Source organism: Ascaphus truei, chromosome 10, assembly GCF_040206685.1.
Source record: "Ascaphus truei isolate aAscTru1 chromosome 10, aAscTru1.hap1, whole genome shotgun sequence".
Taxonomy (NCBI): Eukaryota; Metazoa; Chordata; class Amphibia; order Anura; family Ascaphidae; genus Ascaphus; species Ascaphus truei.
In genome coordinates this window covers 30,334,077-30,406,165 of record NC_134492.1, presented here as the reverse complement: position 1 = coordinate 30,406,165, position 72,089 = coordinate 30,334,077, and the positions used below count along the sequence as shown (strand labels likewise).

Here is a 72,089-nt window from a genome sequence, read left to right as displayed (position 1 = left end):
TGTTTGTAGGCAAAAAGCATTAAAAAAAATTCACATAAAAATCTCCGGTCCTTTTTAACTACAAAGACACCTCTTGTCCCACCTCGGACACCATATGTAGACGGACGTTCACAGAGGTACACAATTTGGAGACGTTTATAATGTGAAATTATAATAAGGCTTTATTGTGCCTTTTCCTTTTCATCAGGAAATCCATCCAAACACAGGGGGGGGGGAACAAAGCTTCTATTCACTTGGGAGTATTTCTAGTGAAACACTATGCAATAATTCACATCTCCCTTAGTCAAGCATTTCTCGCAGCCCAAAACATATAGCATGAAATAAGCAGATATAAGCAGTCTCTTAAGAATAAAAGTCTTATCTGTTTCTTGGAGGGAAAATCTTCTCACTTCCTGGTTCAGCTTCAGGTGTAGTAGTTTTCCCTGTGTCTTGAAATCAGCTCTGCTGGGCAAAGCTCAAGACCGGTCAGCTCCAGAGATCTGGGTTTCTTTTGGTCAGTCTCTCCTGGGACTCAAGAACCTCTGCTCTGTGTCTCCAAAGGTCAGCTCTCAGTCAGAGCTAAGGAGAGTCACTTCCTGTCTGAACAGACAGGTTTTTGTAAACAATCTAATCAGGCAGGTGGTATTTAGTAATTAACTACCACACTGCTAGATTAAAGGCACATTACTGAACAGGGATAAGTCCCCTGTTACAGTGACAGTGTGTGTGAGAGAGAGTGACAGTGTGTGTGTGAGAGAGTGACAGTGTGTGAGAGTGTGACAGTGTGTGAGTGTGACAGTGTGTGACAGTGTGTGTGTGAGTGTGACAGTGAGTGTGTGAGTGTGACAGTGAGTGTGAGAGTGTGACAGTGTGAGTGTGAGAGAGTGTGACAGTGAGTGTGTGTGTGTGTGTGTGAGAGTGTGACAGTGTTTGTGAGAGAGTGTGACAGTGTGTGTGTGAGAGTGTGACAGTGAGAGTGTGTGTGAGAGAGAGAGTGCGACAGTGTGTGTGAGAGAGAGAGTGTGACAGTGTGTGTGAGAGTGTGACAGTGTGTGTGTGTGACAGTGTGTGTGCGAGAGTGTGACGGTGTGTGCGAGAGTGAGTGTGGGAGAGGAGGAGAGAGAGAGGAGAGGGGGGAGAGAGAGAGGGGAAGGGAGAGGGGGAGAAAGGGGGGGAAGAGAAAGAGAGGGGGAGAGAGAGGGGGGAGAGGGGGAGAGAGAGGGGAGGAGAGGGGAGGAGAGAGAGGGGGAAGAGAGGGGAGGAGAGAGAGAGTGGAAGAGAGAGAGGGGGAGTGAGAGAGGATGGGAGAGTGGGAGAGAGAGAGAGAGAGAGAGGGGGAGGAGGGGGAGAAAAGGGGAGGGAGAGGAGAGAGGGGGGGTGAGAGAGAGGAGGGAGAAAGAAGGGGGGGGAAGAGATCGATTGATCCGTGGGGGGGTGATGTGAGATGCAGGGGGGGGTGATGTTTGATGTAGGGGGGGGATGTTTAAACCAAAATCATTACAAAATATATACACATTGTTTATTCAAAAGTATGAGTTAATTATTATTTATTACCCCCACTTCTTTACACGTCTATTTTGTGATTTACACGTCGAACATGTTATCCAGATAGGGGTTCCCCAAAATGTAACGAAATACTTAAAGGGTTCCTCCAAACAAAAAAGGTTGGGAATCACTGCTCTATACACACAAACACACACTGCAGCCCCCACCTCTATACACACAAACACACACTGCAGCCCCCACCTCTATACACACAAACACCCATTGCAGGGCCTACCTCTGTATACAGAAACACACACTGCAGCCAGGGTTACCACCTTCTATTGAAGGCTAACGCGGAGATAACATTTTTTTAGATCTATTTATTATATACTAGCTGAGAGACCCGGCGTTGCCCGGGATGTAATTTTGGGGGGGGCATACGACAGGGTTAGGCTTCCCCCCCCCCTTGACAGCTAGGTGGGTGACTGACTTGACTGAGTGTGTGGGTGACTGTGTGGGTGGGTGGGTGACACTTGAGTGGGTGGGTGGGTTGGTGACTGAGTGGATGACTTTGGGTCGGTGACTGGGTGGGTGACTTTGGGTCGGTTTGACTTTGGGTCGGTGGGTGGGTGACTTTGGGTCGGTGGGTGGGTGACTTTGGGTCGGTGGGTGGGTGACTTTGGGTCGGTTGACTTTGGGTCGGTGGGTGGGTGGGTGACTTTGGGTCGGTTTGACTTTGGGTCGGTGGGTGGGTGACTTTGGGTCGGTGGTTGGGTGGGTGAGTTGGGTCGGGGGGTGGATGACTTTGGGTCGGTGGGTGGGTGACTTTGGGTCGGTGGGTGGGTGGGTGACTCTGGGTTGGTGGGTGGGTGGGTGACTTTGGGTGGGTGGGTGACTTTGGGTGGGTGACTTTTTTTGGTGACTGGGTGACTTTTTCAGGGTCGGTGACTGGGTGGGTCAGTGACTGGGGTCGGTGACTGGGTGGGTCAGTGAGTGGGTAGGTGGGGTCGGTGAGTGGGTGGGGTCAGTGACTGTGTGGGTGGTTTTGGGTGAGACTGGGTGGGTGAGTGTGAGACTGAATGGGTGGGTTAGTGTGAGACTGAATGGGTGGGTGAGTGGGAGACTGAATGGGTGGGTGAGTGGGAGACTGAATGGGTGGGTGAGTGGGAAACTGAATGGGTGGATGAGTGGGAAACTGAATGGGTGGGTGAGTGGGAAACTGAATGGGTGGGTGAGTGGGAAACTGAATGGGTGGGTGAGTGGGAAACTGAATGGGTGGGTGAGTGGGAAACTGAATGGGTGGGTGAGTGGGAAACTGAATGGGTGGGTGAGTGGGAAACTGAATGGGTGGGTGAGTGGGAAACTGAATGGGTGGGTGAGTGGGAGACTGAATGGGTGGGAGACTGACTGGGTGGGAGACTGACTGGGTGGGAGACTGACTGGGTGGGAGACTGACTGGGTGAGTGGGAGACTGACTGGGTGAGTGGGAGACTGGGTGGGTGAGTGGGAGACTGGGTGGGTGAGTGGGAGACTGACTGGGTGGGTGAGTGGGAGACTGACTGGGTGGGTGAGTGGGAGACTGACTGGGTGGGTGAGTGGGAGACTGACTGGGTGGGTGGGTGAGTGGGTGACTGACTGGGTGGGTGAGTGGGTGACTGACTGGGTGGGTGAGTGGGTGACTGGGTGGGTGAGTGGGTGACTGACTGGGTGGGTGAGTGGGTGACTGACTGGGTGGGTGACTGACTGGGTGGGTGGGTGAGTGGGTGACTGACTGGGTGGGTGAGTGAGTGACTGACTGGGTGGGTGAGTGGGTGACTGACTGGGTGGGTGAGTGAGTGAGTGACTGACTGGGTGGGTGAGTGACTGACTGACTGGGTGGGTGACTGACTGGGTGGGTGGGTGGGTGAGTGGGTGACTGACTGGGTGGGTGAGTGGGTGACTGACTGGGTGGGTGAGTGGGTGACTGACTGGGTGGGTGAGTGGGTGACTGACTGACTGAATGGGTGGGTGACTGGGTGACTGACTGAATGGGTGACTGAATGGGTGGGTGACTGACTGAATGGGTGACTGAATGGGTGGGTGACTGAGTGACTGGGTGGGTGACTGAGTGACTGGGTGGGTGACTGAGTGACTGGGTGGGTGGGTGACTGAGTGGGTGGGTGACTGAGTGGGTGGGTGACTGGGTGAAAGTGACTGGGTGCGTGACTGGGTGGGTGGGTGACTGACTGACTAGGTGGGTGGGTGACTGACTGACTGGGTGGGTGACTGACTGGGTGGGTGACTGACTGGGTGGGTGACTGACTGGGTGGGTGGGTGACTGACTGGGTGGGTGGGTGACTGACTGGGTGGGTGGGTGACTGACTGGGTGGGTGACTGACTGGGTGGGTGAGTGGGTGGGTGGGTGGGTGACTGGGTGGGTGACTGGGTGGGTGACTGGGTGGGTGACTTGACTGAGTGAGTGGGTGGGTGACTTGACTGAGTGAGTGGGTGGGTGACTGAGTGAGTGGGTGGGTGACTAAGTGAGTTTTTGGGTGACTAAGTGAGTGGGTGGGTGGGTTACTGAGTGGGTGGGTGACTGAGTGGGTGGGTGACTGAGTGGGTGGGTGGGTGACTGGGTGAAAGTGACTGGGTGGGTGAGTGGGTGGGTGGGTGGGTGACTGAGTGAGTGGGTGACTGAGTGAGTGGGTGACTGGGTGACAGTGCATGGGTGGGAGACGGTGGGTGACTTACCTTGACCCGTGGCATCTGGCTGGGGCAGGAGGTGAGTTCGGGAAGCTAGGGGGGGGGGGCAAGAGTGGCAGGAGACCCGCGCCGCGCTTCCCCTCCGTCCGGGAGCCGGCGCACGTGATGGGGAGTCTCGCGCCGCGCTTCCCCTCTCCGGTAGCGGCGCACGTGAGGGGGAGTCCCGCGCCGCGCTTCCCCTCTCCGGTAGCGGCGCACGTGAGGGGGAGTCCCGTGCCGCGCTTCCCCTCTCCGGTAGCGGCGCACGTGAGGGGGAGTCCCACGCCGCGCTTCCCCTCTCCGGTAGCGGCGCACGTGAGGGGGAGAGCAGGAGGCCCGGCCCGCGCCGCGAGGGGGGAGGAGCCTGGAGTTTGCTGCTGAGCAGGAGGGCCGCGGCGCACGGTGAGGGTGATGGTGCGGCTGGGGATGTTGCGGAGCGTGGGGATTTGGGTGAGGTGGGGAGAGAGTGAGGGGCACCGGGAGAGGAGGGGGGGGGGGTGTGTGTGGAAGGTGAGCTGCGGTCCAACTGACGGGGGAGAGTGTGTGTGTGTGTATGTGTGTGTGTGTGTGTGTGTGTGTGTGTGTGTGTGTGTGTGTGTGTGTGTGTGTGTTTTTGCCCGTCACTCTGCCTCAGGCCAATGAGAGGTGCGGGGGCGGGCAGGCCAAGGGACCAATGAGATTGCCGCTAGGGACGCAGACATGCAGTGCTTTCAGAAATATATAGTAGATTTTTTTACCTTGCCTTTGGCTGTATCCTCCCCTCCAAATTTCGTCAACCTGGCTGCGCGACGTCACGTCACGCGGCATCAAGTTGACATGACAATGGGATGCATTATGGTGACGAGGCATCTCGTGATGCCACATTGTCATGGCAACATGTCACCGCCTGCCGTTAGTGTCTTGTTGTCATGGCAACGAGGAGGGGGGATGTGACGTGATGTACATTGTTTTATAAATAATGTTTTAAAGTGTCCCGGTTTTTCATTTTGAAAATCTGGTCACCCTACTTGAGGGCCCATCGTAAAGAATATCGCAGGGACAGCTTGTATGCGGCTATGATGCGGGGAGAATGCGCCCCCTCCTGCTGCCTTAAGGCAATCTGATCAAGCCACTTGCGGACGCCTCCGCGCGGTCTGCAGCAGCCTAAGACTACAAGCTGTAGTGTCGACAACCTGGTGAAGACAGTGGTGGTAAGACTGCAGTAGGGGGGGGCTATAAAGGCCAGAACAAATGCCATCCCTCTCCCACAACGTAAAATCCCCTTTTCCTCTAACGGGCGTTATCTTAAAGGGCACTTTCCTAACTGAAAACAACAAACGGTGACAGGACACATCTTAATACACAAACCTACGTATATACAGGACTCACAGTTAGGACCCCAGTTAGAACTCTGTAAAACCTGCATCTAGAACATAAGGGGCAGCTATATATACACTTACACTACATCATATATCACATGGTGGGAAGGGGAGTAACCTGAGTGAGCCCACACAGTCAACCCCTTAAGGCAGCGGTTCTCAACTCCAGTCCTCAAGACTCCCCAACAGGTCAGGTTTTCAGGATATCCCTGCTTCAGAACAGGAGTCTCAATCAGTCCCTGCCTCAGGAAAGGTGACTCAATCAGTAGCTCGACTGAGCCACTGATTGAACCACCTGTGCTGAAGCAAGGATATCCTTAAAACCTGACCTGTTCAGGGGGGGGGGGGGAAGGGGTTCTTCAGGACTGGAGTTGAAAAGGCATTTAACCCCTTACAGAACTAGTAGTCCCGAAAGAGAGGGCTACACATCGCTAATGCGATATGAATACATCCAACCATTCTGACTTTAGTACCGATTCTTATCACAGACACTTTGGTCTCATATTCAATATCCTGAGAAGATATCTTTAGCTTTAATTCCACTGAAATCTTTGCAGACAATCAGAAGATGGTTACACAGCACCGGGATCTCTGATTAATATCCCCCTTACAATTAACTCAGTGTACCACGAACCAATCTCACCTACAGTACATCACTTTCTTATCACTTTGGGATTTATTCTCATGCTGACACTTTTTTTTTTTTTTCATTAAAAGTGATTTTTTTTTCCTGTTATTTTTCACTCCCTAATTAAAGCAGAAGCAGTGAGAAAAATCTGGCAGAGAAGAGAAAAAAAACAAGTTAGTGTGAGGAGTAGATTATTCATTGAGGATAATGAAATCATGTGATCTTCTCACTGGTAAACAGTTAAAGGTGGAATTCACATGGACCCAAATTCAACTAATGAGATCGATGTTACATAGTTACATAGTTACATAATAGATGAGGTTGAAAAAAGACATATGCCCATCAAGTTCAACCTATGTTATGATATATATGATATCTTATCACAATATGTTATCTGTATTGAATGGATGGTGCCTTTTTGGACACACACAAGCATTTAAAATCATTTTTTTTTTAAATTTACCATAGAAATGTTATTCAACATTGTACGGTGAAGTTTAAAGTGAAATATCTTTCCCTTATCTCTCCCTTATTCAGTCCCCATTTCAAATAGGTACTTGCACTGGGAATACATCTAATTACATTATCACTGAGATGAAGCAAACAGAAAGAACACTTTTATGATTTAATGGAAAGAAATGAAAAATGTCAGACTTTGAAAAGAGATTGAATAATATTTTCCTGATCTTTAAGCGGCAAGTCATCTAGGGTTTCTCCTTAGAAATGCTGTGAAGAATTGGGATCATATATTGTAGTGCATTAGGGAAGATATTACTGCCATTCATTTGAATGGATCCACACATTATTTATTTTATAAATGCATTTTTTATATATATATTTAAAGAACAGAGCAGGCTCAGTGATTTGGGGTTTTAAGAAGGCAGGCTGGGTGGTTTTGTTTTAAACTGATCAATTCTGATCTGTTTATTAATAAGCAATAATCCCATATTTACAAAAATACGTAAGGTACTGCCGATTTAGGTGCTTGTACATTTTTTCCCCGTGTCTTGTACCAAAATGAACAGCATATTTTTACTCTTAATTTAAAATGAATTTCCATTCTATTGTCAAATTGCAGATAATAAAAAAGCACCATCATCTCGTCTTTCTTTCATTACACAGGGAAGTTTCGGGGAAGATGGTTGTTTCCGGTCTATGGTAGAAGCGTTGTGAAAAAATACTAACTAGCGCTCAAAGGGATATTCCCAAAAATGGGGAGGACGGACGGAGGTGTGCCAAGATCGTGACGCAGGACTGAGGAGCGAGGTTTTGCTCTACATATGCGGACTTACATAGACACGTTTTTGTATGTCCATTTTGGAGTTTTTATTGTGTTGATTTATACTTTACAATACATCACAATAGGAGGTTCTTTTCTGCGCTTCTTTCTTTTTATGTATATATATATATATATATATATATATATATATATAATCAAAAAATAAATAGATGATACCGTTCTGTGGCTAACGAAATGCTTTTATCTGTGCGAGCTTTCGAGATACACTGATCTCTTCTTCCGGCGATGTTACAATGAATGAAGCAAGGATTACTTAAAAACAGTGTCTCTTGGAATGTTATCTGTGCTGTTCCTTCCCCCGGTGTGGATGTGTTTTATGGCTAGAGGTGTCAAAGGGTAACTGAAGGCAAGTGAAGAAAGAGTGTGTATGTGTATCAGTGTGAATAAAAATGAATGGAGAGCCCACAGTATAAACAGTGCTCTACACAAGGTGTGTGTGGAGTGAGAGGGATATAAATGGTGTGGGTGGGTGTGGAAATGTGAGAGTTTGTAGCACAACTAAAAGTGTGTGTGGATACTATGTGGTCCCTATTGGTGTATAGGGATGGAAAAATAAGGAGTATTAGTATGTGTGAGAGACAGCTGTGTGTGCATACATATAGCACAGTATGTACAGACATGGCCTTTAGCGCTCATGGGAAGAGAGTTCGCTAGTGTCAGTAATGACTCATAAAATTTCGATCTCTGTTTAGGCCACTGCTAAGTGTCCCAAACAGTTGCATAAATTTGTATTCATGTAACCGTCTCTCTTTCGGGGTTTTAAGATTACCTTTGAGTATGGCAACCCTCAGATCGTTCATCTTATGGCCAGAGTCAGAGAAATGTTCGCCAACAGGACTGTCTCTTGTTCCGCGTGTGATGCTGTGGCGATGCAGGTTCATTCTCTTGTTTAGCCCCGTCCTGTCTCACCTATGTAGTAGCAGCCCCCTGGGCATTTCATGCACATGATGAGGTACACGACATTGCTGGAGGAACAGGTGAACCCTCCTCTGATTTTATATATATATATATATATATATATATATATATATATATATATTTGTAAACATACAACATTTTTTTTTATTTGGTGACAAATTATCTCCATTTATTTCCATATTTACCATGTAATCAGCATTGAAATCTCCAGGGAACTTACCACATGGGTAAATCTAGTGATTACATACCCAGAGTTTCAAACGCTCTGGAAAATATTGTATTTACTTATTGTATTGTATTGTATGTCTTTATTTATATAGCGCCATAAATGTACATAGCGCTTCACAGTAGTAATACATATCATATAAATAACAAATAATATAAATAACAGATAATGGGAATAAGTGCTTCAGACATACTGTAAAAGTAACATTAAGGAAGGAGTCCCTGCTCCGAGGAGCTTACAATCTAATTGATAGGTAGGGAGAACGTACAGAAACAGTAGCAGGGAATTCTAGTAAGTGCGTCTGCAGGGGGCTCAGCTTTATGTATCATGTGTCCAGGATTATCCAGTGCTATTCATATGCTTCTTTAAGCAGATGTGTCTTAAGGTGAGTCTTAAAGGTGGATAGCGAGGGGGCTAGTCGGGTATTGAGGGGAAGGGCATTCCAGAGGTGTGGGGCAGAAAGTGAGAAAGGTTTAAGGCGGGAGAGAGCTTTAGATACAAAGGGGGTACTTAGCAGGTTAACCCTTCAGCTGCATGGTGTAATTGCATAGGTGTGCCTGTACCTGGCTCTGCAACATAGTATTTGTTAGTATACATAGCTCTGTAAGAAGCAGAATCATTGACACCTACCGTAGTGACGTGTACAAGGGCATAAATAATTGTCAATAATTGTCCAAAGTTAATAGTGAGGCTTTCATCACAATCGCCTGATTAACCTTACAACATGTACTAAAAAAAATAATTTGCTGGACCATTTCAAGATTCATATTCATCCCACTTTGTCTCCTTGCTGCTTTAAACTCCACATGTTGAAAGACTATTCTAGAGCACGGACAGTTATTGTGTATAAAAGCACTGCTCTGCATAGGTCTTGTGAGCTTTCACTTCGGCAGCTGCAGGATCCAGTAGAAATGACGTCACAAACTTGCTTACACAATATGATATAAAGAGTAAAAATATGCACATGTCATGGAACAGGAATACCCCTGTCTGCACTTCTGTTTCACCCCCCCCCCTTTTTCCTTGCAGCCCTGCTTGTCAGCTTATTAGTGCCAGCTGTATGTGTTTGGCTCTGCACACAAACACAGTATTCCCTCTCTCTCAGCAGCTTGCTATATTAAAGATGCAACATTATTGCTACATGTTGTAGCTTCCCCAGACACTTCTGTGAGTTGCCATAGCAGCCCCAGCTTTTCTCTCAAATGGGCTGGTCTGCTTTCTCCCCCTCTGCTCTGCCCACAGATGGTCTGTCCCCAGACTATCTTACTACCCAGCATACATTGCCATTTCCTTTCCACCACACCACTGGACGAGTGAGTACCTTGCTGTAACCCCTGTAAGGGTGCTGCAGGATTATCTTTTCACCTCCCTTTACTACTGAGCACACACAGAGATATTTAGACCTACACCTCTACACAAGAGACTGTTTTACCTGCTTTTTCCAAAATAAAGTAAGAAAAGAAACAGACCTTGTCGTGCTTGGAAAAGAGGGCCGAGTTGACACTATCTGAGCTAAGTCATCCTACACGTGACCCTCTGGCTTCCAGAATAGTGAAAAGATATCGTGTGCCTTACAGACACTTACAGGAGCTGCTACTCCAGACTCCATGATAAAATAGGGCAGTCTCTACAGACAAAGGAAGCACCCAGTAGCTCAAACTGCACACAGCCTGCAGCTTTAACAGACAAGCAGCAGCCTACACTGCACAGCAGCTCTGCAACACACAGTGCTTCTTACACAAAAACCTAACTGCCTTTTCTCTGTCTGAGTTCACCCTCTGCACAGCCCCATAGTGAGGAGCCACCATCTCGCCTACCCCTGCGCACGTCCCCACGGCTAGCGCCATCAAGGGCCACGCTACCGGACACCCGCCAGGACACGGGTCAGAGCCACCGGACACCTGTGAGTACAGCTACCCCTACGCTGCACGCTGCAGGACACCGCTCGGCATCATCTGAGACAGACGCCCATCGCTGACAAGGTAAAAGACCGCACGCCACACGCACTGGCAAAAGGCCTACACACACCTACAGCATGGCAGAACTCAGAGCCTCACCCGACATCACGCAGGAAAGCGATCACTCAGACACAGAGACCGCTGCGCAACTGCAACAGGCGCAGGCAGGCGCAAGGCCCAAACGGACAGTCACACTGACACAAAAGGCCCGCAAAAAATATGAGACTGACATTAAAGCACACCGCGAAAAGTTAGAGAAGGCCTGGGAGGACACTGGTCGTGAAATATGTAACGTTGCAAGTACTAGTGATCAGGAGAAACAAATTAGGCAAGCTATAGCCCAATTGAGGTCAAGTCACAAACGTTACCAAATGCTGTCACAAACATATCTCGCTCACCTAAAAAGAATTAACACGGAGGAAAGCCTCAGCGAACGTGACCAGCAGGAGGCAACTGACCTGGAGCGTGACGGCTTCGTGCGGACCACTATCACTGAGGCTGAAGACCAGAGAAAGGACCTCTTGCTGGAAACTGCATTACAGCGCTCCAGCACATCCAGACACTCGTCACGGTCAGCGAGATCAGCGCAATCTAACGCGTCCAGCGCTAGCGCAAGCGCTACCAAGGCGCGAGCCTCTGCAGAGGCCGCACGTGCCAGGGCCGAATATAGTCGCAGAGAGGCAGCCATACGAACAGGAAGACCGCGCATAGAAGAGGAGGAACAAACAGCCGCCGCTAATGCTGCCGCAGCCACTGCGCGTAAAAAAGCCGAATTTGATGCGGAACTAGAGGCACTTAATCAAGAGAAGGAAGCCGCCGCCGCCATAGCCCAAGCTGAAGTCCTAGAAGCAGCCGCACAACAGGACGGCGGGGAGCTACCGTACAGACGGATAGCCTCAGAGGACCCAGCCCAACGCACTGAAGACTACGTAAGGAGCCTCTTCAGTGCAAACACCAGCGCGCCATCTCTACACGGAGGCAGCGACTCCACAGACACCGAGGACTTGCTGGGCCCACGGGGAGAAGACGCTGTTCCTTCAATGGAACACGCTGCCTGGGATAGCCACAGCCGCAACAGTGATCCACATGCCAGCGCGCACACGGAAACACCACAACAGGCTCGCAATCCAGGTACACCCACACGGGAGAGAACAGCCCCTCACACTGACCAGCAGTCATCACGCGTCCACGACAAGGAAGAGGCGACCGCACAGACCGTCCCAGCAACTACCTCAGAACGGGACAAACACGCCGATGCCTCAGGTCTGACAGACATAGCCAAGTACATGATCCGGCGCGACTTGGTGCACGCAGGACTCATCAGCTTCGACGACCGCCCTGAGAACTACCGGACGTGGAAGTTCACGTTCAAAGACGCAATCAAAAGCTTGGACTTCTCAGCAAGGGAAGAGCTCAACCTGTTAGTCAAGTTCCTGGGGAACGAATCCAGGGAGCAAGCGAAGAGACTTCGGGCGGCAAACGCGCACCAACCCCAAGTAGGTCTTGACCTAGTGTGGGAAAGGCTGGAAGAGTCCTACGGCAGCCCCGAAGTGGTCGAGGATTCGCTCTTCAAAAGGATCGACAGCTTCCCCAGGATCACAACTAAAGACTACTCGAAGTTACGAGAGCTCGGGGACTTGCTGCAAGAAATGGAGTTCGTGAGGAAAGACCATTCCTTAATAGGTCTCAACGCCCTAGACTCAGCTCGTGGAGTGAGACCCATCCTGGAGAAGCTACCCTACAACCTCCAAGAAAAATGGATCTCACAAGACTCCAAATACAAAAGGGAGAAGCAAGTCGCCTTCCCCCCATTCTCATTCTTTGTGAGCTTCATCCGCGAAGCGGCAAGGACAAGGAACGATCCCAGTTTCATCTTAGGTGCGCAAACCACACACAGTGCAAGCAGCCTGAGGAATGAGAGACCAGTGGCGAGATACGGTAACACTCAAACACCCATCTCGGTCCACAGGACGGACGTGCCTCCCACGACCCAAACTACTCCCGATCAGTCGGTCGCCGGAGACAAGGAACCGAGGGACCCAAACAAGGAATGTCCCATACACAAGAAACCACACCCACTTAACGAGTGCTTTGGGTTCAGGATGAAGTTCCTAGAGGAACGCAAGAGGTTACTTGGAGAATTCAGAGTTTGCTTCAGGTGCTGCGGTTCCACGACTCACCTAGCCAGGGACTGTAAAGAAGAGATCAAATGCACAGTGTGCGAAAGTGACAAGCACGTGACATCGTTACACCCAGAGGCGCTGACACTCCACCAACTCCACAACCCATCCTCCGTAGCGGAGCATGGCGGGGAGAAAGAAGAAGGAGAGCCAACGTCCTTCACATCTCAGCGCACTGAGGTTTGCGGAAAAGAAGGTGACAAAATGTCCTGCTCCAAAATATGCCTCGTCGCAGTGCACCCTCAGGGACAACCTGAGAAGGCTATTCGGATGTATGCAATCCTCGACGACCAAAGCAACCGATCATTGGCAAAGACGGAGTTCTTCAACTTGTTCAACTTACAAGACAATGCCTCACCCTACACCCTCAGAACCTGTGCAGGGTCAACTGAGTCAACAGGGAGAAGAGCAAGTGGTTACGTCATATGTTCAGTGGATAACAGAGTGAAGATAGCTCTCCCCACACTCATTGAGTGCAACCACATGGTCACAAACAGGGACGAGATTCCCACACCAGACGTGGCACGCCATTACCCCCACCTCAAAGGAATAGCCAACCACATCCGGCCGGTAGAACAAGGTGCCAAGATCTTGCTGCTGCTCGGCAGAGACATCATGAGGGTACATAAAGTCCGTAAACAGCATAACGGACCCCACAACGCGCCATACGCCCAAAGACTTGACCTAGGATGGGTGATAGTAGGCAACGTGTGCACCAACAAAGAGCACGGGCAAGACTATGTTGACGCCCGCAGAACGGTGGTGACAGAATGTGGACACACATCTCTCTCTAAACCATGTCCTGGCCATCTCCAAGTGACCGAAGGGCCAAGTGAAGAGAAAAGACAAGGTCATACCCCTGAGATCAACAAAAACATCCTCGCATCGAGGGGATGTGACAATGGCCTAGGATGCTCAGCAGTCCAGACAGCTAAGGATGATAAGTCAATTCCACCGAAGGAAGAAAGTAACCTCCCAAAGGTGACCGACAAAGGGATCGTCCAAAAGACAATAAACAATCAAACAGTCCTCTCGCGAGCAATGGCTCGACTAAGACATACAGTCATTTCTCTCCACAGAGTATCAAGTGACAAAGCAACCAGCTGCCACGGGTGGCATAGCCGCAAAAGATTGCGCCCTACAGGTGAAACCACAGTGTCAAAAGGACTGTCCTCTCACACATCTAAAAAGAGACAGCCACAGAGACATTTCATAAAGGGATTCACTAGGGCAAAAGAAACTGTTCTTCGTTACGTCCAGGGAGACAATAACCTCCCGATAGCAGTTAACAGAGAGACACAGAAGTGTTTCACCAAACGACGTGGAGATGTTCTCGTGCAAGAAAAATGCACCGATGACCTACGGTGCACAGCATTCCAAACAACAAGGGACGGCAAACGAACACCATCAAGGGAAGATAGAGGATTCCCGAGGTTAACTGTCGAGGAGCTCTCTAAAGACGGACTAGGCAGTTGGGTGACTCCGCTACCATTCCATTCACCAAAAGGACACTTCCCAAACAATGGAGAACATGTCACCTCTAGGTTCACTTCGCACCTCCGCGACCTAAAAAGGGAACCAGAGACCAAAAACAACTTTGTGGCCTTCATCCAGAAGATATTCTTTACCGGCCACGCAAAGCCAGCACCTCTAATGGAGGAAGGTGAAGAATGCCGGTACCTCCAATCATCTGGGGCCTACCACCCTCAGGAACCCGATCAAATCCGGGTAGTGTTCGGCCCCAGCGCTCAGCTCCAGGGAGTCTCCCTGAACGACGCCCTCTTTACTGGGCTAGAGTCGACAACCAGTCTTCCAGGAGTGTTGTACCGCTTCCGCAAGGAGCCAAAAGCCACCTCCTTCTGCCGAACGCCAGGTGATAGGGCGACAAGCTACCACGACTGGCACACCTACAAGGGGATGTAATCTGTGGGTAAAACTACAGAGACAAAAGGACTGTTTTCTCACAAGGCTAAAAGGAAACAGTGCCAGAGACTCTTACAAAAGACATTGTGGTGCATCAAGCTAACCAAGAGCTGTGCATCCACCTGGCTTCCGTTACTGGAAGGTTTGGCCAAAAGACTTTGTCGCCAGTGGTACCGGCCGGTATCACCTTGCTATGGGAATATGGACCTTTGCATTGTTATGTTATGTTTGCATTGCACATATGTTCCACATAGCCTGTTATATAGTGGTATCTACAGATACCAGACGGGGAGTGTCATGGAACAGGAATACCCCTGTCTGCACTTCTGTTTCACCCCCCCCCCCTTTTTCCTTGCAGCCCTGCTTGTCAGCTTATTAGTGCCAGCTGTATGTGTTTGGCTCTGCACACAAACACAGTATTCCCTCTCTCTCAGCAGCTTGCTATATTAAAGATGCAACATTATTGCTACATGTTGTAGCTTCCCCAGACACTTCTGTGAGTTGCCATAGCAGCCCCAGCTTTTCTCTCAAATGGGCTGGTCTGCTTTCTCCCCCTCTGCTCTGCCCACAGATGGTCTGTCCCCAGACTATCTTACTACCCAGCATACATTGCCATTTCCTTTCCACCACACCACTGGACGAGTGAGTACCTTGCTGTAACCCCTGTAATGGTGCTGCAGGATTATCTTTTCACCTCCCTTTACTACTGAGCACACACAGAGATATTTAGACCTACACCTCTACACAAGAGACTGTTTTACCTGCTTTCTCCAAAATAAAGTAAGAAAAGAAACAGACCTTGTCGTGCTTGGAAAAGAGGGCCGAGTTGACACTATCTGAGCTAAGTCATCCTACACGTGACCCTCTGGCTTCCAGAATAGCACAGCTCTTTGTCTACTGATTTAAATGAGCAGACATCAGCGCTCATTCATTTTCTGTGTACAGTGTGTCACTGAATTGCAGTCAGTCTCACTGATTTAGAATTCCCTCTTGTATCCCGTGGTTTTTCCCCCTTCCTATCCTATAAAACCACCCTGCCCAGATTTACTTAGGGGAGCACATTGTGTGCGGGGATCCCTTGAAGGACCGGTTACAAGACTTCCGCTGGTCACGTATAGGTTTTCTGTGTTACTCCTTTTTTATTTGATAAAACTGTCGGACCCTATAATGCAGGGGTGGCCGATTCCAGTCCTCAAGGGCCACCAAACAGGCCAAGTGTTTGGGATATCCCTGCTTCAGCACAGGTGGCTCAATCAGTGGCTCAGTCATTATGATTGAGCCACCTGTGCTGAAGCAGGGATATCCTTAAAACCTGGCCTGTTGCTGGCCCTAGAGGACTGAAGTTGGACACTCCTTCTATAATGTATTTAATTCTGTAATCCTTTTTCCTACAACAAGCACCGTATACCATTTGTAATTTTCCATTGAAAATATTATAAGTATTGCCTCTGAGCCCTAATTGAACCTATTACCTTGTAATGATTTTACGCTAATTGTCAGACATGTTTTTGTTCACAGCACGAGCGCGGATTCTCGAATTGTGTTCATGTTTTTGTTCAATCTACATAATTTTTTAACAAAACATTGGACCCAGGGGCATCTGAGTTGTAAACCATTAAAGTAATCCTGGTGGTTGGTGGCAGTATAATTGGGGTGAGTGTGACTGTTTTGGTGGTTTGTGGTGCCCTGCCGGAGGTGAGTTGGATAACTTTTAGGCATAAACATAGATACGCGTGCACGTTACACGATTGCATAGGCTTATTTAGGTATGGTTCAATTATTATTTGGTATGTACAGTACATATTTTGTATATACTGTACAGTATAAGGATTTCGTATTATTGATGTATAGCACCTTGCTGATGGCATTACAAGTGCAACCACTTGGGGTCCTCCTCAACCTACAGTACCGTGGGGCTCATTATACAGAATAGTATTTCTTTATAAAATACTGTACCAATAAAAGAATACATTGAGAGTTACCTCCCGTTTTCAATCATGTCCTGGGTACAGAATATTATGATGACATTAGATATTACATGTTTAAAGTGAAACACAGAAGGTTTTGAAAGATCTTAAAAGGTGGCGATTTTGAGAGACTCCGGAATCAGTAGTACTGTATGGCTGGTAGTATACGTAAATTCGAGGGAATTTAACACCACTTCTATTGTGTGTGTGTGTGTGTGTATAGAAGTACATACAAATAAATCCCAAAATACACATTTTTTTTTAACCCTTTGGGTGCCCTAATACAGCGGTGCGCAAACTGGGGGGCGCGAACCCAAGGGGGGGCGCGAGACTGCCGACGGGGGGGAGCGGGGTTTACAGAGGCACCGCGCGCTTCCCGAAGGCACTTAAATTAAGTGCCGGGGGAGCTGCAGGGCCTCTGTAAACCTAACTTACCGTGGCTCCGGCGGCTTCCTCCCTGCGTCTCCATGGCAACGCGGCGTCAAAATTACGCTGCGAGGTCATGTGACGTCACGTTGCTGTGGCAACGTGACGTCATTACGCCGGTGCGCGGGTAAGTTGGGGGGGGACGCTGGAGTGAGGGGACAGCCGGCAGGGGGGCGCAGGGAAAAAAGTTTGCTCCCCCCTGCCCTAAGACATAGGGCCTCATGCAGTAAGCGTCGATTATGTGAAATCGGCAATCTTACCGATTAGTCATGTTTTTGGCGTTTTTTCCTCTCCGTATGCAGTAAGTGCCGAATACATTCAAAATCAACCCGAAAACAAATCCGCCCACTCTCACGATGATTAGCCGATCACACACAGGTGTATCGGCGTGCGTGGCGGGGTGCTGTTAGGTTGCCCAATCACAAATCTTGCTGAATCAGGCGAAACAAGCATGTTTTGGATTGCGCGCCATATTTAAAGGCAACGTGTACTGCTATTCATTCTCTGTGTTGTTGGGATTGAGAGAGAGAGAGACGCACAGAGCTGGCTGTTTGAACATTTGCATATTGACTGAGAGACTTGTTGTGTATTGGGTGAGCTTTGTCCATTGTTGTTTTGTTTACATCTTTGTCTTGTTTTATATGTGGAAGTGTTTCGTGTGATTGGCTGTACATTTATTGTCTGTTTTTTGTGAGTGCTGCAAGTATGCCCGCAAAGCGTGGGAAGAGTGATGCTGGTGGGAGTGGGAGTGCTACTCGTGGGAGTACGCGTCGGAGTGAACGTACTGTTCAGGGGAGTGATGTTGCTGAGAGTGAGAGTGGTGTTGCAGGGAGTGGGAGTGCTGGTGCTGCGAGTGGTGTTGCTGGGAGTGGGAGTGCTGTTGCTGGGAGTGGGAGTGCTGTTGCTGGGAGTGGGAGTGCTGGTGCTGGGAGTGGGAGTGCTGGTGCTGGGAGTGCTGGTGCTAGGAGTGTGAGTGCTGGTGCTAGGAGTGGGAGTGCTGGTGCTGGGAGTGCTGCTGGTGGCGCAGTTGCTGATGGGGTGGATGGTGGTGGCGTGCTTGCTGGTGGGCAGCTTTTGGAGGCTCTTCCATTGGAAGAAGGAGAGTCCAGTCAGCACCAGCCAAGCTCTGACCCTAAACCTGCTCGGAAGAAACGTGTGGAGAAGCCACGTAATCCTCGCTTCAATGACCAGGAAAATACAGCTCTTGTCACTGGCATTCTGGAGCACTATGACAGTATATATGGACATTTACTAGGTAAGTGTACATTTACATTTATTATTCAAATACATGTGATCCTAGGTCATCTGAGTTTTGTTCATATGCAAATATGGCTTCACAATATCTTTCTATGTTAATTAGTCTGGAAACACAGCTTTTTATCATGCCTTACAAGGACAACTAAACACAGGCGGTCAATTTGCCATAACTGCATACAATATGAATGCAACCTTGCTTACATGTATAGGTTTAGTAGTGAATGCTCATGTGCTTCACATATTACACATAAAACAGCATGTTTGCTATCTCTTGGAACAGCTAGCAGTGTAGGAAACTGGTGCTTATATTATTATTCATTTACCTCATATATTTGATATGTTTTTCAAGGGCGGACAAGTTCAGCAAGCAGAAAAGAAATGTGGGACACAATAGTCATTGGTGTCAATGCGTGTGGGAATCATGTGAGGGACAAGCGGAATTGTCACAAGAGATTTGATGATATTAGGTCCAAATTGAAAAAGAAAATACAACACCAACGCGTGCATGCTACTGGCACTGGAGGTGGGCCCACACCACAACGTCTCATATTAAGTCCATTGGAGGAGCTGCTTCGGGCAAAATTACTTCCCGTCGTCGTGGAAGGCTTACCTGGTGACCGTGATATAGGAATTTACCCCTCACAATTTCCACCAGGTGAGAAATATTACTGTACTAGGCGTGTCGTTGCTTACAGTTATTTTGCATATTTACACTGCTTTTTATACTGTCTTCACAATATAAGCATACCTGCATCTATATATGTATATGTCTGATTCTGTATACATATATATCTCAAAATAGACATATATGTTGTAGTCCTACTAAAAGCAGTAACTAATATAGCACGTGCCATTGCGTGCTCATTTACATGTGAATTCCCAAAATGCATTGCTGCAGTGGAAGCAATTGATGGTGGGCGAAGATGGGGAACAACAGGGTAGTACACATGTGTAACACATGTTAATGAGAAATTATTACTAGCTACAGGTACAGAACAGAAATATGTAGAATATTATTGTGTATTTTATTTATTTTACTCCGACAAACATGACATTACTGCCTATTTTAAGCATGCATCAAATATATTGCATGCAACGGCCTACAAACATCACTTGCACTAACACATCTATAGTTGTTAATGAAAAGGTCCATTTTTGATTTAAGTCATATACAGACAGCATAATGAGGCACACGTATCATATTTTATGTCATTGTTTTCATAACTTAAAAACTGCACACGACTATTTAGCTCATCTACCATTGTGTTAAAGCAGCTGCAATTAATATCTCATCACAGCATACACTTCAACAGAGGGGGTGGGGTTCAGCACACACACTAATTACAGCCTCATTTTAGGGGCAACTTAGTTCACACCATTTTCACCTGTTTCAAGTAATTGAAAGGTGTGGCTGATTAGGCTTTTTGGGGAAGGGAAAACCGTTCTTACAACCTCACTAGCACAACTGAAGTTAATCACACTCATTTGAAAGCTTCACTTTAGCTACTAAATGCCCCAACAACTCATTACTTATCAAACCGTACGTCACACATTAGTTCACTCATATCTATAGTTGAACTACTATCAACGACACATTATCACACACTGCATGTGTTGTCTTGTTTAGTCACAGCCACATTCATGTGTGCCACATCTTATATTAATGTACCACACATATCCTCTACCAAAAACAACACTTTTTGCAATATGACCACCTTCATGATAACCATTGTGAATGGTCATCTCATGATAGTTATGTACATTATGATACTGATATCACTACACAACATATGATTTTTATGTAAAAATTTAATGTATTTTTCCTCACGCATTACTGCAGAACCATAGTATGTTGTATGTTAGGGAACTCAAAACTTCTAAGTACACAGGCATGTACATTGTTATTACAACTATTTATGTTCACTTTCACACACACATTTTGGGTTAAGGAAATGATGCTGTTAGATACTCATAAATACAGAACATACAATAACTGTTTGTTCAATATTTACACATGTAAATGTAAAACTTATGTTATTGTTATATATAGTTGCCCCTGAAGGACATGTGTCACCTGAGACTGAACAAGTGTCTTCACCTGGGTCAGCCAGCTCAACACACCTAGAAGGTGAGTGTATCAGTTGGTGGCCATATAATATGTGCTCTTCTATATGTTATGTTGTCATGTTCATTATTTGTTTTGCACATCTTCTTTAAATAGGATTACTTAGTGTCAGTGAAAATGAAGTGTAAGGCAACTTGTATTGTGTTAGTGATGTTAACTATCATGTAGGAGTTTTGAGTTTACAGCAAGTTTTCATTCACTCATATTTCATACTGAGTCCAAAAATTATTCTTAAGTCAAGGTAGTTTTTAATGTGAGGTTATAAAACGTATGGAAACATGTTAGTTGTTACTTATGACACAGTACAATTACATAGTAACACAGCAGAGATTAACATGACATTTAATAATTTGTACATTTATTTGTAGAACATGATGAAGAGGATTATGATGATGATGATGATGACGCCACCGCCATACACACACAAATAGAAGCAAGCGACCATGAAGACGTTCCAATTGAAACTGTTTTACCGGCAAATCGTCCAGCAAATACGACATACGATGCAATTGTAGCTTCTGAGGGAAAAATTGTGGAAGCAGAAAATCGTCGCCATTCTGACTTCATGACAGTGCTGGAAAGGATGATTGCACTGCAGGAAGAAACAGTTTCACAATTGGCACATCTCCACAGAGTCTTCATTGAAGTGCCGAAACAGTTGCAAAAAATCAACACCTCATTCGAAGCATTAGTTGTTCAGCAAACACAAGCTAATTACTGGAGAATGACTAATGTACCACAATTCAACACCTCCCAGCCAGGATCTGTTCATGCAGGTCAGTTTTCACCACATTCATCTGATATTCATTCACCAGGCCCAAATGTTACCGGTCAAGTAGCAGACATTGCTGTGCAGGTTCCTGATGACATCCTACCGCTGCCATCTGTACAAATTCAGCAGCAGACACCTACAAAGGAGCCCACAAAAACAAAACACAAGCAGTTACTACTGACCAGTTTTTGGTCAAAAACAACAAAAGACACACATGAAACAGACCAACCATCACTTGTGCAGTGTCTACCAACTTGCTCACAGTCACTACCCAAAAGCCCTGTAGGTGAGTCACTGGCCAAAAGCCCTGTAGGTGAATCGCTGCCCAAAAGCCCTGTAGGTGAATCACTGCCCAAAAGCCCTGTAGGTGAATCACTGCCCAAAAGCCCTGTAGGTGAATCACTGCCTAAAAGCCCTGTGGGTGAATCACTGCCCAAAAGCCCTGTAGGTGAATCACTGCCCAAAAGCCCTGTAGGTGAGTCACTGGCCACAAGCCCCGTAGGTGAACAGTCACTGCCCAAAAGCCCTGTAGGTGAGTCACTGGCCACAAGCCCTGCCCGTGAAGTGCCAGAGGCCAGTCAAAGTGGCTCTGTTGTGCCTAAAGTTGGTGGCAAAAGAAAAAGGAAAATTCAAGAGACAACAAGCAGGCCTGTTACTCGCTCGCAAAAGGAACAAAAAAAATAAATGTTATAATTCAGAAAATATGTCTTTGGCCTTGTTTTGTTGACTTCAGATTATCTAATTACTATTGTATGTATGCTGAAGACTGTGTTGTTTCCAAACTTTCAAGTATGTTCTTGTACACGTGAAGTTTTGGAAATGTGAACACTCCTAATTAATGAATAGTGTTATAAATATTTATGTTTTAATCGTCTGTTCAGTAATGGTCCACCAGGAGCCAGTTGCTAAGTTTAGAGAAGCTGCCATTGACTTAGCAGCAAAACATTGCATTTGGGTGTGTTAATTGATGTAATCATTGCATGTGCATATTATTTTCATGCAATTATAAAAGCACCTATTTAACTGCAAACATCTTTCTTGTACGTGTACAGCAGGATTTTGTGTTAAATATTACTTACCTTTGCTGGCCATTGTAATGTTGTCCTTTAATCATTTATGTGTTCTTGTTTCAAGAACATCTCTGAATTGATACTAATATATATGTAGTATGTATTGATATATGCACACACACACACACAGACACACACTGTGTGTGTGTGTGTGTGTGTGTGTGTATATATATAGTGCTATCTAAACTGGTATAGATGTATTTACAAAAAACATACACTTCATGCTTCCTTGTGAAAACACAGTATTTTTATAATACAGGCCTAATGTTTGACAACTATACTAAGTGTGAGCCTCTAACATTATTGGGCGCAAACAAATGTTTATTACTTAATTCACTCATGTTTATCACCATTTAAATAGGTTTCATACAAGGCCTACTTACTGCCATCAATATGTTGTGTGTACTCCAGCAATATTTAAAAAAAAAAAAAAAATATTACTTTTTATATATATATATAATATATATATAAAAAAAAAAAAAAAAAATAATATTTTTTTATATATAATATATATATATATATATACACATACACATACACATACACATACACATACACACAATATACATATAGTACAATATACACTTTATATATATATATATTTATGAGATAGATATATTTATATATATATATATAGATACACACGTATTTAAACTCATGCAGACAGGGACTTAACCAGACTTTCAAATACACACAGAAATGTATGTGGGAAAAAAACATTTCATTTTGCAGGTGTGTGTATTTACTGATATGGCTGTCTAAGCACTATTTTCACACAGTGCTCTTTGTTATTTTGCAAGAAAACTCAATGTTACTGAATGAAAAGTGTACTAATGTTTTCAAAAACGAGATAAAAAAAGGATACATGTTTGTCCCACATGCGGCTATCACTAACCACAAATGTTCAAGCAATTATAACTAGAAATCCAATTGGCGTTTGAAATAAGGAGTTACAGTTTATACTTTTGTTGACCTTGAAAAGGAAACACAGCAATTTGTTAGCCACTGAGCAGTTTCATTTTGATGAGCAAAGAACAGATACCTGCACACATCTTTTGTGCTACTCTGCAATGGCTGATGAATTGGTGACAATTATGAATCCGAATTTAGGTTATAAATACATGATTTTAGAAGCTATTTTATCAACTTGCGGACATCAAGCAAGCACACGCCAAATCTATGATTTGATTCGAGCAAAATATCCTTATTACCAAAACCGTCGGCATGCGCGCAATTTTAATTCATCAATAAGATTCACTTTATCAACAAATGACTTTTTTGAACGTGTGCAGGATAAGCTAGAACACAACTATGGTTTCTGGAAGATTGCCAAAGAAAAACATTTCACCGTGAAAGAAGGCACATATATTGTGGTTAAAGGCATATTTATTCCTAATGCCAATAGCAATGGATCCGCTACTACTGTTCCGTGTGAATCGATAGCTGCTGCAATATCTGCACCCTCCATTCCTGAAACCCACATTGTACATGAACATAACTACTATGATTCTGTACCAAGCCTTTCAGCTGAAAATGCATTGGAATGGGTACCCGAAGACATGAACATACCTCCCGACCAATTGTTTGAAGAAAGCAGTGGCGATTCCTATGAGCGCTTCATGGAGGAGATGTGTTTCATACTGGATTCAGCGTTTGGGTCAAGCGTGGATGAAAATGCCTTGCATTTCTGGAGTGACCAGTTGCAGGCAGACGAAGAGTTAATTCTAGAAGAATGGTAAATATAACAATCGTTATGCGTTGACTCTGCGTTTATATTTTTTTTTTTTGTCTAACCACCATTTTCCCTTTCAATGCGTGGATACAGCGTAACCTAGCAGACTGCATAACATGTAGCGATCACAAACAAATTGTTTCCGAATACAATATAGTAGAACCTGAAAGAGTAGTACACATTGCTGACGGAATAAATATACGTACTTTCCTATCACTTTAAACATATTAGCAAAATTTTACCATAACTCTAACACATACCTGTTTTGTTATCATGCTACATCTACAACATTTAAAAGCGGGTCCACCACGTATGACGTGGGACCCTTGTCATGGCCCAAGGCGTCCTTAAAAAGGATTACGGATGTAAGTCCCGCCCCCAAGCGACGTGCGCGCCTCAAAGCCTATTGGCTGTCATGTTTTGTTATAGTAACGGTAACTGCAGTGTGTCATACAGTGGGGGCGTACACTGGGCGTTAGCCGAATGTTAATTGAGTGGGAGGAGTGTTAGCGTGCGTTTCACGCTGGTTTAACATGACGTCACACGTATTGCATTTGCGCATTGTGTTATCGGCCGTCCTTTCTGTCCAAACACGGGTCTGTTTAAAAAGAATACAGATGTACTCGTTTAGAACGAATGTAGTTTCGTATTCATTGTATTTGAAATAAAGATTGTATGTTTAATCATATTTTCAACCTGTATTGAACGCACAACGTACGCTTTGTTTTGCGCATGCGCAAACAGTTAGTGCAGCCAAGCCTGAAGTGCGTGCGCACACTAAGATGTGCGCGCACATTTTTCAGTATACAGGCAACGTTCACATCATATACATAGTTATGCCTGCTACAAATTTAAGGAAACATTACATACTGATGTACACTTGTACTTCTAAAATATAAGTGAGTGACGTGTGTATGTACACAATCATATAGAGCTGTGTAACGCGTTGTCACGGATACATATATAGTAAGGTGCCATCTTTGACCATCATGTGTTTGCTGTATTTCAGAGATGTCGGGGAAGATACAATCGGATCAATGTATGATTTCAGAAGAGTCTACCTTTATATGAGATGATTGTGAGGAGGAGCCACCGACTACTATACTACATATGGAACTAATTTTATATTGCTTGCAGCGCTTATTAACAAACAATTAAAAATGTGATACACTTATGCCTATATTGCATAAGCACTTAATTAACATAATGATGTTGCAAAATAGTGCCTCATGAATTTTTATTGAGTGTTCTTTAATGACTACTATCATTTTATGGCATGGTGTGTTTTATATATAACAACCATTCCCACTCTGCTAACACATTTGTGTATTCTATTGTGTAATGGAACGTATGACTGTCGAAACTATGTAACAATAATAATAAGAATAATAATAATAATTATAATATGAGCATGTTCATGTATAGCGCTGCTAGTTGTACACAGCGCTTTACAGACACATTTTTCAGGCTCAGGTCCCTGGCCCGTGGAACTTACAATTTATTTTTGGCCGCCTGAGGCACAGGGAGATAAAGTGATTTGGCCAAGATCACAAGGAGCCGACACCGGGAATTGAACCAGACTCCCCTGCTTCAAACTCTCAGTGCCAGTGTGTGTCTTTACTCACTGAGCCACTCCTTCTCCCAATGTAAAGGACACTTACAACCAACTAGCCCTTTATTGTTAAAAATCTCTTGTTACATGGGTATGTTGATAAAATGGTTTGGGACTGTAGCAATTAATGTTATTGGCCAGATGTTGTGGTCCCCTACAATGCATGATGTTCTGAATATGACATCAACATCATGTAATGAAGTACGTTTCTGTGTATATTTCATTAACCTAACTAACTATAGTTTACTGTGTTTATTAAACTTTCTAAAAATACATCGTATAGTCAATATGATGATATAAGCTACCATAATAAAGCTGGTGTTATCATTTGTCGGTGTTATACATGGATCCTACACAAATTGATTCAGACACAAACAGTTGTCTTAAAAAGTGTGTCTATGCTAATGTGCACGTGATTGACGTTACAATTGTGAGAATACTTGATAATTATCATCATGATAATGATGAAGTGACGTGAATTATATAGCAAAAATATTACCAACATTGTCATATAGGTAAATTAGAAATGCTAAATGACAGTAACATTTGCAACAAAATAGTGTTTTCTGTTCACAGTTTTACACTTGGTACATGTAGGACACATCCACACACGTGTGACTTATACATACACATGTCACAAATTTAAATTCATGTTGACTATTAATTCCTAGCATTAAAAAACACCTACATTGCTAAATATAAGATGTAGTACGCATTGTTGTGATTACAGGCATTCATGCATGGAGTGTTATGATCAGTCAATTTCATCCGTGATGAATGAGCTCCCGTAAGTAAACAAATAAGTACAGTTATCCCCTTTTCTCCAAACAGCTCTATATTACATGAATGGAATTTATAAGGAAACATACATAAAATGTGATAAAATGTGAGTAATCATTTTCTAATACAATGCACATGAAAGCTCAAGAGTAGCTAAATGCATATACATGATACAGAAAGTACATGTATGTTACATTTGTCTTTAAAACAATATGTTGTGTTTTTACTTCAAATAATTATAGGAAGATTGAGGTAGGCACATCTTATGAGAGATGTCAGCAAATATACATACCATGATCAGTCATACTGGAGATATACCTATAATGCAAAGGAACAATATATAAATTGCAAACATTGACATGCCATCTTCAGTACCGTAAACAACACAGCAAAGTGTGTATTTGGTGTTAAATGTGCAACACCATGTATATTTAATCACATTCAAAATGTAAATGAGCCTGGTGTACACATCATATGGATGTACATGTTACACTGCACCAATAACATTGTATGTAAGCATACTAGAAGCATGAATGAGTATGGGCATAATATGTGTATTGTGTTAGCATAAGGAACAACACAATGCTAAAATATTAGTGCTTTGTTACCCCAGTTGTATTCACATACACACAACTAAAGTACAATTGAAGAGGGATTATATAACCTGTGCAACAATAACATACCGGTGCCACATCCCTTTGTGCACACAGCAGAGAAAAGAAAGGTGTGCAACCCATATTCATCTGTGTCCTAACAGAAGGTTATATAAAAAAACATTATTGTTAAGATAACATAATGTAAGTATAAAAGTAGAACTTGGAACATATATGTTTTTACTTACAAGAAAAAAATGAATTGATGAGATTCTGGCGTGTCTGGCCACCACTGGCTGTTTGTTCATTTTCAGCAGCTACATGGGTGGGATGCTCGTCTACCAAAGGCTCAGCTAGGTCTGATTGTACATTGTGCCTGAGTGCAACATTGTGCAAAATGCAACAGGCAAGGATAATATCAGAGACTTTTTGAGGCTTGTATAGAAGAGCCCCACCAGTTCTGTCCAGACACCTAAATCTGGTCTTGAGTAGGCCAAATGTCCTCTCTATAACAGATCTTGTAGATATATGGGCTGCATTGTACCTCTCCTCTGCTTCAGTTTGAGGGTTTAGCACCGGAGTCAAGAGCCACGGCCTAATTCCGTATCCTGAGTCACCTATAATGAATGGAGCACACATAAGCTGACATTAGTGATCAAATTGTACAATGCCAACATTCCTAAATAAAAATGTGTTTTGTGTTATAACATGTAAATGTGTACTCACCCAGCAGCCAACCATGTTCAAAATGTCCCTCTTCGAACGCATGGAAGACTGAAGAGTTCCTCAGGATAGAGGAATCGTGACTGGAACCAGGGAATTTGGGTACCACATGCATTATCCTCATCGTCGCATCACATACCACCTGTACATTGAGTGAATGGTAGTGCTTCCGATTGCGGTACACATGCTCACTCTGACTAGGTGCAATCAAAGCAACATGTGTGCAATCGATTGCACCCAGCACACATGGTATCCCTGCTATATTATAAAAGCCAGTCCTGACTTCCAGCCACTCTGTCGCCTCTGTAGGAAAATGAATATAATTCCTAGCGCGTCTATTGAGTGCATAGAGAAACTGGGTCAAGGCCCGCGAGAATGTAGATTGCGAGACCCCGCCCACTATGCCCACAGTTGTCTGGTATGACGCGGAAGCAAGATAATGTAATGAGCACAGCATTTTAACAAGCCCAGGGACTGCACGACCTCTGGCTGTGAAAAAATCTAAATCTCCCCTTATCTCCTGATAAAGAGATAAGATTGCTGCTGAACTCAAACGATAGCGACTTACAATCTCCTCCTCACTCATCCCATCTAACAGGGTTCTCTCCCTGTACAGACGCGGACGAGGCACAACTTGTCTCCTCTGTCTTCTCCTCTGATCTCCTGTCCCTCTCCCTGTCCCTCGGCCTGTCCCTCTCCCTGTCCCTGTCGTATCCGCGTCACTGTCCCTGTCACTGTCCCTCGGTGTGTCCCTCCCTTGCCCTATATGATTGTCTTCATCATCAAGCATGTCATAGAAAAGAATGTTCCTCCGTCTCCTAAACAATCTCAACATTTTGAAATGAGTAGCTGTGAATGAGCAGGTAATGGGCGTCCTTTAAATAGGTATGTGATGATGTCAGGTGACATAGTAAAATGCAAGGTTTTACATTAACATAATAAAGTACTTGTGTGGCAAGCTGTGTGCAGTTGTTGTGTGTATTCTGCAGGGAATGATGATATTTGCCAATGATGTGACGTGATGCTTTGTACAAACATTGCTTGCAAATAAATAGTTGCATGTGCAATGCATGTAAAACTTGTGAACGCAAGAGTCAGTCATGTAATGAGACAAAAAGGCTGAGATTGATGTGGGAAAAGTTTTGTGTAACATGTGTAATTAGCCATGTTATTGTGACATGTTGCCAACAATGAATAGTCGTGTGCATATGCATGCATTTCTGTAATGAGGATAGTTGCTATAGAATGAGTTTACAAGGTGTCCCAATGATGAATTACTGTACATGTGCGTATAAGTTAGGTTGAAGTGCTTGTAATGCAACGGTTATAATGTAAATATGCAATGTGATTGCGCGTCCAATAAGTGACGTCATGAAAATAGGGAGGACCAAACGTAGATGTAAACATGAGAATTTAGATGTACATGAACGTTTAAAGATGCGTGACACATTACAAGCATTGTGTAATGTAAAGGAACATGAATATACGGTGTATGTGTGACATGTGTGACATGTGTAACATCATGTAAACAATTGTCGATCAATTCAGTAAAATGTGTGCTATGATGTGAGGTTCTCCTTTAAGAGTTGAGTATAGTATTTTCCCTTGCCACATCATCACATGATGAGTAATGTGACCCGCAAATGCTGAAAACATGTAAAAGTATAATGTTATGCAAATAATACACGTCAGCCGTGACACAATGCAGGGAATGCCCCCCACACTGTAATGCAAATGACGTTTGTATTGTGAGCAATGAAACGTAAACAGTACTATACTGTTATACGTCCCCGCTCCATTGACTCCATTGATGTACAGAAGATTTTTTTTTTCTAAGTGCCGTTCCGGCAGCCTTAGCGATCGTTCTCCCGTCCAAACTGCCAACTTTAGTTGGCGGGAGAAATCGGCCATAACATCTCAATTTCGTAGTGCCGATCAGCCCCGATAAGCTGATTTTTTTTGTTGAATCCAGCCGATTTAAAAAAGTGGCGATCAGTGGCGAAAACAGGCTTATCGGCAGCCGACTGGCCATAACAAAATAATCGGCTCCGAAACCTGGCGAAATCAAGCACTTATCGGCGCTTACTGAATCTCAAACCCAATTTTGGCTATAAAATGGTGATAATTCCCTTATCAACGCTTACTGCATGAGGCCCATAGTCCTTGATGTCCTGGCTATGTCATGGCCTTTTGCTGCTTGTTTTCCGGTGTGGGGAGGGGGGAGTTGGTCAGGTTCTGCGCTCCGATCACCATCAGAACCGGAAGAGGAGGACTTGTGCTCTTCCATTTCCGTAATCAGTGTTGCTGCGGCCCCTCCGACACCCAAAGGGTTAATGGTGAGATGATCTATCCAAATACTAAATTGCACTTGTTTATGACTCGGTTGGATGGTCCTCTGTCCCGCTCGGATGTAAAAAAAAGAACGTACCTATGTACTAAGATCCCTCTTGAATTTTTATTTTGCATCAACATTTTAGTGCTAAAACATAGTACAAACCTTCATAAAATGTGTATCTAATGCAGAGTTTTTTTAAATCTTTTTTGGTTAAGAAACCCTATAATTATATTGTGAAATTCTGCGGAACCCCAACCCTCTCTAATAGCGCGTCTGAGATCTAATGCATTGTAAGGAACCCCAGCCCTCTCTAATAGCGCGTCTGTGATCAGATGCATTGTAAGGAACCCCAACCCTCTCTAATAGCGCGTCTGTGATCAGATGCATTGTAAGGAACCCCAACCCTCTCTAATAGCGCGTCTGAGATCAGATGCATTGTAAATTCTTCTATATTTGGTAGAATTTTCAAATGACCCGAAAATTGCAGGGAACCCTTTAGGATTGCCCGATGAACCCAAGGCTTTCTAGGAACCCTGGTCTAATGTGTAATGAAAATGGTGGGGAATATTAAGTATTTTAGTCAGTCTGGTGCTTCAGGAGTTAATGTGATTACGATTTGTCTTAAAAATACAATATATTGGGTTTGTGACGGATCAAGACCCTTCCTGGTTCTGTGCAGGTCTACAAAGAGGGCTTAATTGGTGGGTTATGACCCACTAAAAGTACCATACTGTATGTGTTGTATGGACTGAGAGAATCTAGCATTTGTTTTGCTACACTATAATTGACCATCAGATGGGTTTAGACGCTATTAGGAGGATTCTAGAACGTGATGTTGGGGTAGATGACAGATTGAGGAAATTCATTCTAGATCGAATCAAATTTATTTTGACCCATAACTTTTTCAGCTACAATCATGAGTTTTTCCTCCAGACATGCGGCACTGCTATGGGCACCAGGTTTGCCCCCAGTTACGCGAGCTTATTCATGTCCGTGTGGGAGGAGGACCATATATGGTCCTCCAACCCATTTGGGGCAAACCTGGTGCTCTGGAAGAGATACATCGATGACGTGCTGTGTGTCTGGAGAGGGTCTATTGATCAATTAGAGCAATTTAAAGTTTATCTTAACACCAACACAAGAAACCTGAAATTTACGTTTAACCATAATAGAATTAATATCAATTTCCTTGACTTATCTCTTTATGTGGTGAATAACACTGTTCACACTAAGACTTTCCACAAAGAAGTGGATGCCAATACATATTTATTGGCATCAAGTCACCACCATTCTCAGTGGCTGCAAAACATCCCTGAGGGTCAGGCACTGAGAATAAGGAGGAACTGTTCAGAAGATTTAATTTATCAACAGCAGGTCAAGGAACTAAAAATAAAATTCATGGAAAGAGGGTATAAAAATCAGGAATTAGACAGGGCCATTTCAGAGGTCAATAAAATAGACAGAGCCTCCTTAATTTGTAAAAAGGATATGAAAAAAGTCCCTATATCTAAGACACAAGACCAGTTTCCTTTTTTTATCACTCAATATAGTGGTCTGGCCCCGGTCATATCGAAGACCCTAAATAAGCATTGGGGTATTCTCCTTAGAGATCCGACCCTGAAAACCATTCTCCCTAATAAACCCAAAATTGTTTATAGAAGGGCTAGGAATTTAAAGTCCTCCCTTTGTCCCAGCTGTCCCATTGATGGCCTTAGAGATCGCCATGTAACATGGCTCAATGATCTAAAGGGCTACTATACATGCACTAACTGTATCGGATGTAAGCATAGTAAAAAGACTAAAAATTTTAAATCTAATGTAACAGGGGTTAGCTTTGATATTAGAACTTTCATTAATTGCAGGACCAATTTTTGTGTATATTTACTAGAATGTCCATGCGGCCTGCAATATGTAGGCCGGACAGGGAGACCCCTCAAACGACGGTTCTCTGAACACGTCTATAATATTAAGAGGGGCCTCGAGACTCATAGTGTCTCTAATCATTTTAAAATACACCATGGTCAGAACCCAGAGGGTCTGCTATGTATAGGAATCGATAATTCCAAAGGTAGATGGCGGGGGGGAGACAGACTTAATTTGGTATCCAAACGGGAAAGCTATTGGATTTATGTACTTAAGACACTGTCCCCCCTTGGCTTAAATATCGATTTCGACCTAGCGGCCTTTTTAAAAGATTCTTAAAATTAGGTCATTGCTAATGCTACAGTGGTCAGCTGGTGTTTTGAAACTGTTTCAAACCGGAATATGACAGATATGTCTTTAGTGTGCAATTCCTTTTATCTGTATCTGGTATTAATAATCATTTTTTAACGTAAGAACATTTACGTATTTTATATATATGCAATGTTTGGTATCAGGTGACTATATATGTTATATTAATTGTTCTTTCTTTTAATTCATGAGTTTTTTTTAATGTATTCCTTTTTTATATGCAGTTGATGGTTCCTAGGTAAATGTGTATGTTATACTAATATTTTGACCCCGTTTGCCTTTTAATTGATTGTAGACACATGTTTAGTATTAGACCCAATCTCTAGCCCATCCCCTTGTAGGAAGGTCCTTTCACTCAGGATTTGCGTATAAATATCCTATCCACTAAGCTCCATTATCCCCTGAGGAAGTGACAACGGGTCACGAAACGCGTAGGGAGGAGGAGCTTAGTGTTTTGGACCGTTCCGGCACCCTTAGTTCCTGACGCGAGGAGAATTCCGGTTTGCTGTATCGCTGACGTCACTCGAATTTCCGGTATCGAGTGTAGCGTGCGGCGATCCTCTCCTTGACTGATCTAGGAGCTGTTCAGGTTGCAGACGGCATTTGTGAGCGGTATTTGTTACCCCGTTTTTATGTGAGTGTGATTTTAGAGTTTTAATTGTGTCATTAAAATTCTGTACGGTATCACACTAGTATTGTTTCGTATTCCCCTTACCCCCCTCCCCCCCCCCCTGCATCCGTGGGAGCGTTGGAGCGATATACTTCTATCAACACCACCGCTGACTGAGGGAGACTCCTGCAGACCAGACCACGTGGGGTCCGTGAGATGCTCTGAGGAGAAGGGACGTGTGTTACAGATTCTCTCCACTGAACTTTGCAAGCCTTTATCCTGTAAGTAGGATTTTGGAGTTCTAGATAGGGAACAGTTGATGAAACATACTACGCAATCGGCGTGCCCTGTTGTTTTCTGTTATTTCAGAAGCAGCGGAACATCATTTAAAGGACAACCCCCCTGTCTGGAAAACCACTATCAAGTCCATCAATCTGCCTAAGGAAGCTTGTACAAGAGACTGCCTTGTTGGTTCACGGTATTTTGGACTTTTTCATAGCGCCAGGAACGATTAATTTGTATGTTTAGATGGGATTAATTGATGGCTCTCCTGACATATTTAAAAAAAGTAACTTTCAAAGGAAACTGTCCCAGTCTTGAATGATCACTTGTGCATCCCAGTGTGAGGTGACACACAGGTCACCACTTATTTGGAGGACTTTATTAAAAATTAAGAAATAAGGTGATGACCTCTACTCTAAATTATAACGTTTTGTTATTTGTCATTGTTTCAAGACAACGGATGCTATAAGACCAGACACTTCATGTCTTGGAGGTAGGCTGGGACAGATATACAATTGTCACTCAAATTTAGGAGCACGCAAGTCAGGAATTAGTCTCCACACATTCGTGAAACTCACCTGAATCTATTGACATGACCCACGTGTGTCTAAATATTACAGACATTAAAATATGAGGTATTTTATATCCAGTTAAGTAAATAAAGTGGCAGCTTCTGCTCAGCTAAATGGTTGTAAGTAATTGTTTGTGGGAGGGGGTGCATACTGGGATCGTAGATAATGATAGAAAAAAGGAAAGAGTAATCCCTATAATGCTTGCACTCAACCTCTTATTTTTACTAAAAGAGGTGAAAAAATTCACCTCCACTAAAATAAAAGATACATCAGTGGAGGTGAATTTTTTCACCTCTTTTAGTAAAAATAAGAGGTTGAGTGCAAGCATTATAGGGATTACTCTTTCCTTTTTTCTAGTACTTTATATCCAGACACCTTTTAAATATCTTTTTAGAGCAGGATTTTTTTTAAGTCGTAAAACCGTCAACCTAGCAGATGATTTACGACAGGGGTGGGCTTATGTGGTGTCAATGGGGGGGGGGGGGGAATAGTACATAAGTCTTAGCAAGGGAAAAACCTATCACTTATGCTAATGTACTGTATAGGAATTTCTATTTTATGTTTTATCCTGTTATTTTAAGAGACTGTTATACATTTATTGTAATTGTATGTTCTTAAAACCGGAGACAGAACATAAAACACAGAGCTCGGTGCACATCCAGTGAAACTCATACACGGTACAGTGCCTAAATATATATGTATAAATATCTATTAAATAAAATGGTCTTTTAGTTTAACATTTTTGGCCAAAATTGTTGTAAGCCCCTGAGCCACTGCACAGCAGACCACATTTCCAGGGGTCCCTAACACTAATATAAATTCTTAATAACCTGTACAATACCAGGAAGAATGATTTATAATTAATCTGTCAATATTAGTTGCAAAGTTCTATGTCTGATTGAAGCTTTTAATAACCTGTACATTACCAGGAAAAGCACTCTTTATTAGATTTGTCACAACCATACTGCAAGCAAGCAAGTTCCCCTGAGATTGGGAGATGCTATGGAGTGAGCTTTTAACCATTTAAATGTGGGAAGGGGTAAGCTTCAATTAGGTAGGAGGTTGCCACCCTCCAATCAGCTAAGACTAGCTGAACAAGAATTGTAAAACATACTGGACACCTAACAAGCTCCTATTGAACCCCCAAAATAACCACAACATATATATAAGCATATGAGTGTCACAGAGGAGTGCTACTGAGCATGGCAATATATATTTAAAACCGGAGACAGAACATAAAACACAGACAGAGCTCAGTGCACATCCAGTGAAACTCATACACGGTACAGTGCCTAAATATATATGTTCTTGTAATAATCTTTTTCTGTAATCTACGCGCTGTATTTTTATGTGTATTAAAACATTTAATAAGTGATGCTTTGGGCTCTGAATAAACTGTTGCATGCTCTGTAGACAGTAATTTATATTTTCGGACATATTTTGCTACAACAGATTTTGGTATTAAGTTCATAGTTTTTTCCTTAATAAACAGGGACTTGAGACCCTGGCAGAGATATTAATTTACATATTTTGCATATTTCTTGGATGGTGGAAGCAGATAGATATGATTGCAAATGAGTAAGGGGTTAATATTACCTCATTGAAAGTACCTCACGGAAGAGAAAGGTGAGCTGGCTAGAGTAGCTGTGTGTATTAACCCTTGCCATGGCAACAAGATGCCGTGTGACGTCACATTGGACGTCCGCGGCATAATTTGACGCTGCGATTTGGAATGGAGGAGGTCGGCAGCAAGGAGGCGTCCCCCACATGTAAGTGCCTTCCCATCAGGCCCCATAGATCATCCGTATATGGGGGTGGACATTTATGCCACCCCAAAATGTTGCCACACCGGGCCAACCGGCCCAACCGGCCCAACCGGCCCAACCGGCCCTAATGGGAAATCCGCCACTACGTACGTACGTGACATAATGTATGAAGGTCATGTGATTTCATCAATATTACACCTCAGCTGTTGTTTGAAACGATATTTGATATGTTGAATACCTGATTGATACTATTTCAATGAAAACAGAAATATGTGGAATTTTTTTCATTTTAACTAGTATTAGTAAATATAAATTATTAGTGTACTATTATTTATAATAGTCATACTGTGAAAATAATACATTTTATTAACCTATATAATTAAACATCCGTGCTGCGCAAAATAAATACCTGGTTGATACATACAGTAGCAACTTAATACCTAACACTATTAACAGACTTTGCATGGCTTACGCCAAATTGAAATTAGTAGACAATTTAAACGCAATTTCTTTTTTGCAGTAGCAAAGAAACATTATTTTTTAATATATACATTTCCATTGGTACGCCCATCGCAGTGCATTTCTGTACGCCAAAGGAAAAAAATATATATTTTTTTGTTTTACGCACAAATTAAGACATTTCTGGTTAATACAGGGGCGCAAACAAGCTCAACTTAAAATTTAGATGTCTGTGCAAACTTTTTTTTGCCAAAATAGCCATTGGTAACGCTTAGTACATTGGCCCACAGTGTATCAAATGTTGTGAGGTCAGATTTTGCATTCGTTTTTCACCATGGAAAATTAGGTATGAAAAAACCCAACCGAAAGCAATAAAAAAAAATGAAAACACAGCTGCTTATGTATCAAGGAACATGTGCTGCAATTCTGGGGTAAAAGCATTGCTCTAGATTAGTTGTGCGAAGGTCTTAAAAATGTTGCTTCTCAAATGTTTTTGCCATCTGCCCTTTAATTTTTTGCATTTGTGAAATTTTCCCAAAAGTTCCCATTGCTCTGGGATATGGAAAAACAAACTTACGTGCACCAATTTTGCCAAATGACTACAAACTTTCTTGATTTTTGCTAGCGTTTGGTCGAAAATGGCGGCATATAAAGAGAACTGCGACCTAACACCATCCGCTTCCACGCTGAAATTTGCGACGCACTGACTTTTAATGCTTGCTGTTTTTCTTTGCAAAAAAAAAAAGCCATAAAAAAAAAAAAAACATAGGACAAATTTCACCTGGTTTGCGAATTCCGGTGAACAAATTGCATATCTGCACTCTGGATCTAACACAGGAAACATCCAACTGATGCAAATTAGATTATTTGTTATATGCACAGTGCAGTTTTTTGCCCCAGCATTGCACCACTGGTGTGATATGTTGTGGCAGTGGTTCCCGACTTTTTTTTTTACATAAATATTTGTTCCGTGATACCCCAAATTAAATCAATCTTATTACGTACACATCCGACGATTTCTAACAAAACGGTGTGACCGATCTCAGGCAGTATAGTGCCCTGAGCTCGTATGGGGAACACACTTATTAGGCCCCAAACTGCACCTCAGCATGGGGGGGGAATAGCTGTAAGGCTGCGTCCCCGCTGGCGCTGAGCGTGCTGTGCGTTCAGCTCTTGCCGCTTTTACTTATTGCAGTCTTGTGGAAGTCCCCACTCAAGCGGTGCGCGCGCGCTCATGCGCAGACACACACGCTCACCCAAGCTTGGAGCTTGAGCAGACAAAAAAAACCTGACTTTGAAGCACGCTCAACTTGCCCGCAAAGCCCCCCGTTCCCGCTTGCCAAATAGGCAGGACACCCGGCGCTCATGCTTAAGAGTTGGTGACTTCCCCGCTCTCATGCATGAGCGCTGTCAGCGCCAGCGGGGACACAGCCTTAATCACTGCTGGGGTTGCCAAAGTCACACCCCCACAATGCCTTGCTGTTGTTGATGCAAAGCATTGTGGGGAGTGACTTTGGATGCTCCTGCTGTAATTGACAGCTCTACCCCCACACACCCTCACACACCCTCACACTAAGGTGCAGTTTGGGACCTTACTAAGTGCATAGTCCCCACACAAACACAGGAACCCACTATACTGTCTGGGATCCACAAGTACATATTTTTGGGGGTTGAACCCCATGGAGACACCTCCAGAAATACCCTGTTGTGTGTTATCAGATACACTGTGGTCCTGAACGCCGGGCACCAGAGGGCGCTGCTCAGGGCTGCACCATAACAAGCCGTGTGTCCGGCAGTGGGAGCTGCACATGTTGCGGGGCTGTGTGTGCAGGGGCCGGTGGTGAGTCACAGTTACACAGCACTTTGTATTCCTCGCTGCACTTCTGCCAAGTCATTAGACAGCCCGGGGTCCGGTGCTGCAGAGGAGAGGGTGGCAGCGAGAGGCGCACAGCGGCTACAGTGCAGCGATACATCCCTGGGCGTTCTGATGGGGACGGACAGCACCGCGGCGCGCACCCTGCTGCACCAGGCGGGCACACTCAACCTGCAGACCGGCAACCTGCTCAACTGGGGGCGCCTGAAGAAGAAGTGTGCGGTCACACCCAGCGAAGAGGTGAATCATCCATATATAGACCGGGCAGGGGGTGGTGATCATCATGGAGAGAGTTATACACTGCATGGGATCACAGAGAGGATTACACACGGTGTGCAGGGATCTGCCATCAAGCACATACAGAGATCTGCCACCAAGCACATACATGCAGGGATCTGCCACCAAGCACATACATGCAGGGATCTGCCACCAAGCACATACATGCAGGGATCTGCCACCAAGCACATACATGCAGGGATCTGCCACCAAGCACATACATGCAGGGATCTGCCACCAAGCACATGCGGGGACCTGTGGTCTGATCCTCACATACATTTGATCACTCCCCTGCATATGATGGAACGCCTAAATACAGGTGTCTGATCATACATGAGCAATGCACACATATCCTGGGATCAGGGGCGCTACAGTATGTGTACAGTAGGAACCAGTTGTCTGGCAGCTTGAGGCAGACATGTGCATGTCTAGCAATGGCACCTTCCATAATATTAGTGAATTAAGTGGCCCGGATGAGTAGAGATGTGTAATGTTTCAGTTTGTTTTGTTCACAGTATTCCAAAATGTTAGATAAATTCCCAGATAAGCAAACATTTTGCTAAATTCTTTTTACCATAGTTAAAGGCTTCCTTTTAATTTATTTTTTCCTCCCATATGAACGAACATTCGCAGCATTGGCGAGTTCCGTCAGCGATATATCATGAACCCCACACACTTTACCAAGAAATGCCCAGATAATGATGGTAGGGGTCGCTCACAATGTCCCCAGTGTCCGCCAATGGTTCGCTCATCTCAACCATTAAAACCTTTTACTTTGCACTGCAAGTACGGGGGTCTGCACTTTGCAGTGTATTATTAGGCTGCGGCCCCGCTAGCGCTGAGCGCGCTGGCGCTCAAAGCATGCGTGGCGGGTGTCCTGCGTCTGCTTGCACGCGCGGGGGGAGGAGGGGCGCGGCATTGGTGAATATTGAGCGAGCGGGTAAGTATACATTTTTTATTTACTTAAGCGCATCGCGTGTGTGCACGCGCGCATCGCGTGAGCAGGGACTTCCATATATATATGCAAGTCACCTCGCCAAACACCGCCCGCTCAGCGCTAGCGGGGCCGCAGCCTTAGGCTTAATGCAAGGCACGCTGAGGTGTGAAAACCCAGAGCATGCTGGCTAGAGCAGGGCACAACCTTCACCTTGCTGGGATTTAAGAACCAATTTCTGGAGCTCAGAAACTAGTTCTAGTTACTCAGCAAATGCACTAAGGCAGGAGTGGCCAACTCCAGTCCTCAAGGGCCACCAACAGGTCAGGTTTTAAGGATATCCCTGCTTCAGCACTGATTGAGCCACCTGAGCTGAAGCAGGGATAACCTTAAAACCTGACCTGTTGGTGGCCCTTGAGGACCGCAGATGACCACCCCTGAACTAAGGTTTCACTGCGGCTGTTAATGAAGGGGAAGTTCGTCTCTACACTCGTGAGGGTCAGTTCACCGGATTTGGTGTTGTGGAACAGAGTAGTTTTCATTCACTTCCCTCAGCACGTGTTCTTGTCACGATGACTTGCTGTTTCTTTGATTTCTCCTCCTTCCTGTTGTAGATCTGCTTTGGCAGCATACTCGGTTGTGTAACTTAGACTATTGGTGCATTAGTATGCAGAAGTCGTAAAGCTGATATGATGCAAATATCTTGGGTACAACTGAAGTTTTATTTTAATGCACAGAAAAAAACCTGTGTGTATATATTATATTAGATCAGGGGTGCGCAAAGTTTTCTTCATGCGCCCCCCGTCTCCTCTGCAGCACACGCCCCCTGCACGGCTCTGGTGTCATGTGACGTCTTGTTGCCATGACAACGTGACCCCGCTCCGTCATTTGACGCCAGGTTGCCAAGGAGATGTGTCGCTGGAAGGCAAGGTAGGTAAAATTTACAGAGGCCTCACGCGATGCCCGGCATTTATTTTAAATGCCTTCGGGGAAGCACGGGACCTCTGTAACAGCTGCGCCCCCCCCCAACAAATCTCACGCCCCCCCCCCATTTTGCGCACCCCTGGATTAGATTATGATTAGATGAATGATGTCTTTTGTCTGCCCCTTTTGTATCTAAAGTCCTCTACAGCATAAAACCTCTCTCACTCACTGCCCGTCAGCTCTGGAATGCCCCCAATATCCGACTGGTACCGTCTCTCCACCTTTAGAACCTTTCTTAAAACGGACCTCTTTAATTAGTAGCTCTGCTGCTAATACTATACATCTCCTATACACAGACCTTAGCCCCTTGCAGAAGCACTTACCAGAACATCCTCCTTCTGCCTCTGTAAGTCCTACTTACCACTTAGATTGTAAGCTCTTCGGGGCAGGGACTCCTTTTCCTATAGTTTTGTCTGGCGCGTTTATTCCCATTGTGTTACATTATGTCACGTGTATTGTAAAACGCTATGTGCCTGAATGGCGCTATATAAATAAAGATATGCACACAAACAAGGCACAGCACAGCGGCAACAGTGAAGCAACTGTTGAAGATCCCAAAGTTGACAGAAACGTTGGCTTCTGCGTTATGAACAATATATTGAATTGATTGCTGTTGCTGCTGTGCTGTCTCATCATGGAATCAGATTTTGGGTGAAGTATTCCTCTGTATTATTTGTTATTTTGTGTGTGTGTGTGTGTGTGTGTGTGTGTGTGTGTGTGTGTGTGTGTGTGTGTGTACAGCAACCACTGAACTCTGATTTTAAGACCGTAAAAATACAAATTTTGGGTATGCATATAGACAGATTGTTTTTAAGAATTGAATATTTGCTTCATTAGATGGGTGCAAATAAATGTCCGGCTTTCAGTGATATATCAAATCGTCCACAGTCCGGTTCTTTACTCAATTTATTCAGAGACCTTAGAAAACCTCTTTTGCAGCATCATTTCAGTCAGTTACATCAGGTTTTCAGGCACATAGAATTTGGTTATAGAGGGGAGAATCTTCAGCCTGGTTGTTAAATGATTCAGCTGCAGCTTGGTGATAATGATTCTGAATATACATTTCTGATGTTGACTTATATAGCATTTTACTGACTTTAGGCTACATATGTCTTCATTCAATCATTTTAATGTTTAAACCAATTTTCCTTCACGTTGCTCTGAATTAAGAACTCCACTGTTCTGTCACCAAGTAACTATAGGATTAACTGTGTTCCTAATCTTTAAAACCGACCTCTATTGTATTGTTTTACCAACTAACTATTTTTTTTTTTTTAAATAATCAGTTCTGTAGTATGAGAAAATACTTGTAGCATTTAAAAAAAAAAAAAATAATGTTTTAAAGATATTTTTAATGTTTCTAATGTAGGAAGCATTTCCAAAGTGACAGCCCCTTCCCCTTCTGATAGGCTCTGGCTCTTGAGCCCCGCCCTCTCTCTAGCAGTGCACCAATTGTATCTATTAACTGCCCAGTCAATCATATTCCAGGACTACATTGCCCAGAATGCTGTGCAAGAACTGAATTAAATAACCCGGAGCAAGCGGTCGATTACGGGAGAACGGATCGATCTGCAGCTTAACTAATCACTTGTCAGTGTGCAGATTGTATTGATGCACATATTGAATGGGGAATATATATATATATATATATATATATATATATTATACTATATTAGTGAAAGCACTGTATGCCTGCATGCATGCATGCATGCCTGCCTGCCTGCCTGGATGTCCGGTGTCCCTAGGGGCAATCTCATTGGTCCCTTGGCCCGCCCGCCCCCGCACACCTCTCATTGGCCTCACACACACACACCACCCCCTTGGCCCGCCCCCCACACCTCTCATTGGCCTGAGGCGGAGTGACGGGCCAAAGGTGTATATATACACACACGCACGCGCGCACACACACACACACACACACACACACACACACACACACACACACACACACCGCTCCCCGCTCCAAATCACCTCTCCCCCCTCCAAATCACCTCCCCCGCTCCAAATCACCTCTCCCCCCTCCAAATCACCTCCCCCGCTCCAAATCACCTCTCCCCCCTCCCCGCTCCAAATCACCTCTCCCCCTCCCCGGCGGCATCACCTCTCCCCGCTCCAAATCACCTCTCCCCCTCCCCAGCGGCATCATCTCTCCCCCTCCCCAGCGGCGCTCAAACTGAACTCTCCCCCTCCCCAGCGGCATCACCTCTCCCCCTCCCCAGCGGCGCTCAAACTGAACTCTCCCCCTCCCCAGCGGCATCACCTCTCCCCGCTCCAAATCACCTCTCCCCGCTCCAAATCACCTCTCCCGTACCCCCGGCGGGGGAACAGGCAGCTGCCACGCGGCGCGTAAGATGGCGGACCCCCTTCCTCCCTCGCGGCGCCGAGTCAGACGGTGGCGGCGGCCGGAAGTACAGGTAGGTGTCGCTCCCTCACCTCCGGCGCCAAACGGAACTGAGAAAGGGCGCATCAACAGAGACGTGTGTGTGTGTGTGTGTGTGTCTCACTGTCCACTGCCCCCCCTCCTGTCCACTGCCCCCCCTCCTGTCCACTGCCCCCCCTCCTGTCCACTGCCCCCCCCTCCTGTCCACTGCCCCCCCCTCCTGTCCACTGCCCCCCCCCCTCCTGTCCACTGCCCCCCCCCCTCCTGTCCACTGCCCCCCCCCTCCTGTCCACCTCCCCCCCCCCTCCTGTCCACTGCCCCCCATCCTGTCCACTGCCCCCCTTCCTGTCCACTGCCCCCTCCTGTCCACCCCCCCCTCCCCCTCTCCTGTCTACTGCCCCCCCTCCTGTCCACTGTCCGTCCCTCCTGTCCACTGTCCCCCCCTCCTGTCTACTGTCCGTCCCCCCCTCCTGCCCCCCCCTCCTGTCCCCCCCCTCCTGTCCACTGTCCGTCCCTCCTGTCCACTGTCCCCCCATCCTGTCCACTGTCCGTCCCCCACCTCCTGTCCACTGTCCGTCCCCACACCCTCCTGTCCACTGTCCGTCCCCACACCCTCCTGTCCACTGTTCGTCCCTCCCCTCTGGGGAACACGGAGAAAGAGGGAGAGAGAAGGGAGCGGGAAATTTTACTCACGGGCAACGCCAGGTCTCTCTCCCCCTCGCCGCTACAACTCACCTCTCTCCCTCTCCGCCGCCGCTCCAACTGGAACAGATGGCGGCGCCCGGAAGGACCCCCTTCCTCCCTTGCGGCGCCCAGTGAGAAGATGGCGGCGCCCGGAACTACAGGTAGGTGTCGCGTGTGTCGCCCCCCCTACTTCTCCCCCCCCCCACTTCTCCCCACCTCTCCCCCCCCTACCTCTCCCCCCCCTCACCCCCCCTCCTCCCCACCACCCCCCCTCCTCCCCACCACCCCCCCTCCTCCCCACCACCCCCCCTCCTCCCCACCTACCTCCCAGAGCACGCTCTCTACGGCTCAACATCCCCGAGGAGCAGGAGGAGGGCGGCAGGGACTTAATGCTGCTAGGTGAGGAAATGCAAGGGGAGGAATCCATGCCTTTGACGCCCCCCCCCCCTGCCTTTGACGCCCCCTGCCTTTGACGCCCCCCCCCCTGCCTTTGACGCCCCCCCCTGCCTTTGACGCCCCCCCCCCTGCCTTTGACGCCCCCCCCCCTGCCTTTGACGCCCCCCCCCACTGCCTTTGACGCCCCCCCCCTGCCTTTGACGCCCCCCCCCCCTGCCTTTGACGCCCCCCCCCTGCCTTTGACGCCCCCCCCCTGCCTTTGATGCCCCCCCCTGCCTTTGACGCCCCCCCCTGCCTTTGACGCCCCCCCCCCTGCCTTTGACGCCCCCCCCCCGCCTATGACGCCCCCCCCCCCCTGCCTTTGACACCCCCCCCCCTGCCTTTGACGCCCCCCCCCCCTGCCTTTGACGCCCCCCCCTGCCTTTGACGCCTCCCCGCCTTTGACGCCTCCCCTCCCCTGACTCCCCTCCCTGGTGCTCCCCTCCCCGGCGCTCCCCTCCCCGGCGCTCCACTCACATCACCTCCCACACACTGACTGACACACACAACTTACTGACACACTGACGCGCGCACACACACTGATGACACACACACACTGACTGACACACACACTGACTGACACACACACTGACTGACACACACACACCGACTGACACACACACCGACTGACACACACACCGACTGACGCGCGCACACTGACTGCCGCACGCGCACACACCCCCACACACACACACTGACTGCCGCACGCGCACACACACTGACTGACTGCCGCACGCACACACTGACTGACGCGCACACAAACCCTGACTGACGCACACACGCACGCACACACTGACTGAGGCACACACTGACTGTGTGTGCGTCAGTCAGTCTGTGTGTGTTTGTGTTTCTGCCTCAGACTCACTGACGCGCGCGCAAACACACAGTGACTGACGCACACACGCTACATGAAGCTGTAAAGGAGGGAGGGAGGGAGGGAGGGAGGGGGGGGACTGGATTGATGTGAATGGGGGACAAACAGAGAGAGGGGGGAGGAGAGAGAGAGGAACGGGAACATTACATCCCGGGCAACGCCGGGTCTCTCAGCTAGTATATATATATATATACACACACACACACACACACACACACACACACACACACACACACACACACACACACACACACACACACACACACACACACACACCACATTTATTAAGGTTATGGTGGGTAAAAAAAAGTGACAAAAACCCTCCACAGTATAGCATATAGCAACTGTAAATATTCCTGTATATTCATTTGCATGTCTTAGACAGGTCTGCAACCCTGTCTTTCGCCATTATCACCCAGCACACAGCACTTCCACTGCAGCAAGGGATTCTGGGAAATGACATGCAAATGAGCACACAGTGCCACCTTTTATCTCATGCTCACATTACATGAGCAACCCTTAGCCAATGCATGCTGCTTTAAACACAGCTTTTAAGCAAGGGCTTGGGAGATGCAAAGTCAGCAAACCCACTCACAGACATGTTTCAACCTTGATGGGTATCATCAGTGTGAGGTTGGTTGCTGACATTTGCTCATTTGAGATTAAAGAGTAGGTAATCACCACATTAAAGCAGCATGCATTGGTTGTTCATGTAATGTGAGCTTGAGATAAAAGGTGGCACTGTGTGCTCATTTGCATGTCATTTCCCAGAATCCTTTGCTGCAGTGGAAGTGCTGGGTGATAATGGTGAAAGACAGGGTTGCAGACCTGTCTAAGACATGCAAATGAATATACAGGAATATTTAGTGTGTGTGTGTGTGTGTGTGTGTGTGTGTGTGTGATTTTTTTTTTTTTTTTAAACGGCAGTTCTAACTTTCTCTGCAATTACTCGCTTCGAATTGAGACGCCCTCATGATGACCTGGAGGGAGTAAAACTTAAATCGAAGAGGTGGACGAACAAAATGTGTGTGGGAGGGAAGGCATTGTTTACATCAGTACATCAGTGGTTTCAATAGGGAATTATACATTTATTTATTTATAAAATATTTTACCAGGAAGTAATACATTGAGTTACCTCTCGTTTTCAAGTATGTCCTGGGCACAGAGTTAAGACAAATAATACATGGTTACATATACAGTTCCATAAATGAACAGGGTATACATTATATACAAGACATTGTATGCACAGTTAAAGATAAAATATATTATGGGCGTATGAAACGGTTACAGACCAGATTAAAATGTGAGACAGCCTTAGATTTGAACGAACTTAAACTGGTGGTGGATGTGAGAGTCTCTGGTAGATAAAGTCGGTTTAGCTGTAGAAAATATTCAGAAAGGCCTCCCATTGTGACATTGCTGCATCGCAATGTGACAGGATCATGTGCCTGCCCTAAGCCCTGTAAGGGGAAACGTGCCAAACCCCCCTTATAACCTCCTCAGTGTGCAACTCTAAAATAAAAAATATATCTTTCGTTCAAAACTCCCAGGTGCAAAAATAGCACCATATTTATTGAGAGAAAATGCTCATTAGTTGTAATACATGTAATCTGCCAATATCACACCGGTTTTAACACATGATATAAAAAGCCTTTGATATTATGTTGCAACTGAGCCCACACATACATGCTGGTTTAGAAAAAACATTGTCTTGTATAGCCACCTGTAACGCCTGTATGCCCGCAGACCTGGCCAGTCCCCAGTACTGAGGTGGGTAACGGCTGGGACCCGCTGCGCCCGGTGGCGCGGGCGGCCGCGTGAGCGCTACTCACCATTGCTACTCATGCAGGCCGATCCCATGTTTTTCATTAAAATTGGGCCAATTATAATTAGGATTTTGGATAGAATAAGGAGGGAAAGCCAGTTAAATAAAGAAAAGTTATTTAAAGGTACAGTCCTGTTTAGGATTAATAGTGATAGGTTAAAACTACATTTTTGAAACTAAATTAGACAAGTAGAATTATTTGTAATTCATGTTTTGAAAGTCTGATCATTTCCTTAGTTTACAGATGGTTTCTGGGTGGGGGTGATTGTCACTTGTGTTTACGCCACTCAAGTGATAAGAGTCTAATTTTTTTGCTCCCGCTGCATGTCTGAGAGCCAGTTAGAAAAGGGGACCGTGATTAATAAGAGAAGTGAGAGATAAGGGCAGTAAAACCCATTATAAAATTCAGGTTATAATGCCAGGATAAACTTAAGTTAATTTACAAATACGATTCTGACTTTTAGTTAAACCATCGATCAACTAATGGTATTAAACATATCCGTGCCAGTTTAACTTGGTCCATTTGAAGTAATCAAAAAAGCAGGATTCCCCATTAATAATGTTCTAAAACATATGTAAAGCACTGCTTTATAGTCTTAAAAAAAAAACCTGCCCTCTGGATGAATCTTCTGCTGAAGGAGAACTTTATATTAAAGTGTATGAATGAGAATATGTTGTAAGATTTAGAATTCGTATGTAGCCAAAAGAGATGAGTTGCAGTTAAGGTTTAATGCATTAGGCCTCGTTCAGGGTGCTGGCTTCGGGGGCAGGGCGTGCTGACGTGCGTGCTGCCGTGAGCAACAAAGTATTCAATTTGAATACTTGTTGTCAGGGTAGCTACTGCCCTGCCTCCGAAGCCAGGAGTTGCTGCTGACGACAGCTTCAGTAAACGAAAATTTCGTTTCTTGGAGCTGAAGCAGCGTCACAGGGACCAAGGCAGCCAATGAAATCATTCTTCAGAATGATTTCATGACTGCAGCTTGGATACTTTTACCCTGCCGTCTGTAGCCCCGCCCCCTCCCCAACGCTGAAAAGTCTGCTGGGGGATAATCACATGTCGCCCAGCAAACTCCCAGCACTGCCTGCCTCCCGCCCTCCCTCCGAGTCCTCAGCTGGCAGCCTGAACGAGCCCTAACAGATGTTGGAGGTTGGCTTAGCTATCACAACTCGAATCCTAACATGAAAAGTTCTTTGTTGGGTCGTGATTATACCTAAATCGCCCGGCGGCACGCGCAGCTAAAAAACAAATAGCATGAATCCAATGAAATCAAACAAACCCCTCGCGACGGCCGCGCAGCGCCAAACTGCAAAACGGCAGAGGAGATTTTGTTTTCCAGGAGCGACGGCCGCGGGGCGTGAGCGGTTCAGCCTCCCTGTCTCCTCCTGCTGCCTCCTGCCTGCAGTTCAACTTGCTGCTTTGCCGGTTCGCAGCGGCGACATCGCATCGCCCAGCAGCTCCTGTACAATCGTAGCCTTGGGCTGCGGCCAGGCAGGGAGCGAGCGCGTTGGCGCTTGTGCACTGCGCCCTGCTCGGCCTGGCGATTCGTGGTCAGCTAGGTGCGCGCACACTGGGGGCGAGGCTACGACGTCACAGAGCTGGTTCGCCCTCATTGGGTGGACCGCTCACGTGATGCGCTTGTGAGCGGCAAAATCAAATTTGCTTGCTCTGCAATCATCTAAGCGCCAAGCATGCGCAGGCGCTTGCTCACGCTGGCCACACACATTACCGCAATGTGTTTCAGAGCGGCCAGCGTGAGCTCGCCTGCCCGCTCAGCGCCACCCTGGCCGAGGCCTTAGAAACCATGAGGGAAATGGGGGTGGAGTTAGTGATCAATAAATACAGTTGTACCCTGATCAGCTTCCTCTCTTCCTCTCTTTGCAAGAAACATCAAGCTGCAATGTGAGAGACAAAGGTTTCTTGCTGTCTTTGTTCTATGATTACCATCTGAAAGAGCATGTTATGATAGAAATTCTATCTCTAAGTAACACTGTAAGAATAAACTATAACTTTGTCTGCTGGACAACAATCTTCTGAAGTATTGGAATCTTTATGAAGAAGGAATAAGTAAAATTATTCTAGCAAATTTTTTTCTAACAAAAGTTACTGATTAGGTATGTTTTTTAGGGCTATATTTTCCAGTGAATAAATATTTGAATGAACACACTGGATTGTCCTTGGCATTAAATAATTCGTACAATGAGGCCTTTGTACCTTGCTGGGATGTTGAATGTTATCGTATGAAGGTACCAAGCGGTAGAAAAATATATATTTACACTGCAAATATTTTTTTGCAAAGCTATGATTAGACCCAGTTCCAAACTTGCCATTTCGTTGCCAGAGTTGCACCCGATACATGGAAATGTTCCCCCGCCTTCCATTTCTATTTTGTTTTCCTTTAACTCTGGAGCTGAGACCTTTTGGTCAGGGATCCGCAGCAGGACCAGGCTGTAGGAAGCACCAGCGTGTTTACACACCAGTGAATGCATCTAAGTTGACTCTGAATAAGCTACTGGCTGGTCATTCGGGGTCCTGTAGAGCGGTTTGAGAGCTTGTGCAAAAAGGGCGTTGCTCCACACTTCCTGCAGACGCCTCCGAAACGCCCGCTTTCTCCGGGATGGAAATGTTTCTGCCACCGGGAATAGCACAAGATTCGGAATAAAACACAGTCCTAATGTAGTAACTGTCAAGTAATAGAGTAACTCCTGGGTGCTGCCTGCGTTAGTGGGTTGCTTATACTGCGGTATACATGCATAATAAAGATGAGCTAGGCGATTCTATGATGCGATTTAATCAATTGTATTCGTTAAATGAGTCGGTGCTGTGGCACCATTGAAGGTACGTCCCTATTTTGGTGCTGTAGCACAGACACTGACCGAGGGAGCTGCTGCTTTAATCTGAGCATAGTTTCTATGCTTATACTATAATGTCTGTACACACAGCCTATGTACTTGCCTCCCATTAAATCAATCCATTGCTTTATTTATTTTTTATACAGGTTGAGGTTTTTGCACTGAAGCTAATTCTAATACAATATCTATCTTTTATAGCTTCAAGATTGCATCAGAACAACTCTGAATGAATGGAGCTTGAAGATCAGCCCAGAAATTGTGCAGGTAATTGCTGTTTCTGTAATGAATCCCTTTGTGCCAGGAACAATTTTTCGGTTAATACTTTCAATGCTGCATCTTTGACCAAGCTATATTAATGATATAGGTATATTAACTAAAACATATGGTATAGAATTAGTGTTCATGTAGATGTCTTCAATTTGACTCCTCGTTATTTGAAGGTTTGTGCAAAAGAAAGATTTTACTAAACTGTACTACGTCCGGCACTGGAAGGGTGAAGCCTATTTAGCACTGTTTGGTAAATATGGCCCTTGGCCTTTTTTCAGTCCTTTAAATCCTCACCAGAATGTTTTCAGTCCGATTTATTCTGCATTGGCACCCAATGGCCTCTGAGGTTTTATCCTTGGTGTCCAAATGCTGGCGTAAAACTGCTGAGACTGTATATTAACATAAAGAACTTGTATCTATTCAAAATATACTGCGTGTAATACACTCTCCAAACATTACAAATATGCATTTGGGTCACCCCAGGGCAATAGGCACAGGGGGGGAAAATAATGGAATCTACTATTTTAAAAACAAAACCCTCCCATCCGGCATATTCAGCACTCTAATGACCTGTCAACTATGTTTATATTTTAAGTAGGTTTTGGTTCTGTTTTTGTTTTAATTCTCATTCCTTAGCAACCTGAGATTCATTGCCCTGTCCCCTGTATTACTGTATTTGAGTTAACAACTAGGATTGGGTCACACTGTTCACACAATAGAGGGGCTGTATGCAGATCTTGCCATAGTCTCTTTCATGTTTCTATTGAGTAGGTGCAAGATCACAATCAGTTTGAATGAATGTAAAACTGGTCACTGATTCACCTAGTTCATGCCCTTTTCCAAGTTAATAATTACTGTAAGGATAAAAATCAAATCTCCTCTTGTTCGCCGCACTGTTCAATCACATGTCTCTTAGTTGACTCTTTCAACCATTTATTTATGTGCAGAATTCTATATCAAACGCACAACGTTTCGGGGGAACCCCAGCTTCAGGTACAATATTGCAGGGGTTTCCCCCAAAACGTTGTGTTTCATATAGAATTCTGCACTTTATATGGTAGACTCAACTAAGGCGGCGCTTATAGTGACGGTGACGTCAGGCTGCGGTCTCTGGAAAAATCAAATTGAGATGACTTGCAGCGATCGCGACCAAGCAATGCATTTGTTTTGACGCGCCATCGCCGGCACTATAAGCGCAGCCCAAGAGACTTGTGATTGAATAAGAGGAGATTTGAGTTTGATGTTCATTGTTTGATGGGGGAGCGGAGATTCTTGCCAACACTCTAGCCAGCACCAACAAGCTACAATCAGAGAAACACCAGAGATCTATGGAAGGTGTGCGGTAAGAATTGAGTTTCAATTTAAAGATCACAGTAATGATTTAGGTCTACAGAAGAGCAATTACATTGTAACTGGATGGTAAATATACTTTTAAATCTTAGTATTACTACTGGGAAGCGCTATGTACACTAATGGCGCTATATAAATAAAGACATACATACATTTAAAAGTAGTCACTCTCCAAAATCTAGAAAATTGTTGGTCTTCGTTTGTACCCAACGTTATTGCCCTTGTTAATCTGTCAATATTGGAAGGAAAAAGCTAAATAATGTCCAGCCTTTTGTTTCAATGGCGCTGCATCAAATCTCATGTTAAACGACTCTCCAGCTTTGATGTTGAGCTAGTGCAAATACCGCTGGCTACATCTGTGCCAAGAGCCACCTAAACATCTTTGGGAATTTGAGACAATTAGTAAAGCATTATCCAGATTGCACATTTAAGAAAACACTACAATCTCATATAGTTGGCCAGTTTTATTTTTTTAGGTCCCTCTGAAGGGGGAAAGGGTTTGTCAATCAAGTGTTTTTCTTTACTCTTAGCCTGCCCTGTGCTCATTGGAGAACCAATAAAGTTAAGGGAAGGTGAGGAGAGGAACTCGGGCTGTACAAGCACTTGCTGATCATACAGTGACATCACACTAAAGGGATTAGCAAGAGGACAGTCAAACCTCTCCCAAGTCTCACTTTAAAAAAAACCAATAAAAAATACATATAGGTAACAGATTTGGTTTAAAAAAAAAATTGTTTTGATTAATTACCTGTATGTATGTCTTTATTTGTATAGCTCCATTAATGTACATAGCGCTTCACAGATGAGAAACTTTAAACATGTCACTGTAATTAGTTCACTTTGGTTCTAGGAGAGATTGACATTTTTTAAAGTTCCCTGAAATGCCCGTAAGATGCCATGTGCACTCAGTAACTTTGTTGTGTATTCATTTTATAATAGAAAAGGAGCTTAAAAATCAATTGCAGGAGCACGCCCACAGGAGGGACTGCATGCATTGTTTCAAAGTGTAATTGTAAAGAATAACTTCTCTTGACAAATACGGGATAGTTTTAATGTGATCAGTTTCAACATAAATATTACCATAGATTTTATATACACTAGTGTGCAACAAGTTTGTTTTTTTTTCCTATGGATGTGTCAGCGCTGACATGCAGTGATCAGTGAAAGAGAAGGGTCACACTTGGACTGCTCATACTTAGCCGCAGTCCTTTTGTTTGGAGCCAGACGGTTGTTTTTACGGAGGTGCCCCTGTCACTGTGTGTTAGGCTGACGAGCTTCTGATCCTTGAAGTGAGTTCTCTAACTTACACAGCACTTGAAATGATTTGTAATCCTAGGAAACGTGCTCACTGCAAGCAGCTGGAAGGAACTTTCCCAGGCAAGCGGCTACATCTCCACACATTGATTTTGATTTAAAATGATTTACCGGCAGCTTCGGCTGAGCTCAGCAGCAAAGACGTTTACATTATAACACGTGCTGTCCCAAGTAGTGCTTCAAATTGTGGCCTCTATTGCATTGAGCCTATGTTGTTATGTTCAGCGGTATTGTCCATTTGAAGGTGCAATCCTAAGTAGAATTGAATAGAATTAAAGAACCGTGATATGTTTTGTAGCTTGAAGCCTTTTTAACCTGCCGTGTAATTAGTTTGTGCCACACTGCAAGACCTTGCTGGGATACCGATCCGGTGTCGCATTGCTCCAAAAACGTGTGCTAATTCTGTCATTTTAATACTGCGTGACTGCATCAATGTATCAATGGCTTTGATCCTTTTTTTTGCACCCAATTTACTCCACTTACGCTATTTGTGTTTTGGGGAGGGGGTTATAGGAGGGATTGGGGCAGGAGAAAGTCAGCACAATATTATGAGATGAATCAAAAGTTGCACCTGTAACGGGGGCAGTTTTCCTTTCTCTGCTCCAAAACCGCCAGATTACGGTGGCATTCACCTCCTTCCTTAACCTGCTCCAAAGGGAACGGTGGCAAATGTAAGCCAAGAATTACACACGTCGCTGTTCGCAAACTGACCCAGATACAAATGTTTGGTCCGCGTTCCGGGCAAACTGCACCATTCTGAAACATCTCCATTGGTTAATCTTTTAAGTGCTGGAGGCACCAGACCTCTGGCATTTGCGGTCATGTGGTCACTCCTGCAGGGATCACATGTCGGATATCCCCGCCGGCGGGGGACACAAGTGGAGTGAGCTTCACTTCAGTTTCAATCGGGCCGACCGCTCCATTTACCCATGACGGATCTGGTATGTTAAAAGGGCCTCTGTTGTATTATGTACATCATAAGGGCTTTAAATGGTTATCGATCCATTTACTATGAAGGTGTGCTGTTGCCTAGTATAGTGAATCTAGTGCGGAAGTTTGAACTGACTGATAAATTTGTTAATCAAAGACTCAATTCAGTGAGAGATCAAACAAGTGTACCGTTCTGTTATCATGAAGTAATATGACCATATGGGTAAAATGGCTTATTGGCTGGTATTACCAGATGATAACCTAACTTCCTGAGTTCTTTATTACAAAAGGCTTAATGACTCAAGTTCAATAGAGGCATTTTAATCCCCAGTTGTGTGAATACTTAGCATGTTTCCTAAGATGGAGGGCTTTAAATGTTTTTGTTATTTTGCAGGAATCCCCACATGCCCTGGAGTGTGCGGTATCTCAGGCAATGGAGGCTATAAACCCTGAAGAAAGAGAAGAAATGAGAGTATCAGGTAAGAAAGGAAAACGATATATACCATAGTTTTATAGGGGGGGAGGGGGGAACCGACAAGACTGCTGTCCCATGCCCCCCTGCTGACGACCCCACTGTTTTGGGTCCTGCCAGCTGCTCTGATGGTATATACTCATTTCTATAAGTGACTAAAGTTTGTATGTAGCTGTTTTTGTAGTAAAAGTATAACTTTCATTGCCTCGAATAATGGTCCTCTTTATCCTTTGCGTCAGTTTGGGGAACTGTCCCACGCATTATTACTGATCACTAAAATTGCACTGAGCAATATATGAGCTTTAAATGGTGTTCTAATTAATGCTCTGTGTATTTCTGTTTACAGCCAAGCTCTTTATTGTGGGGTCTGTCCTTTCGTCAATAAAGCACGCCGTGGATCTGGGTAAGTGTGAAGAAGTAAATATCTTGTATGTGCTGTCATCAAGCGTGTCGGATACCGTCGGTCATGCACCACGGTCTTTGTCCGCCTAAACCAGGGGTGGCCAACACCAGACCTCAACAGCTACCAACAGGTCAGGTTTTCAGGATATCCCTGCTTCAGCACAGGTGGCTCAGTCAATGACTGATGCACTTGTGCTGACGCAGGGCTATCCCTAATTCCTGACCTGTTGGTGGCCATTGAGGACTGGAGTTGGCCACCCCTATCCTAAACCTTCCCACAGCAGTCACTGCTACAGAGAACCCTCCATTAGTATTATTATTAATACTGTAGTAGTAGTATTGCTTTCACTGTGATGTTGTAAGCATAAGGCATGGGCAAAACTAAGATGGATTCCCTGACACGGTTTACGTTATAGATGTTTAAGTGGCTGTAGTATCATGTTACCTCATTGGTGTCAACATTGGCTGTAAAAATTAGTGATGAAGCTAAACGTAAACTGTTTGGCAATTTAAAAGCCAGTCTCTTGCTCAAAAACACCATTTGATTTCCATGTAGTTTTCTAAACATAAGTCAACTGGATCATTTTCTGAGATAACTTCTTGACAAATAACAACAGATATCATAGTAACCTGCAGACCGGCCTGGGCTCAGGGCGAGCTCAATTCTAACCTCCCAGACACACAAGCATTTGAAATATTACATCTCTTAAACCATGTACAGCTCAACCCCCTTATAACGCTGTGCTGGGGGTCCAAAGAATCGCATCGCGCTATAAGCGGATCGCGTTAGAAATAATGTACAATTGTATGCATTGTACAATAAAGTACAGTATTTAAGATACCAATAATCGTGTTGTAAAGTATTCATACGAAAATTGGGAGCCACGCTTGCATCGCGTTATAAGCGGATTCGCGTTGTAACGGATCGCATTATAACGAGGATGAGCTGTATCAGATTTGTAAAATTAAAAACATCTATTATAATGAGGCAACCTGGTATGTTATAGTGTTACACTGACAGACGGTCATATTATGGCAGTGGTTTCCAACCTTTCTTTTTGTTAAGGAACCCTATAATTAAGCAAACAGACATATGTCCAATATTAGTGCAGCAGGAAATGAAAAGGTAGAAGAGTGCTTTTTCTGGCCCCTGTTTGGATGTTTCTCTCTGTCACTACGGAATAAATTGGGTCTATTTTATTTTTTGGTGTGCCGCCTCCCTGTTCATTTTCCCAATTGCTGTGCTTCACCTATCTCTCCTGGGAGGATTTCTTCTTCAGAACCCTATAATTATGTAAAATTCTGCTGAATCCCAACCCTCTCTAATAGCGTGTCTGAGATCAGATGCACTGTATGGAACCCCAACCCTCTCTAATAGCGTGTCTGAGATCAGATGCACTGTATGGAACCCCAACCCTCTCTAATAGCGCGTCTGAGATCAGATGCACTGTATGGAACCCCAACCCTCTCTAATAGCGCGTCTGAGACCAGATGCATTGTACATTTTTCTGTATTTGGTTCAATTTTAAAAATAAATAAATAAAATTTGAAACCTGAAAACCCTTTAAGGATGCTTGGGGAACACAAAGAGTCCTCTGAACTACTGTTGAAAAACACTGGTATACAGCATTAAAAAAAGCGCTAAATTCTATTGAACCCTCTAATTAGTGAATTTAACTGTTAATTGGTTTAAAAACAGAACTTATCCTTTATTGGGGAACAGATCCAAAATAGGACACCCTTGTAAGCTGCAGTATGATTAGGGTAAAAGTGCACTGTCCGCTATTCCGTATCCTGTGAAGCTGTTTTTTTCCTTGCCAGGGAAGATATAAAGCCCGATTAATTTGAAAGCATATTGCTGAGGATTAAACACCAAAAACTGTAACACATTTTCCTGAGAAAGTATGTAATAAGCATGTATTCAATTTGTCTGTAAACTATAGATTTTTATGAGAGGTCCTCTAAAAAAAAAACAAACAAACAACCTCCAGACGGTGGCAAGATTAGAAAAAGAAAAGGTTGTTTTTATATTGTGGTTTTCACGTGTTTTTGCTTTTAACCGTTTGGGCGCCCAGAGTGAAACAGACCCTCCGGCGCTCCTATCATGTGACTGCTTTGAGAAACAGTCACGTGATCGCTTCCAGCACTGGTGGCCGGGACAGAAGGGAAGAAGTCACCTCCCTTTCGTTCCCCCTCAGTTCAGATTGCGTCTGCGCAGGACGCTCTCTCCCCTAGGAGAACGAGCAGGATTTTTGGACGTAGCTGTTATGCCACGGTGCCTCCTGAGTGCCAGACCCCATGATGGTGTAGCTATGTCCTGAGGCACTGAGAGGGTTCAAGTTGCAACAACATGTATATGTTCTAACCATGCCGGTTTCAGCTTTGTTGTGTGTTGTGATCCACCTTCACGCAACGTCAGCACTGAGTAGGAGGCAAAAAAAATATTATCGTGTCGACAGATACTTCAGAGGTATTTCCAGAAACAGGGGGTAGCCGGAGCTGAAATTAATGGGGTTTAACGCCGGGGACCCCGCTTCAATCCTATATGAAAATTAAAACAGTTGCAGACTTGAATGGCTCATGTAATCCCTACATGGGACTGTCCCTTGAAATACATATGTGTATGGTTGTTTGAGTGAATCTATGGACAGGCTGGTATAGAAAGCTGCTGAGAGCTCCTCCGTACTAAACTTAATTTCACTCCATAGAGAACAGACCAGGGATGTGAACCTAGTCGTGTGACCTGGTTTGACCTCAGATTGCAAAGACCTTTAAATAAAGCCTATGGTGTCCAAAGACATGGAAATGGTGAAGCAAAGTACATTGGAAACAAACATTTATTTGGCAGTCCTCGTGGCTCCAGCACGGAAGGACTGAGTGCACACAACAGATTAACAAACATAGGCTGCCAATAATAGCTGTTTAAAAGCTCCCATTTCAAACTCTCTTGAGATGAAATGCGTTGCCGGCCCAGTATGCTGGAGATGGGGCATTATTTGTGTGTTTTTAATTCAATAGATTTGCCCACATTCAAAGCAATCCTGTAATATATATATTCATCTTCAATATCAAAATATATTCTAAAATTCACGTGCAACAATACAGTCCCATTGAGAGGTTGATGGTATTTTGTCAGTTTTGAATTTTAAAAGTGTATTCTGGAAATAATTGCAAGGATTGACTAAAATAGCATTGTATGTACAAAGCTTGTCATGTCGATGCCCTTATGTTTCACCCAGTCATTTGGTTTCCTATGCAGCTATTACTGTTTTCAGTAATTCTGTTACTTGTTTGGGGCTTATTCTTTAAACTCTGAATCGGCTTGAATCTTCCGAACTTAACGAATAAAAAACTAACTATAAACCTCCTTTTGTATTGGTTCGGAAAATTAAAATGGTCCGTTTGAATTGGCTAAAAGCTGCAATGGTTGAGGTGACTGTTTGTGCATACTGTACAACATGTTGTTTAAGACACGCCTGTTGTGATAGCTTTACTTGTTATGTTTACAAGTTCTTTGATCACATATTCCATTGAGAAGAGTGGGCCACTGGCCAGAGGGTGTGAAAACCATAGCTCACATGTTCTCTGTCCTTATCTGACTCTGCTAGAAACACTGACGTACATGAGATGTTCGTATGCAAACACTACTTGAACGTGAAAGTTCTGCTTGTGAAATGTGAAAGTCCAAGTAAGGATTAAATGCAGAACACATTTGGGAGGGAAATACTGTTTCATCTACGCGCGTGTTCACTTTGGCAACAACCTCCCCCAAAAGAATGATTTCATAGTTTAACTTAATCCATAAAACTTCTTCAGTTTAATCATTCTTTTTTCCCCTTCCATTTAAGTGCATCGAGAGGGAGAACATTGGCTTTATTCATTCAACTAGGCAGGAAAGGGCATGGGGCATTACTTGATCTCTTCACCACTTTGTTGGTAGAAGAAAGCAAAGCTGTTTTATTACCACTGCTCTTCACGTGACCCTCATTGTTCCATCAGCGTGTTCCACTCTTGGCGTTGCCCAGCTAGATTCTGTAATCATCGCACCGCCCCCGCTGGAAGACGGAGTCAATCTTTCCTTGGAGCATTTGCAGCCCTACTGGAGAGAACTCGAAAGTCTGGTTCAGGACAAGAAAGTTGTTGCTATAGGAACCTCGGATTTAGATAAGCCACTCTTGGAACAGCTTTACCTCTGGGCACAGGTGAGGCTCTGCGTAATGTGGCAGTGGGTGCAAGTAGCATAGCTGCCCCAGTAATAATAGGATGTATTATCTTTGAGCCTTTATTTAGATTAAGCTTTGTTTTGGGTATTGCATGTATAGAAAAACTCAGTAACTTCATACACTGCAGTTTGTTTGTTTGCTTGTTTGAATACATCTATCCTCTCACATTTAACAATCTAACTAGCATCATAACAATACGCCTAATGTAACCTTGATTTGCTGAATCTCTGGCTTGAGCTGGTATAAATTTACAATTTCTCGTAGTTCTGGATTATATTTATACAAATATCCATATAGTTGTGGGGGGTTTTATGTAGCATATTTTGCCAGACTACTGTTATTTTTTTCCTGGAAGTGAAAATATTTATGGGTGGAGTAACTTGGCACTTGTTCTGACAGATAAACCTCACTCAATGGCGTGCCTGCACCAAATTAGTCCCTGCTACTGTAATATTTTTAGTCTTGGTGAAAATAGGAGTGAATCCCCAATCTGTGCATCCTGTTTTTTTAGGCCGCGCTTAGTGTGTGCACGACGGATGAAGTCACCCGTCGCCAGCCGCAAAAGTTGTATTTCGCTTTGCATCGACGTCGCAAGCGACCTGGCCATTGATTGGTTCAGAGGCTGTCACATGTGGCGACAGCCTCTGAAAAATCAAATTTGACCGGCTTCCAAATTTTGTGTTGCACTTACTATAAGCGCACGCGACGGCGGCAATGCATGTTTTTCCGCGACATCGCCGTCACTATAAGCGCAGCCTTACTCTTTTTAGGTTGGTCTTCTGTAATGGCCACACACTATCCCTCTAATTCACCCTGATAACCAGCAGCAGGTCTCTGTTGTTTTGATTGATTGGGTGAGAGGGCACTGGGCGAGGTATTCAGCAGCTGCAATAGTGAGATCCAAATAATGTTTTGTTCCTCTAGAACAGGCCTGCACAACTCGTAAAGCGAGAAGGGCCGAACTGCTCCAAGGAAAAAAAATTTGGGCCGCACGGGTAAAATCATCATCATCGTCATCATCTCTCCTCATCTCTCCTCCAGCACCTCTCATCCTCATATATCTCCCCCAGCACCCCTCATCATCATCCTCATATCTCCCCCAGAACCCCTCACTATCAACCTTTGCGATACTCCCCATCTATCTCTCATACCCCCATCTCTCCCCCTCACCCACACACATAATACTCCCTCTCCACATCAAACACACAATACCCCCCTGCACACCACACACATCCCACCCCCCCTGCACCTCACATCCTTCTCCCCCCGTGCACCTCACATCATTCTCCACCCCTGCACCTCACATCATTCTCCACCCCTGCACCTCACATCACTCTCCCCCTGCACCTCACATCACTCTCCCCCCTGCACCTCACATCACTCTCCCCCCTGCACCTCACATCACTCTCCCCCCTGCACCTCACATCACTCTCCCCCCCTGCACCTCACATCACTCTCCCCCCCTGCACCTCACATCACTCTCCCCCCCTGAACCTCACATCATTCTCCCACCGCACCTCCAACCACCCTCCCCTGCGCCTCCAATGACCCCCCTGCGCCTCCAATGACCCCCCTGCGCCTCCAATGACCCCCCTGCGCCTCCAATGACCCCCCTGCGCCTCCAATGACCCCCCTGCGCCTCCAATGACCCCCCTGCGCCTCCAATGACCCCCCTGCGCCTCCAATGACCCCCCTGCGCCTCCAATGACCCCCCTGCGCCTCCAATGACCCCCCCTGCGCCTCCAATGACCCCCCCTGCGCCTCCAATGACCCCCCCTGCGCCTCCAATCACCCCCCCTGCGCCTCCAATCACCCCCCCTGCGCCTCCAATCACCCCCCCTGCGCCTCCAATCACCCCCCCTGCGCCTCCAATCACCCCCCCTGCGCCTCCAATCACCCCCCCTGCGCCTCCAATCACCCCCCCTGCGCCTCCAATCACCCCCCCTGCGCCTCACATCACCCCCCCCTGCGCCTCACATCACCCCCCCCTGCGCCTCACATCACCCCCCCCCCCCTGCGCCTCACATCACCCCCCCCCCTGCGCCTCACATCACCCCCTGCACATATCCACTTTGGAATCAGGGGGGGAAGCGGCCGCAGAAGAGCTCAGCTGGCTGTTACTTCCCCCTCCGTCCCACGTTGCGAAGACAGCAGGGATGGGGAGCGGGCCCTGCGCATGCGCGCCGGGACCGCGGGGAATCGCCGCAATTTTATTTTTTTAAATCTCATCGCGGGCCGCACAGAGAGGCGCCAGGCGGGCCGCAAGCGGCCCGGGGGCCGTATGTTGTGCAGCCCTGCTCTAGAAGAAGCTTTAGCATTGCTTTATATTGCATGTTTGTTGTCAGAGAAGGATGATCGTTTGCTTTCTTTGGAAAACAATGCACCCTGGCACCTGTTGAAAGTACTAAAGAAAATGTTCCTACTAATAGTTGACCATGTACTTGCAGGTAAAACCAAACAGCAACCAAGTGAATCTCGCATCCTGCTGCATAATGCCGCCAGATCTAACTGCGTTTGCAAAACAGTTTGACATTCAGTTACTAACCCACAGTGATCCCAAAGGTAAGTGCCATGTTTCTATTGCCAAGGCATTAAAGCAGCAGTGCCACCTCACTGTAAGTGCAGAAGATACCATACATCTATCTTTATACGAATAACCTATTCAGATGGTATTAATAATGTAAGTGCTTATATAGTATACCATGAATAAATATAATACTTTGGTCTTCTGTGTTTTTGTTTTTTACTTCTACCAATGCAGAACTCCTTTCTGAAGAAAACTTCCAAGAAGCTCTCCAAGAGAGTGTCCAGGAATGTAGAGCCAGTGAGTGGTCACCCATGTGGATTCTACGATACTCGGTGATAGTTAAAACCCGTGGCATTATAAAATCAAAAGGTTACATTTTGCAAGCTAAAAGGAAGGTTTTTCTTTAAGTCTATGATTTCTCTGACAAGAAATCCCACTGACTCTCCTTCAGACACAACCAATAACCGCCTTTTTGCATGAAAAATAATGATATTCTGAAGACCAAATGAGACAATCTCCAGCATCGGTGCGGTATCTGTGCAGCCAACATGTTTACAGAACAGAAGATACATTCTGACAAAGAAAACAGACATGTACTGTAGTGAGTTTTCCTTCCTTTCTGACTAGTTGACTATTGTAGCATACTGTATGTGAGTCGTTGAAGAAGCTCTTTAGTTTGTTGGTGGTTCCTACAGTTAAATCGGCTACTGAATGGGCCTTGTAGCTCATTACCATGTAATACTTTGCAGGCTCACTCCAGCAAAGCATTGGTGGGCAACCAGCAGCCCTAGGTGCTTCACCTGTAGCACTAAACCACTGGGTCATCCCAGCAGCCTGTTCACCCCCTGTGCAGATGTTGCTGGTGTCGATTGTAGTTTCTTCCCACTCCTAGAGCTGCCTAATGGCCAGTGCTCCTCACTAGTTCCCAGTGTAAGGAGACGAGTGGAACAGTATTCACCAGCGCTCCTTTTCAGGGTTTTTAAAGACCCCATATGTGGCCCTTGAGGTTTATCACGTTGCCTACCACTAGTATCAAGTATTGCTTGGACACAGTAAAAAGCAGCTCTGGTTTTCAAGATCTTTAGTCTTGCATTTAGATGCCAGAAGGTGCTTACTGTATTATACATCAAACGTGAGAAGCATTTGCCCTGAATTGTATGAGTATGTATGAAATACAATCCAGGACCACTAAGCCACCTTTTCAGCCATATGAAAGTCCTGTTATTTCACGACCACATTGTTCTGAAGTCAGATACCATTAAAATGTCTCGGTTTTTACTTTTCTGTTTCAGAAAAAGGACAGTGCAAAAATAGATTAATTGTTGCAGTATAATTAGACCTTTGTTTTTAGAGATGCAGCCTCACATGGGACCAAAGTTAGCTAATAACTGTGAATTATGTTGTTAAAGCTTTAAACGAGGTAATTGATGCCTAGTGATGGTACTTTTTTTTTTTTTTTATTGTTTAATGTACAATGTAAACCTTTGAACAAAAGAGTGTGTGGGTACTGCTATCAGAGGTGGGGCAGTATCCAAGACCCCATTTAGTGTGCACTCGCCTGAAGTAATAATAATTGTGTTATGTCAGGGTAGACCTCGATTAGCACGGGATATGCCACTGTCGTGGCCAAGTACAGTACATAGATTCCCCTGCACAAGTGTTGGGATAGGTGATATGGTAATTTCTAAAAACACCTTTTTATTGAAAAAAAATAATATAAAATATACTGTTTGGGGCTTAGAGACAGAGTGCTACCAAGTAGTTACATTCTGACTTCCTCACAGAACTGTGGCAACAAACTCCTAATAAGCCAAACTGCTGCATATAATCCTAAAATCCTATTAACTTGACAGGTGGGTTTTACTACCCTTATCTATGCCTCATCCCATACTCATCACTGTGCCCCTAACCTTAGCTGCTGCAGAGACATGAAGAGGAATGTCTGCCTATCTGACTATTTTATCACTGAAATGGAGCAAACAAGATTGATAATCGCCCTGGACAAGAATCTCATAAAAACAAAGAAGAAAAACCCCCACCTGGTTTTGACCTATTGACCTTTGCATTAACTAACAGGTCCCAACTGCACTGAAACAGGCTTAACGACCATCAGTTGTTCGCTCTGGTCCTAAGTGGCACTGCTCCTCGCAGAGGTTATTCCAATAACGACATGGCACTAGCTCTAAATCACATTTTGTTACAGCAATAATAGTTTACTCATTAAGAAATGTATTTTGCGGTATAATATATATATATATATAATATATATATATATATATATATATTATATATCAAGCTGCTAGAAGGTAAATCCGTAAGCAAAGTCAACATGCATCTGGCTATTAAATTAGCTTAACGTTAAAATAAAACCAGTGGGAAAATTAACACTGTACAAATTCTCTGTCTTTTCCAATGCTGCCGAGCAGGTTCCACTAAGTTAAATGGCTGCATAAAGTTCTGCCACTACGTTTGTAATTATATTACTGTTTCAAATATGGATGATCTTACCATTTTAATATAACAAAGAATATATTGTTTTATTACAGTGACTATGATGAGACATGAGCATGCACAGCAGTGTGTTGGCCTGTGTGGTAGCGTAGTATTTGTAATTTCTTTTAAATGTTAATAAAATATATATATATATATAGATTTTTTTTTTTTTTTTTTTACCAATCTAAAATCGTTTTACATCTTATTTCTTTAAAGCAGCAATACAGGTCTCATTTGTGTTTTTTTTTTTTTTGTTACAGGATTGAAGCAGGGAGTCTCCAGAGCTGAACTGTTAATTTCAGCTCTTGGGGGGGCCCTTGCTTCCAGAGATACTTACCTCCGTAGCGGTGCCAGTATCTCTGCGTGCCTAATGAAACTGTGTGCCTAATGAAATGGCGGTGTTAATTATCCTGCTTCACACGTGCCAATAGGAAGCCGTGACATCCAATGCGGCTTCCTATTGGCCCACGTGACTAGGACGTTTAAATATCACAGATGCCGGCACCCCTATGGAGGTAAGCACCGGTATCTCTTTAAGCAGCGGGTTCCCAGAGCTGAAATTAATGGGGTTCAGCTCCGGAGACCCCCTGCTCCAAACCTGTAATAAAAAAAATGAAACTTGTATTGCTCTATGCACTGTATTGTATTGCAAAAATGATGCACAATGTTAAGTCTTCTCCCATAGTGGTGTTGGTGTGTAGGGTTGTGCAAATTGGATGTCCAAAAACAGACTTTGTGGTTTTTGCAATAAAACTAAATCTAGTTCATAAAGTGAATGTTAGGAGATAATACATACAAGGCTGGATTATGCACTTATTCTTTCATCGTGTCTAATGTGTGCTGAATGTCGCTATATAGTTATTTTTAAATGTGTATTCATGCATATACTTTTTTTGTGGAAATTTTTGGAGGCATTTCTGTATTTGCTGGAATAAATTAAAATGTAAAATCTGGGAAAAATTAAAAATGTATTTGGCTGCAATGATTTGGCTGTGACATAGCTTTTGTTGACCAGTTTAAGGGGGAATCTACAATTTCACATTCACCTTGCAATGCGGTGTTTCCAAGAGCTGATTTTATAGTCTTGGTAGCAGCTAAAGTGGGACTGCTACTATTTCTGTCCCACACATAGAATAAATGTACACTAAAGTGGTAGTGTTTTGTACAGCATATTTATGACACTGTAAAGTGTGGATAAGCAATATCTACCCAATATGCCCCTCCATTATGTGGGTTAAAAATTGTTTAGTAATTATAGAACAGAAATGTTTGACAGGTAACTTCCTGTTCCAAACGGCTTTAAAAAAAAAACAATAAAAATTAATAAATCTATAAGGCCAGTATTTCTTATCCATCCCCTAAGGTGACTGGAGCCAGCCTCATCAGATGTCTGAAACAATCAATAAAATACCCAGCACGTGCACTTATCCTTATGTGAATGTGTTTGGTTAGGGTTGCTCTGGAGAGGGGTTGGAAACACTTATTTAGGCAATAATACGCACAATGCAAATTCCATATTTTGTGTTGTATTTAGGATGTTGCCTGTCTGAGCCTGCCTTATTTTTCCTTAAACTCCTTTGTAATGCCGTCTTCCCACTCATACAGCCTGCGATCGGCACTATTGCAACTTACTGAATGAGGCCCATGTCATCTGGAAGTTTTCCTAAAGAATGTACAGCATGGATTTAGAGATTTAAGCTACTTAAAACAAAATGAGCATTTCCATCCTCGCTGTCTAATATATTCTTCAGTTTTACATTGATTTTTTTTAAAAATTCTCAATGTGTGGTAAATGGTTTAAAATGTTTGGCTTCGTTATTGACCACTTTGGCTTTGAAAAGGTTAACCGCATTTGAAGCATAAGTGGCCAGCAATACATTGCAGAGCAGTATATCACCACCCTAGCAAAATAAGGATTTAATTCTGGGTTTAGGTCTAACATCATTATTATAAGCACCATCCTCTTACTCAAGTATTTTAAGTAACTGGGTATCAAAAACTGTGTATCGAATTGTGTATCAGACAAAGTTACAAGGAACAGATTTGTCCGTCTCTCTGTGTCCGTCTCTCTGTGTCCGTCTCTCTGTGCAACAAGTTTACAGTAGTTTTGATTTGAGTGGTATTTCATTTGTTTCTTTAATTCATGCAGCTAACTTGTATATGTACATTTAACGATTTCATTTTCTTCTTTTGGCCACACTAACATTTTATGTGAGTCTTGTCTCCCACCCCCAATGAAAGATATGGTATCCATAGCCTTTTTTGTTTTCTTCAATATAATTGACAGTCTTCCCTGTGCTGGAGAAGAGTTCCCATCCCTTGAAATAAATAGGACTGACATTTTGTCCGGCACAGATAAAGCAGCTTTAGGACAAAGTAGCACAACGATGGATTGTTTAGTTGGTTGTGCACTTCCATTCTTTGATCAGGCTGGTGAACCATGACACAGTAAATTTAATGTAATCCTAAATATAAGCTGTTATTGATGTTACTTTCATAACCTAGATCAGCGGTGCGCAATCTGTGGGGCGCGACCCCCAGGGGGGGCGCGAGACTGCCGACGGGGGGCGCGGGGTTTACAGAGGCCCCGCGCGCTTCCCGAAGGCACTTAAATTAAGTGCCGGGGGAGCTGCAGGGCCTCTGTAAACCATACTTACCCGTGGCTCCGGCGGCTTCCTCCCGGCGTCGCCATGGCAACGCGGCGTCAAAATGACGCTGCGAGGTCATGTGACGTCACGTTGCCACGTCATTACGCCGGTGCGAGGGTAAGTTGGGGTTGGGGGGGCGCGGGAGTGAGGGGACAGCCGGCAGGGGGGCGCAGGGAATTAGATTATTAGAATTAGATTAGATTAGATATTAGATTAGATTAGATAACCTGACCTAGATTATTAGTGTAGTTCTATCTTCTAAGGCCAGGTTCAAACGCGCTCGAGCGCCGTGACTTCACCTGCTCCCTGAGCAGGAGTGATTTGATATCCTGCAGTTGCGAGCGCGGGTGGGGGCGTGCCACAGACGGGAGAGGTGTGTGTAACTGACGAGTGGGGCGTGTCAATGACGGGAGTAGCGTGTACTGTGATTGTTTTTTTTTCTTTCTTACTGCTGTTCTGTGATTGGTTGGTACCTTGTCATGTGACCCATTATCGAGCTGACAAAATCCATTTTGGATGTCTCCCCAAGCACAGTGCCGGTGCACGCACACTTGCCCACGCACTTTGGACGTGTGCACCAGCAATCATCAATCAGATCGCACTGAGCGTGAGCGAGCGCTTCGCCCTGGCCGCAGCCTAAGGCTGAGTCCATGGTGACTACAGCCGTGCGGAGGCGCGCTGAGGGAAAGCGGGTGCTTTCCCTGGCCTTAGTTTGTGCGCTGTCGGGGGGCGGGCCAGTAACGTCACGGAGCTGGTTCGCCCTCATTGGGCGAACTGCTCATGTGACCGGCCCTGCGCTCCAGTGAGCGCTCAAACTAAAAATTTGATAAGACCAAGGCCTCCGCACGCCTGCGGATGCATGCGCGAGCAGCTGCTAAAGCCGCTCTCATTGCGGCTGCAGGGCTCACTGACGAGCATTCAGCCTAAGGCTAAGGTCCCGTTGCACGCGTCCGCACGGCTGGCTTGCTTGCCGGCGGCGCGTGCAACTCGCTGTACTGCGGTCTACAGGAAACTTTTGTCGGAGCGGGGGGGGCGTGGCCAAACGGGTCGGGGCTCCACTTGTAGCATTACCCTGCCAGGACGGTCCTAAACACCGGATCAGCTCCGGTCAAACATCCACTGCCCCTCCGCTCATGGGTTGCACTTGGGGCTTTTTTTGTTCATTGTCTTTTGTTTAATTCCCTCCCTCCCCTCTCTCATCCCCCCACCCCACAATGTTGCTGGAAACAGCCGCCCTTGAAAAAAACCCCAAACAAAAGCAGCTCCTGGGTGTGTGCGGCGGGGGGAAACGGCTCCCGCTGCCGTTGGATGGATCGGGGTTTGCTATGGAATTAGATTAAAGGATGAATAGACACTTTGGCGTGTCAGAACTGCAGCTACTGATTGTGCTACAGGGCTGTGAGCTGCACAGTCAGGGACTGAGCCGAAGGGACAGGCGGCCGGGGCTGTGGGACTCAGGAGGCTGGTTTGCCATTGGTTGAAGGGAGCCAGTCTATGATTGGCCCCTTCGCGTACCATGTGACGCGTTGCCGCAAGAGAACACCATTCTCTCGTGTCTCCTGCTGGCTGCCGCGTCACAGTGTCGCAAGTTGCAAGTGAGGAGGGACTGGGACCGGATCGTGAGTTCAAACCGCAATGGTAAGTTGAGCTCACGACGCCGCCCACGCCAACGGGCGCAGCGGGTCCCAGCCCTAAGGCTGGGGCCATGATGCTGCAGACCGTCTGGACACATCCGCACACTGAGCGAACAGACTGCCTTAAGGCAGTGTTCGCGTCCATACGGTGTGCGGGCGCACGTTGCACAAGAAATCAGTTCAAACTGATTTCTTGACTCGACAGGCTGGTCACGTGAGCGATTCATCCAGTGAGCGCGAACCAGCTCTGTGACGTCACTGGCACGCCCATAGACACGCCCACGGGCGGCGCGCGTACCATGGCCGAAAAACGCACCGTGACGTCACAGCTGCGCACACCTCCGCAGAGACGTAGGTTCCATGTCCTTAGTTTTTTGGGTAGGGTCTCCCTTTGCCCTATATTGCAATTTCCCTGCTGGCCATTGTTTTGTCATTTATTTACCATGTATTGTAATTTCGTAAAGCGCTGTGTGCATTGTAGGAACTATATAATAAAATGATACAAGTGCCCTAAAGACTTTTCTAATAAAGAACTTAAAAAAGGGAGGACTATTAATGTAACTCAAGCAATTGTAATTGGTACTGCTACCAGCAGGCGCTCTTTTTTTGTTCCAGTACTTGTTAAAAAAAAAAATGGCCTTCATTTTGTTTTGTTAAAAAGCAATGAGGGACATTACATTAAGAACTAAAAATTACTCCGCGACTCCGCCGGGACTCGAACCCGGAACCTTTGAATGTCTTCCTTCCGCTAGAAGTCCAATGCGCTATCCATTGCGCCACGGAGCCACCTGTTGGAAACCGATGTTTGAAACACTTACATTACTGCAGCGCCACTGCCTGTTAGATTTACCGGTCATGTTACGCATACATAAGTAATTTAACACAAATCCATTCTTTTATATAGAATGAGACTGACCTGCACGGTAATTACGGATATTTTTCACTACACAGAGAGCTGTGTTACGTAAGTTCAAAACGCACCGCGCAGTGTCCGTACGTGTGCAGCACGCATGCGCAGTAACGGTCTCTTGTGGAAGCTTGAGCAGGCATATGCGCAATGACGTGCCATAACTTCTTCAAAGCACGCGTGCGCAGTGACGTGCCGTGAACTCTTCAAGCAAGCATGCGCAGTCACGCTAGACCGTGCACTAGCTGTATTGGGGCTTACGGTTGTATGGTGTGTTATTACATTACGATGACGTGTTATATTGCTAATTACATTACAGGGTCCTCTGCTCGGCCTGCAGGGTGATATAAAGGACCAGACAATGATTGCCATGATCACATTATTAAACCAAAACAGTAACCCCCACATCAGACTTGCATCAGTTACTGCTGCACCATACATTTTCAGCCTGTCTCCAACTTTAATGCTGTTTTTTCAGCCAATAAATATGTTCCCTGTCATTTTTAACTCCTTCACTGCCAGAGGGGCCTGCAACCTGGCAGTGAAGCAGTCCCATTAAAATAATGAATGATTAAATGCCACGCTTAATAGTCCAAACCAGGCTCCCCAACACTTGTCCGCTCATGGTGTCAGTGAAAGGTGTAGCCATAGAGTGCTGTTGCAGGCGCTGTTATTGTCATGTCCAAGATGGATTCACTGAGGTGTTTCTTAGGCTGCGCCCCGCTGGCGCTGACCACGCTCATGCTTGAGTGGTGACATCAAGCTCTCCAAGCATGATCGCCGGGTGTCCTGTCTATTTTGCAAACGCACGCATGGGGGCATGTTGAGCGCGCTTCATACTCTTTTTTTTTTTTTTTTTTAATCTCCCCTAGCGCCGTGCGAACCGTCTGAGCGGCGGGGACGGGACAATTTAAATTGCAGGAACTAAACTCGGCAAGCGCTGCAGATGTCTAGTGCTCATAGCTGTGATTAACATAACAAAAACCTTTCCATCAAATGTCTCTTCCCTGATGTTTGAGCCATTGTTATTAGATGCCTTATGGCCAACCTTGAATTACAAAACTTGAGGGAGCACAATTAATGATAATCAGACATATTATTATATCGGAGATCAACCCTCACTGATTTTCCCTCAGGCCTTAATGATTAGGAGTCAATCTTACTGATTGTTAGTATCAGTGGTCCTTGGTCCTTTTGTGGCCCTTAACCTTTAAATCACTGAATTTGGTCCTCGGTGGTTGGTACCTCTGTAGTATACAGAACATGTGAAGAAAAATGGCAGCAATCCCTATTGTTAGTGTCCTGACGACAGATCCGTGCACGGTCAAAAATTATAATGGTAATTGGGGAAAAAATGAAATTTTCCCAAAAGAGAAGTCATAATCGGCACTGGACACATGCAAAAAAACTATAAATGTATTGGTCACATATCCAGACGTTGGAGCGCCAACCTTTCAGTCCCATGAGGGACCTGCTGGAGTTATCTAAAAACCCTCTGAAGAAGGTCCCTCTGGGGCTCTAATTTCTGGATATGTTACCAATAAATGTATATATTTTTTGCATATGTATGTCCAGTGCTGGTTGACTACTCTTTTGGGAACATCATTCTTTCAATTACTATTCTGTAGTATAGAGGGGATCAACTATGAGACTGGGCTCTATGCAGTAAGCGCCGAAAAAGTGCTCTCGCCAAGTGTTCCCTATCGGCATGATTTTGGCGATTTGCCCTCGCAGTATTCAGGAAGGGCCGAATCCCTGGCAAATCACTGCGAAAGCAAAACGCAGATGAGCCAGTGATAAAAAAAAGCCTGGCTCCCGATAACCTGGCGATACGCCGTTTCTGGCGATATGTGTCTGCAGCAGAGAGAGATCCGCCACTCTCTTTGCGCAAACATCGGCAAAATAAAAATATATCAAAACAATTTTTACTCATAGTGTACATGTGCAGGGGGTCTCCGGAGCTGAACCGCATTGGTTTCAGGTCGGGGGACCCCCTGCTTCCCGAGATACAGGCCCCTTTATGAGGTGCCAGTATCCCTCTGCATTTAAATGTCCCGATCACGTGACCGCGGAATGTAAACAAAGCAGAGGGATACCGGCACCCCATAAAGGGGCCTGTATCTCGGGAAGCAGTGGGTCCCCGGACCTAAAACCAAAGCGTTTCAGCTCCGGAGACCCTCTGCACATCTACACTATGAGTAAAACACACATATAAATAATCATTCCTTACCTTAGCGGCTATCCGCTATGGTAATTAAGCAGCATTAATGTATTTTTAATAATATTGTGCGGGAGCAGGGGGTCCCCTGAGCTGAACCGCATTGATTTGTGTCTCGGGGACCCCCTGCTTCCCGAGTATGGGGCATCGGGTGTCGCCGCCATCATTATATAGCCCACGTCGCGTCTTGGACGCTATAAAGGTCATGGTGAGGCTTGCTTTTGTATATTGTATTCTTTTTGGTACTTATATTTTGTCTGATGGTAACTTGTTCTGTTTAACGATTGAAATAGTTAATTGTTTAATTGTTATGGATGGTATTTAAATTGTTTAGTGATTTGATTAATGAATGCTAATTGATTTATGGTGACTTGATTGGTTTAAATAGTATACTTGTTTGGATTATTGGTATTTTTTTTGGAATATTTTATTGTTAACATTGATTTGCAGAGTTTACATGGTGCATAGATTGTATGCATCATGCATCATGCATACAATGTAAATGCAATGTTTTGATTGGCATTTGAGGATTTTGATTGGAAGATGAGATTGGATTTTTTTTAGGAAATATGATTTTATTGTACTGTGTCTGTATGGAGAAGTGGTATTTGTAGTAGAGCATGTTTTTGATAACCCTTCAACATTTATTTGTATATTGGTTCATCGTGTGTCTCTCTCTCTCTCTCTCTCTCTTATATTTTTATATATATATAAATCTCTCTCTCTCTCTCTCTCTCTCTCTCTCTCTCTAGATAGATAGATAGATAGATAGATAGATAGATAGATAGATAGATAGATAGATAGATAGATAGATATAGAGATATATAGATATATATCTCTATCTATATATATATTTGCATGATGAAGCCACTGTACAAATGCATGGGTGACGGGTGGGTATCGGGCCAGGGTGGCTTAACCCCTTAATTACCTTTGCGGTTATTATCCGATAAGGTGATTAAGGGGTTAATTGATATCTGAATGTAATTGCAATGTATTGGCTATGTATTTTGTTGGCAACGGAGGACACGGATTTTGCTGGCGAGGGGGCTTCTTATTGATGAGGTGAGTAGAACTGTAGTTATTTTATTATGCTAGTTAATGTGTTTAATAATGGGCAAATCTATTATCCCTATCTGGATAATAGTTATTTGGCACATTATTGTACTGTATGTGTTGTGGGTGTGCGGGGGGGGGGGGATTGATGTATTTAATGTATAGGTCAGGTTTATTTTTTTTACATACAGGGTTGGTTCCTTTTGGTCTGCGAGAGACCTCTGGAGACCACTTGCGGTATCCTCGGGCTTCTCACGGGTACCAGGCTGCCGGGTCAACGGGGGACACCTGCGGGGAAGAACCGGTGGCCCCACATCTGTGGGGGCACCGCGGACCCGTAGGTACCACCTGAGGGTCCCCAGACCCCCGTGGGAACCACCCGAGGCCCCTCAGACACCTGTGGGTCTAACCCGGGGCCCCCAGACATCCGCGGGCCTACCGTGGAGACCCCATTGTGGCCCACGGTGACCCGCGGAGACCACCTGGTGGACCATGGCGCCTGGCGGGGACCACCAACAGGCCTCCAGACCCTGTTTGAAAAATG

General features: G+C 45.0%; 1 protein-coding gene and 1 non-coding gene across 2 annotated transcripts; one reads left to right on the top strand and one right to left on the bottom strand.

Annotated features, from left to right (window-relative positions):
* The first annotated feature begins 37,758 nt into the window (after positions 1-37,758).
* GCLM (glutamate-cysteine ligase modifier subunit) lies at positions 37,759-64,067 on the top strand. The gene is made up of 7 exons (XM_075616436.1): positions 37,759-38,102; positions 49,303-49,368; positions 53,360-53,444; positions 53,784-53,840; positions 57,839-58,041; positions 60,510-60,624; positions 60,824-64,067. Exons 1-7 carry the CDS (start codon positions 37,977-37,979, stop codon positions 60,994-60,996), a joined length of 825 nt encoding a protein of 274 aa, XP_075472551.1. The 5' UTR covers positions 37,759-37,976; the 3' UTR covers positions 60,997-64,067.
* Positions 64,068-68,064: 3,997 nt separating this feature from the next.
* Positions 68,065-68,150, bottom strand: TRNAR-UCU (transfer RNA arginine (anticodon UCU)). Its single transcript is given in 2 exon segments — positions 68,065-68,100; positions 68,114-68,150. It is a non-coding gene; the product is annotated as a tRNA-Arg (tRNA).
* Between the last annotated feature and the right edge of the window lie 3,939 nt (positions 68,151-72,089).

Excerpts from the sequence above, each read along its gene's own strand:
- GCLM (XM_075616436.1), top strand. The coding sequence starts at position 37,977 with ATGGGGACGGACAGCACCGCGGCGCGCACCCTGCTGCACCAGGCGGGC. Across the intron at positions 58,042-60,509 it reads AGCTTTACCTCTGGGCACAG|GTAAAACCAAACAGCAACCA; the intron begins GTGAGGCTCTGC and ends ATGTACTTGCAG. Across the intron at positions 60,625-60,823 it reads AACCCACAGTGATCCCAAAG|AACTCCTTTCTGAAGAAAAC; the intron begins GTAAGTGCCATG and ends CTACCAATGCAG.